The sequence below is a fragment of the Triticum dicoccoides genome, chromosome 7A (genome assembly GCF_002162155.2).
Source record: "Triticum dicoccoides isolate Atlit2015 ecotype Zavitan chromosome 7A, WEW_v2.0, whole genome shotgun sequence".
NCBI lineage: Eukaryota > Viridiplantae > Streptophyta > Magnoliopsida > Poales > Poaceae > Triticum > Triticum dicoccoides.
This window is the reverse complement of record NC_041392.1, coordinates 609,702,382-609,774,470: the sequence shown is the minus strand read 5'-3', so window position 1 is coordinate 609,774,470 and position 72,089 is coordinate 609,702,382.

The window sequence follows — 72,089 nt, the reverse complement described above, 5'->3', positions numbered from 1 at the left end:
GGGTGTGCGGTGCCACATCGTAGTAAACGGGAGAGGGATTGAGTTCGATTCTACACCTTAAATATGTGTGGTCCACTTGGTTTTAGGGGAACAAGGCAACATTTTGGGTTTGGGGACCAGTGGAAATATAGTACGTACAAAAAGTTGTGGGCGTAGGTTCCACCAAAAGGCAATGATGCATGGGCCTTGCATTTTATATACCTGGGGCCGCGTGAAATTTGGTACTCTATTCAAAACTATTAAGGTACACATGCATTGAACACATGAGATTTCGAAACCAAATTATGAATAAATACACACTATAGCATGTAAAGCTTTGAGTCATATATGCATGATGTAGATGTTCATTTAGTTATTATAGTTCATCTCATTCAAAATCAATTAGCTTTATAAAAATGTTAAGATTCATGGGGTTGTGCATTGTAAAGCATAAAGTAAAAAACAAATAATGGCAATTCATTTAGAAAAAAATCAATTATGATACAGAAGATTCTAGAACAAAGGAGAAGTGCTTGTGTTTTGAGGTTTCGGCATTATGCTTAAGTTCAACCATGGAGTCATCTAAATTTTTCATGTGGCAGATCTGGTGGAATGTTGATGATATCCAACAGCCAGTAGTGATAGGATTTGCCATCTCTGCACCGTCAGATTAGCTTCATCCAGCGACCATCTTTCAAGTTATTCGCACACTATATAGTTCTTGTGCCATAGTTGCATGTCTTGGAAAAAAAAGCTACTAGTGGGTTGTACTAGCTAATTAGGAATAGAAGATGTATACATGGAAGTTGTAGGGAAAGAGATGACATGGAGTATCTCAATTCCTATGAGTAGGTATTGGAAAAGAGATGTCATTTGGTTGACATCATAGGAACTTTTCTATTGAATCTAGAGATGACATGTATCTCAATTCCTATGAGGAGGGATTGGAAAAGAGATGTAATTTGGTTCATGTCATAGGAACTTTTCTATTGAATATACGCTAATGATTATTTTCCTTTGAAAGTATGGGAGTATAGGAATCCATTCATATGAACCAAGTGGCTCTAAAGCTATAGAAATGATATCATGTTTATTTCCTTTGAAATGTGGAGTGTATGAATCTATTCCTATGAACCAATTGGCTCTAAAGGAAAAAAATCCTATAAAAATCATATCATATAGAGTTCCTATGATATTCCTCCACACCAAAGGATGGTTGAAATTGCTGCAGGTGATATGATGGTCTTTCTTTGTAGAATCCTCCCCCATCTTTATAGTTACCTCTTGAAGATGAATGAAATGATATATACAGGGTATTCTACATGTGCAATTTGGTACATGAAAACTCGGTAAAAGTTTGCGAGGTTCGAATTTTCAATAAAGCTATATGCACTGCATTTTGGAACGGGGGGAGCATACGGTAGTTGCGAACACTCACATGGAAGATTTGTGTGTAGGAGGAGTGGCTGTTCTGTTAAATGACATGGCAAAACTGACACTGTCGGATGCCGATCTAACGGCTCTTACGGCGTTCGTCAAGAAAAGGCTTGTGGGGAACGTTTGTCGGATAATGATTTACGGACACATGCATTGCATTGGTATGTGCCCCCTCTCTCTCAGGCACACGCACCCTCCCGAGTCCTCTTGCACCCACCGTCTATCTGCAGGTAGATGTCACACACATATGTGCTCTTCACACCCTACCCTCGGAACTTCGAAAAAACAAAAGATGTCGCGCACATTTTATTTTAGCTCACACGTCACACACTTATACTATTACTCTTGTCGCGAACGTTCTTTGGGCATAGTATATTGTACTCTCACGAAGAGAAGCTGTGCACGCACGCACTAGTTCTCTCACACCCACTCGCGGGTACATGTAGGAGCGCTTTTTTTGAAGCTGGTACAATAAAATCACTCCACTATATATATATAAGCAGGAGCCTTAGCGCTTGCTTTACTAGGGTTCCCCTCGTTCACTCTCTCATGCTCTCCAGATCTAAGCAAGACATAGGTGGCCACACTCTCTCTCAGTTCACGGCTGGTCACAAATCCGTCCGGACAACCTCGACCGGGGTAGGGGTGTAGGTGCATCGTTCACGTTGTTGTCGGCGGCGAGGGAGGAGACCAACAGCTGCCCGTGCGTCTCGATCGACGGCCGTGTCGTTCTCTCCGAGAGAGCGCCGGCTCCGGAGGGCCTCTGACCCCTTCTTCCACCCTGCGGTATTATCGCCAAGATGCGGCCTCCCGACGCCGTCTTTGCCACATGCTGACGACCCTCACGTGTATATTCCTTCGAAACATGCCTTGCTCTACTGCCCCAGCTCCGCACTTGGCTTCGTGTGGATCTTTTTCTACTTCCGTCCGCTGCTCCAAAGCCACCTAGACTTTTACTATTATTAGAGGTAAAGCTAGTTCATACAGTCGAATCTAAGAGTTGGTTCAAATAGGGTAGAAAGTGGGAAAGATGTAGCATGAATCTAGGACTTGGTTCTAAGAGGAAACGGGGGAAAGTAGTAGATACTGGCTACCCAACCGGTCTCTTGGTTGAAAATACGAAGAAAGCATGGTGGATGGCGAAGGGTGGGGGAAGTGGACCTATCTCTTGGTTGAAAAAAGGAAAGAAAGTGATGGGTGTTGGGGGACAACGGAAATGAGAATGAGCAGGTCTAGATCTCCTGTGCTCACATAGGAAAATGTCGTTGAGGAGATAAAAAATGGGACAAATGCAGACATGCTGCCTGAGTGTTTGCCGCTCTCGGCAACCACATCTGCCTCACCACTTAAATCTCACACCGCTAACATTGCTTCATCCCAGTGGAACTGCACAAATTTGATTGCACATTTACTGACCATGTGCTACTCTCATGACAGTAATACTAACGCTATTGTTCTGCATGTTAATCTACTGATAGTGTTGATGTGATCTGATGCTACTTACGTAAGGACACTTTCATACTATCAATCTAGTGCCAATTATAACACAATAGATGCTACTGTTAATCATACACCACTACAAATATTTGTCACTGAGGGAGTCCTTGGATTAGGGGGTATCCGGATAGCCGGACTGTTGGACTATGAAGATACCAAATTGAAGACTTCGTCCCGTGTCCGGATGGGACTCTCCTTGGCGTGGAAGCCAAGCTTGGTAATATGGATATGTAGATCTCCTTCCTTGTAACCGACTCTGTGTAACCCTAGCCCCCTCCGGTGTCTATATAAACCGAAGGGTTTAGTCCGTAGGACCAAGAACAACAATCATACCATAGGCTAGCTTCTAGGGTTTAGCCTCTTCGATCTCGTGGTAGATCAACTCCTGTACTACTCATATTATCAAGAACAATCAAGCAGGACGTAGGGTATTACCTCCATCAAGAGAGCCCGAACCTGGGTAAACATCGTGTCCCCGGCCTCCTGTTACCATCCACCTTAGACGCACAGTTCGGGACCCCCTACCCGAGATCTGCCGGTTTTGACACCGACATTGGTGCTTTCATTGAGAGTTCCTCTGTGTCGTCATCGTTAGGCTAGATGGCCCCTTCAATCATCGATAGCGATGTTGTCCATGGTGAGACTTTCCTTCCGGACAGATCTTTGTATTCGGCGGCTCCGCACTGCGGGCCAACTCGCTTGGCCATCTGGAGCAGATCGAGAGTTACACCCCTCGCCACCAGGTCAGGTTTGGAAGCATAAACCACACAGCCGACATCCACAGAGACTTGATCTTCGGCAGATTCGAGCCCTTGCCGAGTGCGCCGCATGGTCACGATGAGCATGATTTAGCTCTACCATCGGACAGTGTTCGGGAGATCGCACCAGCGACCGTTCCAACCCTCAATTCAGAGCCCATTGCGCCATCCAAGGACGGGTGGATAGACCCCGTCACGGAGGCTGCATCTTTAGCGACGATCGAGCCAAATGCCGACCTTGCCCTTCACGGGAGCCGTGACGCCGAACTGCCGGACTCTTCCCCGGCCACGGACTCTGAACCACCTGCGCCCGTGCCTATCGAATCCGACTGGGCGCCGATCATGGAGTTCACCTCCGCGGATATCTTTCAGCACTCGCCCTTCGGTGACATACTGAATTCATTAAAGTCTCTCTCCTTGTCAGGAGAGTCCTGGCCGAACTATGTCCGGCAGGATTGGGATGCGGATGACGAAGAAATTCGCCGCCCACCCACCACCCACTTAGTAGCCACTGTCGACGATTTGACCGACATGCTCGACTTCTACTCCGAAGACATCGACGGTATGGACAGACGATGCAGGAGACGAATACGAGCCACTGCCCATAGGGCACTGGACGCCCACTTCATCATATGATGTACACATGGTGGATACACCCAAAGAAAACGACGACGAGGAACGAAAGGACGCAGCGAAGGATCGATCCCTCGAGAAGCAGTCAAAGCGGCGGCGTAAGCGCTGCTCCAAATCCCGCCTCAGCAGAAACAACGATCATATAGACCCAGCGATAGAGCAGGGTCAGCCAGCGAATGACGAACACGGCATTGAACCACCGTCCGACCACGGCAACATGGAGAATCAAACTGAATAACCCGTCTCCGGCGAAGATAGCAGTCCGGATGACATCACACCGGACAGGCACCCAGAGCTTGCCAAGGCTCAGGGCTGCACAAGACATACTCAAAATAAGATGGAGTAAAGTACTCAACACCGCAGCAAAGTACGGCGGCACTCGCCACACAAAGAGCTACCCAAAGTGAAAGCTGCTACCTGAATTCGATGATGAGTCCTTAGAGCCCCCGCAATCAAAAAACAAAATAGCCATCCGATCGGATAGACGACCTCGTGGCCAACATAGAGCGGCAAATGACGCCACACACAAGCCAGTAAGCGAACCATGTGAGGACGCGCATCAAAAGGATGGCGCAACCAGATCCATCTACAGGCCAAGCAAGCGCGCTCCAGCAAGCAATGCAACACAACAAAAAATCTGAACACCATGGTACACCCAAATACAGGGGTGCCGCACACCCCCTATGTTTCACCGATGAGGTGCTGGACCATGGATTTCTAGAGGGATTCAAACCCGTAAACCTAGAGGCGTGTGACGGAATGACAGACCCTTGGGTCTGGATTGAGGACTACATCCTCCATATCCACATGGCTCGAGGAGACGATCTCCATGCCATTAAGTACTTACCCCTCAAGCTCAAAGGACTAGCTCGGCACTGGCTTAAAAGCCTCCCCGAAAACTCCATTGGAAGCTGGGAAGAGCTCGAGGACGCCTTTCGGGCAAATTTTCACGGGACCTATGTCCAACCACCGGATGCAGATGATTTAAGTCACATAACTCAACAGCCCGGAGAGTCAGCCCGAAATCTTTGGAACAGGTTTCTCACTAAAAAGAACCAAATAGTCGACTGTCCAGACATCGAAGCCTTAGCAGCTTTCAAGCACAGCTTTGGAGACGAATGGCTTGCCAGACACCTCGGCCATGAAAAGCCGAGAACAATGGCAGCATTAACAAGTCTCATGACCCGTTTTTGCGCGGGCGAGGACAGCTGGCTAGCCCGATGTAGCACCAGCGACCCAATTACATCCGAAGTGAGGGACGGAACCAGGAAGCCACGACGCAGCAAAAACAATCGCTAGAATAAAGAAGACATCCCAAAGAGTACGGCGGTAAACGCCGGATTCAGAAGCTGTCCGCCAGGTCAGCAAAAGTTGCCCTCCAAAGGCAACAGAGATGAACTATCCAGCCTAAACGAGATTCTGGACAAAATATTTCAGATCCACAGCACCCCTGATAAACCTACAAATCATACCCATAGAGAATGTTCGGTCTTCAAGCAGTCCGATAAGCTCAACGTCGAACACAAGGGGCAGGATACACCAAGCGAAGACGAGGACGAGCCTCACAAGCAAAGCACTGGGGAATAGAAGAAATTCCCACCAGAAGTCAAAACAGTAAATGTGTTACACGTGATGAAGGGGAGAAACAAAGCCGCACTCCTAGAGACACATGCCCCAGGGCCTATCACCGTGGACTTCTGCCACTGGTCGTCCCAACCGATCACCTTTGACCATCGGGATTACTCGGCAAGTATCCGGCATGCAGGATGTCCTGCCTTGGTGTTAGACCCGATAATTGACGGATACCACTTCACACGAGTCCTTATGGATGGCGACAGTAGTTTAAACCTGATATATCAGGACACAGTCCGCAAAATGGGGATAGACCCAACGAAAATCAGCCATAGCAATACTACCTTTAAAGGAGTAACGCTAGGCCCAGAAGCCTATTGCATGGGGTCCCTGCTAGTAGAGGTTATATTCGGCTTTCCCGATAACTTCCGCAGCGAAAAGTTAACCTTCCACATCGCTCCGTTCCAAAGTGGATATCAATCACTACTCAGACGCGAAGCTTTCGCTCGCTTTAACACAATACCCCATTACGCTTCCCTCATGCTTAAGATGCCTGGTCCACGTGGCATCATTACAGCAAATGGAAATATTGAGCGCTCCTTGCACGCGGAAGACCGTGCGGCTGACTTGGCAGCCGCACACTAAACGGCCTCACCAACTAGAGCATCTGATAGGTCATTAAGACCACAGACGTGGTTGGACAAGTCCAGTGTAGCTATATATAATTGATACAGGTTTGATGGCTATACCCCTATAACAATACAAGGGGCTCAACGCGTGTAGACAAGTGACAATTAGGCTCAACTTTACTCATCTTGAACTATACATGGTTTATTTAGTATAACCTACCTTTTGCACGACAACTTTTCAGCTAAGTTCCTCTCTTTTACAGATGACCATCATGCTACACCCGTCCAGGATACGGCACAATGGAGACATAGACGCAGATGTGCAGCAGGGACCTGTTCCAAGGATTCTTTTTAGATTAAGACCCTGCGTAAACCTTTTTTACTGTCTCTTGTTGATACACATCCCCCGGATTCTTAGTACAATTGAGAAGGATGCTGACGTATTGGCATGTGGCCACGTCAGAATATTGCACGTACCTGGACACCAGGGGCTTATTATAAAGGGCATTGTTTAGCCCGGTTTACATCATAAAGACCGAATACCATAGGGAGTGTTCGTCGTCACGAGTTTGGCCTTATATGCATCAGCTCCGAATCATGTCTTTGGTCAAATGTTGGGTTTGCCCGGCTCCTGTGTTTTGATGCCTTACGTTCCGCTCTATCGGCTAAGGCGGCACCAGGAGAACTACTGCGATTGTGCCCTGGTTCATCCGGACGAGCACCTCAGTAGAGAAAGCCGAAAACTGACTGTCATGATATAGCTTGAGACTGCTCAACCACTCGATGACCTAGCGGAATCTTCAGGATTCCTCCGCCTTAACAAAGGGCCGTTTCCCGGCCAGGCATGTACACGCCCCGAATTCGAATGAGCGCGGAGCCACCAGGGGCTATATAGTAGCCCCACTGTCAAACTCCTCTGGCTAAGTGAAAGTGTTAAAGCATTATAGTCCGATTGCCTAGTTCGCTGCGCTATCACCTCCTTAATGAACCAAGACGTTGGATCAAGTGTGAACATGCGTCTTCTGCGAGCACCCCCGCATTATATGCATGGGGACTGAAGCTGACGACTGCCATCTTTCAGGTTATATACATATATACATAAACGGCCGCACAGGATGTATTATAATTCTTTCAGGCACAAGTATAAAATAGCCTTCACAATTCAGTAAAACATTGTTTTTCAATGTCAATACATGTCATTACAACATAATATTCTTCGAGCACGACGCTTCTATTGAAAGCGCCCTCAAGAACTTCCCGAAAGTAGTGCTCGGCTGGTACTCGGCTCTCGTCCGAATCTTGGGCCGCAATGGCGGTGGCCTCTATCTCCGCCCAGTATGTCTTCACACGGGCAAGGGCCATCTGTGCTCCCTCTACGCACGCCGACCTCTTCATCGCATTGATGTGCGACACGGCACCAAGGAACTGCTGCACCAAACTAAAATAATTGTTCGGCTTTGGCCTTTCCGGCCACAGATGATCCACAACATACCTCATGGCGAGTCCGGACAACCTATTCAGCTCGGCCCATTCGGCCAACTGATCAGTCAATGGAAGCGGATGCTCTGGAACGTTAAATTGTGACCAGAACAGCTTTTCCACTTCGCAATCTTTTTGATCTCGGAAGTATTCAGCCGCATCGGCAGGACTCGCCGCTAAGTCCAGATATGCGTCCGCAGAACTCCACAGCCGGTCCAAAGGGGCGTACCTAGGATCTCCGAACTTCATCCACAGCATAAAGGGCTTCCCAGCCACGATATCCCTAGCTTGACGCAGCTCCTCTTTCATTGGTCTCATTGCAGAGCGGGTGTTTTTGGTCGCTGAGGGAGTCCTGGATTAGGGGGTCTCCGGACAGCCGGACTATCTCCATTGGCCGGACTGTTAGACTATGAAGATACAAGATTGAAGACTTCGTCTCGTGTCCGGATAGGACTCTACTTGGCGTGGAAGGCAAGCTAGGAAATACGGATATGGATATCTCCTCCTTTGTAACCGACCTTGTGTAACCCTAACCCTCTCTGGTGTCTATATAAACCGACGGGTTTTAGTCCATAGGACGACAACCATAACATACAATCATACCATAGGCTAGCTTCTAGGGTTTAGCCTCTCTGATCTCGTGGTAGATCTATTCTTGTACTACACATATCATCAATATTAATCAAGAAGGACGTAGGGTTTTACCTCCATCAAGAGGGACCGAACCTGTGTAAAACATTGTGTCCCCTGCCTGTTGTTACCATCCGGCCTAGAAGCACAGTTCGGGACACCCTACCCGAGATCCGCTGGTTTTGACACCGACATTGGTGCTTTCATTGAGAGTTCCTCTGTGTCGTCGCCGTTAGGCCCGATGGCTCCTCCGATCATCAACAACGATGTAGTCCAGGGTGAGACTTTTCTCCCTGAACAGATCTTCGTATTCGGCGGCTTTGCACTCCGGGCCAATTCGCTTGGCCATTTGGAGCAGATTGAAAGCTACGCCCCAGGCCATCAGGTCAGATTTGGAAGTTTGAACTACACGACCGACATCCGTGGAGACATGATTTTCGACGGATTCGAGCCGCAATCGGGCGCGCCGCACTGTCACGATGGGTATGACCTAGCTCTGCCGCTGAACAGTACCCCAGAGGCCGCGCCCGCATCAGCTCCGACCCTTAGCTCGAAGCCAACTGCGCCTATCGACGACGGGTGGCTAGACACCGCCTCAGGGGCTGCAGTCTCAACGCCGATCGAGCCGAACACCAGCCTAATCCTCTGCGAAGCCCATGACTCCTAGGCACCGGACTCTTTTCCGGACTCCGAACCATCTGCGCCCCTGCCAATCGAATCCAATTGGGCGCCGATCATGGAATTCACCGCCGCGGATATCTTTCAGCACTCGCCCTTCGGCGACATTCTGAATTCACTAAGGTCTCTCTCTTTGTCAGGAGAGCCCCGGCCGGACTATGGCCAACATGATTGGGATGCGGACAACGAAGAAATTCGACGCCCACCCACCACCCACTTCGTAGCCATTGTCGATGATTTAACCGACATGCTCGACTTCGACTCCGAAGACATCGACGGTATGGACGACGATGTAGGAGACGAACATGAACCAGCACATATAGGGCACTGGAAAGCCACCTCGTCATATGACTTATACATGGTGGATACACCCAATGAAGGCAATGGCGATGAGATAGCGGAGGATGACCCCTCCAAGAAGCAACCCAAGCGTCGACGTCAGCGTAGCCACTCTAAGTCCCGCCAAAGCAAAAGTGGTGATACCGGCATAGGAGATAATAACACTCCGGATAGTGCCGAAGGCAACAACAATCCCCTCCAGCAAGATTTAGAGCAGGAAGATGCAGAAGCCAACCCTCCTGAGAGAGCGGCAGACGAAGAGGAGGAAGATGACAGTTACTTGCCCCCCTCCGAAGACGAGGCAAGCCTCGGCGACGATGAATTCGCCGTACCAGAGGATCCCCTCGAACAAGAGCGCTTCAAGCGCCGGCTTATGGCCATGGCAAATAGCCTCAAGAAAAAGCAGCAGCAGCTTCAAGCTGATCAAGATCTGCTAGCTGACAGATGGACTGAAGTCCTCGTGGCCGAGGAATATAAACTCGAGCGCCCCTCCAAAAATTACCCAAAGTGCAGGTTACAACCCCGACTGGAGGAAGAAGCGTATGATACGGATGATCGGCCACCTCGTGGCCACGATAGAGAGGAATTCCAGCCAAAAACTCAGCCTCCACCCTGATGCCATTCACATAAAAAGGCCCGGGGAGATACGCCAGACCTGCGGGACATACTGGAGGACAAAGCAAAGCATGCAAGATCGATCTACGGATCATGAAGGCACACAACTCTGCGAGACGATAAACGTCATGCCAGATACAGTAAAAGCAAATCCGGCCGGGCCGAACACAGCGGGCAAGACCCATTCGAGCTGCATCGTGATATAGCCCAATACAGAGGCGCCGCACACACCTTATGATTCACAGACGAAGTAATGGAACATCAATTCCCAGAAGGTTTCAAACCTGTAAATATTGAATCATACGACGGCACAACAGAATTCGCAGTATGGATCGAGGATTTCCTCCTCCACATCCACATGGCCCGCGGTGATGACTTACATGCATCAAATACCTCCCACTAAAGCTCAAAGGACCAGCGCGACATTGGCTTAACAGCTTCCCAGCGGACTCCATTAGTTGTTGGGAGGATCTGGAAGCAGCATTCCTCGACAACATTCAGGGCACTTATGTCCGACCACCAGACGCCGATGACTTGAGCCACATAATTCAGCAGCCAGAAGTGTCGGCCAGGCAATTCTGGACTCGGTTCCTTACAAAAAAAAATCAAATCGTCGAATGTCCGGATGCAGAGGCCTTAGCGGCTTTCAAACACAACATCCGAGACGAGTGGCTAGCCCGGCACCTTGGTCAGGAAAAGCCGAAATCTATGGCAGCTCTCACGACGCTCATGACCCACTTTTGTGCGGGGGAAGACAGCTGGCTGGCTCGTAGTAATAACATATCAAAGAACCATGGTACCCCGGATACCAAGGACGGCAATAGCAGGTCACGTCGCAACAAACATAAGCACCGTATTAACAGCGAAAATACCGAGGATACGCCAGTCAATGCCGGATTCAAAGGCTCTAAACCCGGTCAGCAGAAAAAGCCATTCAAACAAAGTACGCCGGGTCCGTCCAGCTTGGACTGTATACTCGATCGCTCATGTCAAATACACGGAACCCCAGACAAGCCAGCCAATCACACCAATAGAGATTGTTGGGTGTTCAAGCAGGCTGGCAAGTTGCTTGCCGAAAACAAAGACAAGGGGCCGCATAGCGATGACGAGGGGGAATCACGACAGCCACACAACGGAGGACAGAATAGGTTTCCCCCACAAGTGCGGACGGTGAACATGATATACGCAACCCACATCCCCAAGAGGGAGCGGAAGCGTGCGCTCAGGGATGTATATGCGTTGGAGCCAGTCGCCCCAAAGTTCAACCCTTGGTCCTCCTGTCTGATCACCTTCGATCGCAGGGACCACCCCACTAGTATCCGTCATGGCGGATTTTCCGCACTGGTCCCAGACCCAATCATTGACGGATTTCACCTCACTGAGTCCTTATGGATGGCGGTAGCAGCCTGAACCTGCTTTATCAGGACACAGTGCGCAAAATGGGTATAGAACCCTCAAGGATCAAACCCACAAAAACGACCTTTAAAGGCGTCATTCCAGGTGTAGAGGCCCATTGCACAGGCTCAATTACACTAGAAGTGGTCCTCGGATCCCCGGATAACTTCCCAAGCGAAGAGTTAATCTTCGACATAGTCCCGTTCCGCAGTGGTTATCATACGCTGCTCAGGCGAACCGCATTCGCTAGGTTCAATGCGGTGCCACATTATGCATACCTCAAGCTCAAGATGCCAGGACCTCGCGGAGTTATTATAGTCAATGTAAACACAGATCGCTCTCTATGAATAGAGGAACACACCGCGGCCCTCGCAGTAGAAGCGCAAAGCAGCCTCTCGAGGCAATCAACCAGTTCGGCGCTTCAAAGCCCGGACAACTTCAAGCGCGCTCTGAGCAATCGGCAAATGGACCGCCTGGCACGATCTAAGCTCGCGTAGAAATACGGCGCCCACCCAAATCCCAGCCCAACGGTAAAACTCATGCCACGCGTAAATAATTACGCACTAAAAATATCATGGGCATAGGTGGGGAGGGGGGGCAAAACTGCGGCACGCCCCAAGACGCGGCTTAAACTGCACTAGGGGCTTCCCGTTTTGTAATTTTTCTCTTTTTTCAGGACCTTAATCTCTAGAAACACTGTCCGGCAGCACTATTGCCGAACACATGATGCAGCAAGCAGGGAGGCAACCAGCTACGTCATACCACGGAATTCCCAAGTGGATTACAGTAATGAGCGAAATATTCAATTTCATGTCATTCCTCAGCTTGCCCTTGGAGAGGACATAGTCCTACTCTTTGCTTATCGCACTACCTGTATCACTCTACTTCAACGCGATATTTTGACTAAACAATGCATGACATTACGACTATTATTGCATTCCTGTTATATATATAACCATGTGTTCATTAATGACGCCTTGCAACCGTACACTTTGGTACGGCCAACACACCAGGGGCTTACGTACCCCACAATACGGTGTGAAAAGTCCGAACACTTTCACAAGTGCGGCACCCCAAACTTATAGCATTATATGCATCAGCTCCGAATCATGTCTTTGGTCAAATGTTGGGTTTGCCCAGCTCCTATGTTTTGGTACCTTGCTGTCACATCCCTAGCTTCTGGTGTTGCCTAGTGTTTGCATCTTGCTTGCATCATGTTTAAATTTATGAAACTTGAATTGAGGATTGTTGAAACCTCAGAAATTTGATTAAAAGAAGGGCAAGCACCCTTTAAATAGCATTCTGTGAATCCAAAATGCCCTAAAAATAGTTTTGTGAATTTTGCAAGAGTTATATATCAAACTAAAATTCTGGAACATTTTTAAGGAATTATTTGGTCTCTGAATTTAAATCAATAATCTATTTGAATTTGGGGATATATTCATAATATATAATGAATATATTTTCAAATGCTTTGAAATATTTTATGTACTTTTGGAATAATCCAGAGAGGTAGCATGAAATATCTCAGAGTTTTTTGGCACTGTTTTGAATTCATTTTGAATTTTGAATCAGAGGCAAAATGTATAAATAAAAACAAAAAAAAATTGAGATAAAATTAGAAAAGGCAGAGGACTTACCAGGTCCTTACCTGGCGCCCACCTCGTGGCCCAGCACTATAGCTGAGGCCCAGCCCAGCAGGCAGCCGACACGCCAGTCATCTACCGCCTCCCGCCAGTCGGACGGGGCGCGTGCCCGGCGCATGCGCGCGTTCGGCGCGGCACGCAGCACCCTGCCTGGCTGCCCCATCGTCGCCCTGGACGCCTCCCGCGATGCCACGCAGCCCTCTCAACCCCTTCTCACTCTCCCCCCGGCCTCGTCCCCTCCCCTGTCCTGCTCCTCTCACCACCGAACGGAGCCGTTGCCACCGTCACTGTTCGTCATGGCCACCGACCTCCCCGCGCCCAGCCATCCCGACCACGAGCTCCGCCTCGCTGCCGCGCACCTCTACGCCGAACCACATGACCCCGTACGCCATGAAGCCTCGTCATCGAGCTCATCTTCTCTGCACGGCCACCAGAGATCGCCATCGTCGCCCCGTCGCCTCCAAGCCTCCCCCGAGCCACTGAGCCGCTCGTCTGATTCACCGTGAGCTTCTCTTTCGTTCCCCTCTCTCCCCTTGCTCGATTGCGCCACGTAGTCGTCATTCCCACCGGACCCAAGAACTCACCGCCGCCGGCCATGGCGCCGCCGTAACTATAGCGCATCCACGATGCATCCGAGCCCACCCCCGTGCTCAGCGAGTCCGCAGGACTCCGTAGCAACCCGCAGCTCGTCCTTCCATGCATCAAAATGCCGTTTCCCAAGTGTTCGCCGCCGTCGACCCCAGCCTCCCTACGCCCAGCCGCGTACACCCCTAGATGAGGGCGAGCGAGGGCTCCCTTCTGGTGCCCTCAGCGCACCCAGCCGCTACCCATAGCGCCACCCCGGTGAGCCGCCGCCGCATCGGATGGTCGCCGGCGGTTAACTCCGGCTGTGCCGACATGGCACAGCCATTAGCAGCTAATCCCTCCACTAACCAACCCCCCTAGGCCACTGACTCATGGGCCCCACGCCCTAATTAACATAGATTACATTTTCTGTTTAGTTTTAACTAACCTCAGTGGGCCCACGTGTCAGCTTTGACCAAGCTGACGTGGATGTTGACTGGGCCCACATGTCTGTGACCCTAAACAGCCCTAAGACACTGACTATTGGGTCCCATGCGTCAGTTTTGACCTGGGTCAACCCAGTTGACCTACTGACGCAATGTTGTTGTCATGCTGACGCAGTAATGGTTTCTGGATTTAAAATAATTAAGAAAATTCCAGAAAATTAGCAAAACTTCTAAAAATCATAGAAAATCAACCGTAGCTCCAAATGAAATAAATTATATATGAAAAATTATCAGAAAAATTGAAGGAATCCATCTATACCATTTTGGTGCATGTTTGAGCAAGTTAACCTCACTGATTAGGATGAAACATGATTAGGGCAAATTTCATAATAGGTTTGGAGTTGGAATTTGATATAGCTTTGAATTCCACTTCAATTAAAATGACTTTCTGTTGCATTAGCCAAAACACACTCATTTTGCCATGTCATGAGCATGCATTGCTGCATTGCATTGATTCTGTTTCTTCCTTGTTTGTCGGTATTGTCCCCTCTCAGTAAACGTGGTTCCGACGATGAGTTCGATGACACCGATGAAGAGCTATTACTATCTTCAGAAGTGCCAGTGAAGCAAAAAAACCCTTGTACATTCCGATAAAATCCCACTCTCTCGCTCCTGCTCTCTCGCTCCTGCTCTCTTTTACTGCATTAGGACAACAACGATTCAACGGTTACATGTTGCAGTAGTTGAACCCTTTTCCTCTGCATGACATGTCATTGCCATAGTAAATAGATGAAACCCACTAGCATGAGTAGGAGTTGTTTGAGCCCTGATGTGCCTACTCATTGATGCTTGTTTGTCATGCCTGCTATTGCATAGAGTTGTGTCAGGTCTGATTCATCGGGAATGAATCGGAAGTGTGTGAACATATCCTACTGTGTGACACTACTAGGAAAAGGGCTATAGATGGAAATGACACTAATGGCGCACCAGACATGTGGTGCGCCATTAGTATATACTAATGGCGCGCCATGTGTTGGTGCGCCATTAGTGTCCAAATACTAATGGCGCACCACATCCACGGTGCGCCATTAGTAACAATTTTTTTTCATTTTTTTTCAAAACTAGTAATGGCGCACCGTGGGTGTGGTGCGCCATTACTAGTTAAACTAGTAATGGCGCACCACATCCACGGTGCGCCACTAGTAAATTATTTTCAATTTTTTTTCAAAATGTTTTTATTTTTTTTCGAAACTAGTAATGGCGCACCGTGGGTGTGGTGCGCCATTACTAGTTAAACTAGTAATGGCGCACCACATCCACGGTGCACCACTAGTAAATTATTTTCATTTTTTTTCAAAATGTTTTTTTTCAAAACTAGTAATGGCGCACCAGTGGACAGTGCGCCATTACTAGTTAAAACTAGTAATGGCACACTATCAACTGGTGCACCATTACTAAGTTTTTAAAAAAAATCAAAATTTGTTTATTTTCAAAATTACTAATGGCGCACCGTGGGTGTGGTGCGCCATTACTAGTTTAACTAGTAATGGCGCACCACTCCCATGGTGCGCCATTACTAACTTGGCCCAAAACTTCCACAGAATGAACCCCCCCCCCTGTGGACCGCCTTTTCAGTTTAAAAAAATTAAAGAAAATGATGGAAATGTCAAAAAAATAAAAGAAAATAAGTTTCCCATGTGATATGTGGTCTAGTTGTTGGGAAAATTTACAAATATGAATTTCGACTTTATTTGCAAAATCTCTCTGAAATTTGTGAAAAGGGCATAACTTTTGCATACGAACTCGGATTAAAAAGTTTTTTATATGAAAAATCATCTACTCGAAAAGTTACATCCAAATTCCCAAAATCCCCAATAACCTAACAGAAAAAAAGTTACAGGGCTTCTAAGATCCGGAGGCAAAAAAATTCAAAAAATTTCAAACTTACTAGTGGCGCACTGTATGCTAGGTGCGCCACTAGTAACAGAAAAAAATGGTTTCGAAAAAAATTGAATTATTTTTCAAAATATGATACGTAATATGACCAGGAAGTTTGAAATATTTTTTCAAAATTTCATCATACTCATGAACATGAACAAAGTCCTAGACATCAGCAAGGTTTAATAGGATTGATATGATAGATATATTAACAAGTGCCTTTGAAGTGAGGTGGTGCTAGGGTTGGATAGAACTATGAAGTTAAGCGTGCTTGTGCTGGAGTAGTGTGAGGATGGGTGACCTTTTGGGAAGTTTGACCACAGAGTGCGATTTGACCTAAGATTAAGCATATTGACTCGAGATTAAGCTATAGTGACCTGAGATTAAGAAAAAAATAAAAAAATTGAATTTTAAAAAAAATGAATTTTTTTTTAAAAAGATTTAAAAAAAATCGGAAAATTTTGAAAAAAAATTATTACTAATGGCGCACTTCTATGTGGTGCGCCATTACTAAGTCAGATAGTAATGGCACACCTCTAGGCATCCTAATGGCGCACTACTGGTGCGCCATTAGTATCTGGTATACTAATGGCGCACTAGTGGTGCGCCATTAGTAAAAAAATACTAGTGGCGTGATACTAATGGCGCACCAGTAGTGCGCCATTAGTACGCAAAACTGGTGCGCCATTAGTAGGCCTTTTCCTAGTAGTGTGAGCTAAGTGTGTGAACACGTTTTGGTAAAGGTAGCGGTGAGAGGCCATGTAGGAGTACATGGTGGGTTGTCTCATTGAAACCGTCCTCAGGAACTGAGTTCTGTGTCTGTGATCCATGAACAGCTACTACCACTCATTGGGATCCTTAATTGACCCTCTTGGCTTCTTAATCACCCTAGTACTCTGTCCAGGAGTTGCAACTAGTTTCTGGTGTTTGTAGGTTATGTGTTGGCGGCCATGCATAGGGCTGACCCTAGGGGTGGGCTATGTTGTGGTAGATACACTGTGCCACGGTGTACCGGGCGCCCGTTTGGTGTCTCGGGAACCCTGTTCACATCGTTCGGGGCCGTATGTGGAAACCTCGGCCGGACTCCCTGCGGATGGAACCTGGATAGGCGATAAACCTAGAGTAGAGACTTAAGTGTTTAGGTAGGCCGTGGCCGACACCCTCGCCAGGCTTCCGCTTGAAGGTTGCCGAGATACATGACGTGTATATGGTGGTAAGTGGTGGGAGCGTGTGTGAATAAGTACACCCCTGCAGGGTTATCATTATCTATTTGAATAGCCGGATTCCTCGGATATGGAAACTTGGACCCCTTGCATAGTTCATAGACAAGAGTGGATACTCTAAAACTCGCAAGATAAGTGTGAGTGCTATGGATGGCCTTCTCATAGGGAAACGGGAGCGGATCCATAGTGGTGTATTGAATGGTGAATATGTGGACTCGTGTGCGCCACCCCAAAAGAGTTGCGGTCGGGACTGGATCGCTATCCATGTCCGATGAGCCTAGGGAGGCGTCCGATGATACATCAATGTTGGCTCGTGGCGGCCTGCATAATCATGTCCGGCGTTAGGGAAAGCAGTGCGGCAAAGGAATGCTATGAGTTACTCTGGTATCCGAACACTTACGATCTCCCCGGGGGCTTGGCCCTGGGCAACCACTCATCTTCGCCTTTGTCGGTGGCGGTGGAACTGTCCGGAAGGAGAGTCCTTCCCTTCTTGGACCCTTCGCCCCCCCCCCAGTTGGGGCGGCCTTCCTTTTCTTGTCCCCCCTGCCTGGAGGGGGAGCATCTTCTTCTTCCTCCTCGTCTTCGGGGGAGGAGTGTGCCGCAGAGTTATCGGACGATGAGTCCGATAACACCTGGCGCGGGGAACTCTTCCGGGTTCCCCTGGCCTTCTTGGTCTTCTCTGGCACCTTGTAAGGAGCCGGAGTCAGCATCTCCGTCAGGAGAGCGCCCATAGTATCTTCGGGCAAAGGGGCCGGATAGTTAATCTGCCCTGACGTCTCCACCTAGTCCTGTCAAAGGCATGGAGATTAGACCCCGCACTTAATTAAGCTAGGGAAAATAAATGTCCTACGGGACGTATTGAACTTACCAAACGCGCTAGGCGCTTTGCGCTTAGTCCGCGGTCCTCGGCGAGAGGAGGGACCTCGGCGCCCTTGAACAGCACCTTCCAAACGTCCTTGTGCGTCGTATCAAAGAGCTCGCTCAGAGTCTGGTGCCGGGCCGGGTCAAACTCCCACAAGGTAAAATCCCGTTCTTGACATGGGAGGATCCGGCGGATGAGCATAACTTGGACTATGTTGACAAGCTTGAGCTTCTTGCTCGCCATACTCCGGATACATCTCTAGAGTCCATCCAGCTCCACCGATGAACCCCATGACAAGCCCTTCTCTTTCAAGGAAGTGAGCCATGTAGGGAATCTGGATCAAAACTTGGGGGCTGCCGCCCACTTGGCGTCGCGCGGCTCGGTGATGTAGAACCACGCCGATTGCCATCCCTTTATTGTCTCCACGAAGGAGCCTTCAAGCCATATAACGTTGGGCATCTTGCCCACCCTGGCTCCGCCACATTCTGCATGTTGACCTCGTACCACCTTCGGCTTGATATTGAATGTCTTTAACCATAGGCCGAAGTGAGGCCGGATGCGGAGGAAAGCCTCACACACGATGATGAACGCCGAAATGTTGAGGACGAAGTTCGGGGCCAGATCATGAAAGTCCAGCCCGTAGTAGAACATGAGACCACGGACGAATGGATGGAGGGGAAATCCCAGTCCGCGGAGGAAGTGGTGGAGAAAAACTACCCTCCCGTGAGGTTCCGGGGTAGGGATGATCTGCGCTGCAGCGGGCAGCCGATGTGCGATATTCGCGGCTAAGTATCCGGCTCCGCGCAGCTTCTTGATGTCTCCCTCCGTGATGGAGGAGACCATCCACCTGCCTCCCGCTCCGGACATGGTTGGAGAAGGTTGAGGTGGGAAGTGTGGACTTGGGCGCTGGAGCTCGAGTGTGCGAAAACGGATGAGCAAAGGAGGAAGAAGGCGTGGATAGAAAGGTGAATCCTTATCCCTTGATATGGGTGGACAAAACTAAGCGTCCCCACTATCCTGGTAAAACTCGCTTATCCCCCAAGCGCCGTAATCGATGGCGCGGTTGGGTTACCCATGCTCGTATTGATGAGAATCCCGTAATAAGGGGACACGATCTCTGCTTTGACAAGACGTGTCGAAAAACTGCCTTGCATTATGTGCGGGGCTAGTTAAAGGAAACGGTTCGAATAATCACCGGGCCATGGCATAATGTCATACTGTCAAAACAAGTCAGCAAATTAGATTAATGAAAATATTATTCTCTCTACGGTGGTATGTGGAACTTTTTTTGCAGGGTCGGACACTATCCTCATATTCAAATTCTTCTGTGATGTATTCGGAGAAAGAACCCGCCTTGCAATGCCGAAGACAATACTGAGCGCCGGACTCATCGTCATTGAAGCCTGGTTCAGGGGCTACTGAGGGAGTCCTAGATTAGGTGGTCTCCGGACACCCGGACTATCTCCATTGGCCGGATTGTTAGACTATGAAGATACAAGATTGAAGACTTCGTCTTGTGTCCGGATAGGACTCTACGTGGCGTGGAAGTCAAGCTAGGCAATACGGATATGGATATCTCCTCCTTTGTAACCGACCTTGTGTAACCCTAACCCTCTCCGGTGTCTATATAAACAGAAGGGTTTTAGTCCGTAGGATGACAACCATAACAAACAATCATACCATAGGCTAGCTTCTAGGTTTAGCCTCTCTGATCTCGTGGTAGATCTACTCTTGTACTACCCATATCATCAATATTAATCAAGCAGGACGTAGGGTTTACCTCCATCAAGAGGGCCCGAACCTGGGTAAAACATTGTGTCCCCTGCCTGGTGTTACCATCCGTCCTAGACGCACAGTTCGGGACCCCCTACCCGAGGTCCGCCGGTTTTGACACCGACAGTCGCCATCGTGGCCTTCTCCAGGTCTGTCCTCTTCGCTTGATCTTCCTTTTCAAGAAGCTCGTAACGGTCAGCGGCATTCTTCAATTCCACAGCAGTGAGTAGCCTGTTCAGCTTTCAGCTCCTTAACTGCCTTTAGGGCAGCCGCATCGCTTTTCCTGGCTTGTTCTTTGGCTCGGGAAAGATCTGCCCGAAGGTTCTCCATGGCCGCAGCTCCATCTGCATTCACACACATGTGATAGATACTGGCATCATGCTCCTCTTCCATGTGTCGCCAGAGGAATCACATACCCTGTGCCTCATCAAGCCCCTTGTTGACAAGTACGATGTCGGCATCTGCCACGTCAAGCTGCCGCTTTAGCTCAGCAAACTCATCAGTCCGGCTGTCCATAAGACCCTCCGCCACTTGCATATTAAGGCGGCACGATTATTCCTGGGACTATGATCCTCTGTGCACCGTCGTCTTCAATAGCACCCAGAGTCTCAGGGGCTACTATCTACACAGGGCACATCTAAAACTGTGCGGTACTATCAAAAATGTACATCATTTCTCGTACCTCGAAACTCGTTAGTAGACTCATAAAGGCTTCATGCAACCCGCTTTCGGCGGATGAAATACTTTCAATCACCGTACCCATCAACGTGCGATGTTCTTCTGGGATAGCCGCTCGCTCTAGCAGATCCCTCAGTACGTTCGACCGCACACCAGACGGTGTCGGACTCTTTCGATTGCTCTCTTCAAGAGTCGGATACTGAGGACTTCGGGTGGCCATAGGATTGCCTTCTGGCCTTGCCGGATCAGGAGAAACCCTCCGCGACAACACCTCGGGGTCGCCCACCTCATGAGGCGGTATGGCAGGGGGAGGCGTTTTTCTCTCCATCATCTCTGGAAGAAGATCCCCTGAAGACAAGCTCTGCTGAGATGGGCTAAGATCCGAACTGCAAGATAAACGCTTCGGTTATTTTCCTTAGAAGTAAAGCAAGGTATTTTCATTATTAAGTTCCCTCTTACTTACAGCTTGGTGGAGGGCTGATCCCCTTGATGGCATAGTGCGGCCGGGGTAGCCCCCGGGGCAGGACCCTCCGGCGAAGATTTCTTCCCCCGTTTGGAGACCATTGTCTCCGGGTCCTCAGAGGCGGTCCTCTTCCTTCCCTGGGAGAGGAAGTTTCAGTCCCTCCTCCCCGGCTAACCTCCTTCGTAGAGGTGCTAGCCTCCTTGTTGCCCCCTTAATCTTCTCCTAAGGGCGCTTGATAAGGAGCGATCTCCAGCATCCTGGTTAGCACGGGATTTGGTGAGGTCTCAGGGAGGGGGGCCGGACACCTGATCAACTTTGCCTTCGCTATCCAATCCTGGTCAAAGAGTGGCTTTTTTAGGGCGAGGTTGCGATAAATAAATGGACAGTGTGTTCGGATGCGGGGCTACTTACTTGGGTATCCGGACGATTGCAGCTCAGGCATGCATCCTCAGTGATGTCCGGAGACATTATTTGTGGTCCGAAGAACAATTTGTACATCTCCTCGGGCGTCATGCCGAGGAAGTGTTGGATAGCTCGCGGTTCCTCCGGGTTGAACTCCCACATGCGGAGGGGGCGGCGTTTGCAAGGTTGGACTCGACGAACTAGCATAACTTGCACTACCATAACCAGACTGAAATCTCTCTCAAAGAGATCTCGTATACAGCTTTGCAGTATTGGCACGTCCTTGGCTGGACCCCAGCTCAGCCCCCTGCTGATCCATGACATCAGTTATGGTGGGGGGCCTGAGCGAAAGGTGGGGGCAGCTACCCACTTGGCACTTCGGGGAGCTGTGATGTAGAACCACTCCCGCTGCCACAATCCGGATAGGCCATGTAGCATCAGCGATTTTGCTTATTGAAGCACCTCCGCACGCTGCGTGTTGCCCCTTGATCATCTTCGGCTTCACATCGAAGGTCTTGAGCCACAGGCCGAAGTGAGGGGTAATGCGGAGGAAGGCCTCACATACGACAATAAATGACGTGTGAAGAAGAGAATCTGGGGCCAGATCATGAAAATCTAGCCCATGATAGAACACAAGACCCCTAACAAAGGGATCCAGAGCGAGGCCTAGTCCTCAGAGGAAGTGGGAGACGAACACGACCCTCTCGTTGGGTTCGGGAGTAATGACGACTTGCCCTTGGGTAGGCAGCCGATGCGAAACTTCAGCGGTCAGATATGTGGCCTCTCTCAACTTCTTGATGTCCTCCTCCGTGACGGAGGAAGGCATCCACCGACCTTGAAGGTTGGATCCGGACATAGTTGAAGGTCCGAAGTGCCTAAAACTAAGCTTTGGGTGTTGGAACTCGAGGCGGGAGGCGGATTTGATTAAGATCGAGAGGAAAAAGTCTTGTCCCCTTTATAAAGAGGGTGAATATCAAGCGTCCTCCTCATGGCCGTTTGGGACTTGCCTAAAGATCTAGGAGTCCTACACATAGGCACAGTTGGGTTACCCACGTCCGTATTGATGAGAATCCCGTGATAAAGGGGACACGATCTCTGCTTCGACAAGACGTGCCAAGGAAACCGCCTTGCGAAACACGCAGAGATGGGTTATGAAAAACGATTCGAATAAAGACCTGGCTATGGTGTGATGTCACGCTACGGGGTATGTCAGCAGATTAGATTTGTGGAAATATTATTCTCTCTATGGTGGTATGTGGAACTCATTTTGCAGAGCCAGACACGATCCTCATGTTCAAAATCTTCTATGAAGTATTCGGAGGAGGAACCCGCCTTGCAATGCCGAAGACAATCTGCGCGCCGGACTCATCGTCATTGAAGCCTGGTTCTGGGGCTACTGAGGGAGTCCTGGATTAGAGGGTATCTGGACAGCCGGACTATATCCTTTGGCCGGACTGTTGGATTATGAAGATACAAGATTGAAGACTTTGTCCCATGTCCGGATGGGACTCTCCTTGGCGTGGAAGGCAAGCTTGGCAATACGGATATGGAGATCTCCTTCCTTGTAACCGACGATGTGTAACCCTAGCCCCCTCAAGTGTCTATATAAACCGGAGGGTTTAGTCCGTAGGACCAAGAACAACAATCATACCATAGGCTAGCTTCTAGGGTTTAGCCTCTTCGATATCGTGGTAGATCAACTCTTGTACTACTCATATTATCAAGAACAATCAAGAAGGACGTAGGGTATTACCTCCATCAAGAGGGCCTGAACCTGGGTAAATATCGTGTCCCCGGCCTCCTGTTACCATCCACCTTAGATGCACAGTTCGGGACCCCCTACCCGAGATCCTCCGGTTTTGACACCGACAGTCACTGTTTAAATAACCGTATTTCATATTTGCGCAAACAGGGATGTCTGTCTCCATATCGTTTCGGGATGTCTTTCTCCATATCGTTTCTATCCGCACAATCAAAATCACACACCTAAGTTTTAGTAGAACTTCTCAAAATGAGATGACTATCCCTCGTTGTCGTCGTCTAACCACCCGTCTTCCCCGTATTCCTACATTGGTAGTTACTAGCTAGAATGACCAAGGCAATATAAAATAAGTTGATTCATACGTTTTACTTCCTGATTGCAGTGCAGGGACGAGCGAAAACAACTGCATTCTAGTCCGGAATGCACTTTCTACCAGTTCATCCATGGACGACTAGCTGGCACTACTACGCGGCAGTTTGTTGGACAGGTGCGCAGACAAGAGGCATTATGGTCTACTTATTTATGCAAATAGTGGTGCTTAAATTTAGTGGAATGCACGAGAATTTCAGCTGGTCAGTAAACTACATGGTTCAGTTCAGCATTCCAGCTGAGAACACAATTATAATTTGTTATTCTGGAATGAGAGAACCTAACCTTGGATGGTGGCAACAAGAAAAAACCAGAGTGAACTCCGGGAAATTTAAGCCTGCCGGGAGGCCCTTTGCTCAGAGAAGCCTTGCTTGTTTTTTCCTTATTTGTATACCTTCTCACAACTTTGTCTTTTGCTGTGAACTAGTATATGTTTGTTATGTTCTATGAATCATTGAGATGTATAAAATTGCTTAACTTATGCTTTTCAAGTTTTTTATGAAGCCGAGATTAATGTGAGTGTTCCACATGAACGTTGGACTAGCGTGTCAACGTTTGGAATTTATATTGTGGCCTCAGTTAACTGCATGAACCACTGTAACAAGATACATGGTTGCTTATATGTCAGACAGCAGATTGTTGATTGTTATCTGGTCGATAGCCTAGTGTTGAAGCAAGCTGAGCCAATGTGCCGTGTTTTGCACAACTGCTTACAAGTGGGGTAGCACCAACAATGTTTACAAGTACTTATGTATACGTCAGCGCACAGTTCTCAAAAGAGTATTCTATTTCATCAAAACACACACTGCTCGTATGATAAAACTAGTGAGGACGCATCTGTTTCGGCAACAATTATGATCATTCACGGGCACACAAAAGTAGCAGCAATTCCCATAGACGGATTCAAACAGTGTACTAGCCCAGAGGGCTCGATAACAAGCAAGGTTCGGATAATTAGACAGAATCCAAACTACTATTAAACACTAGCTGGGGCAACTATTTCATGCCTCGATCTAATTTGGGATGGACACAAGACGGACCTTGCCATGAACATCATCGAGGACGTCCGGCAGTAGCTCAATCCTGTGAACCCTCATGAAGAAAACCTTGTGGCCTTGCCACTCATAAACTTGTTTGTGGAGGCATTCCATGTCATCCTCCTACGTAAGCTTGACAAGAATAGTATGCCTCACAAATGAAGGAGTAGCTTTGAACTTCTTGTGCTTCAGTACACCCTGGACAACACGCCTGACAACAGTCTAGCTGGAATACAACTCTATAAGCTCAAATGACTTCCAGGATCCAACAGCCTAAAAACTATGTTTTCCTAGTGCGTATATTCAGGTCATCCGCCTCATAGCGAGTGACATGTACAACCACACAATCCTTGTCTGCATCAGGGCTCTAATTGAAACAGAAACAAATTCTGAATTACTTTCCAGTATAAGAAACACAAGTTATTTAAACCACTATGTACAGCATGCCATCGAAGCTAATAAAATTTTGCATTATTCATCACCACATACTTAGATGAAAACCACAATCGGGATCGGCAAAGAAGAAAATCACCTTGGGCAGCTCAGCGGGGGGGACACATCCTCGAAGGGGGAAAATTGCTCCTGCAGTGCCACGGGGCTGTAACCTCAAACAGGGCATTGACCATCTCCGTAGTGGCCGTGAGTGTATCTGGGGTCGGCTCGGTGGCTGCCTCCATCTTCTTGGACCTCTCTGTCTCGTGGGGATCAGCCTCCCTCATCTGCTCCAATATCGGCAGATCTTTGGCTGGTTCTGCTTGGTCCATCATGAAACTGACGAATACTCTAGGAGACCACTAAAAGGAAAACACAATCGCAATGACAGTGAAACAAAAAAAGAGAGTGAGGATTGGTTACTACTTTGCAAAAGTTCTTTTTTTCTCTCAACGAAAATATACCAACATCACGGATCCGCTTACCTTCCCTTCGTTAGGAGAGAAGAACAGTGGCAGATGTGAGTGTTGCCTTTCTTGAAGACGGTCAGGGAGAAGGGGATTCAGCAAAGAGTGAAATGATGGTTGCTCCGTCCGTCAAACTTAGACTACGGGGAGGTGGGGTTTTGTGATACGACAGCTTGTTATTGCCGCACTACGACCAGGGTAACTCTCCGCCTGCATACTTCCTTCTAATTTGGTGGATGGCATTTGGGCCCACGCGCTACATGGCCCGCATGTCGGTGCACGAAAGTATAATGACATTCAGTAGAGGAAGACGTTTCGATGACCTGGGAGGAGCCAGAAGCGGTATTGTATCCCCTGTACTAGTAGTAACTGTTTTTCTGGGTAGCTGTAGAGTGTCTCCACTGTACTAGTAGTAATTGTTTCTCTGGGTCCAAGACAAAACAGCCCATCCACCCTAGTAAATATTAAAATCAATTCAAAATTCCATATATTTACTGAATGAGAGGCGCTACCCACACCCAGCACACTGCCCCCCCAAAAAAACTGGGTGTTCTTCTTCCTCCTCACTCCCACTCACCTCACGTCAGCTCGCTCCACTCGTTCCCCCAAATTCCTCACCTCACTCCTACAGAAAACCCCAGCTCCCCTTCTTCCTCACTACTATAGAAAAAGCTCAGCTCCCCTTCTTCTTCACTCGCACTATAACTAGGCTCGTCATTCGTTACTCTGCTCAAATCCATGAGCGTGACACGACGCCCTCGAGGAAAATGGAGTCGCCTGACCCCAGCGCCAAGAAGATGAGGCTCCCGCCAGCGGCGATGCCTGTTGTAGATCCCGCATCGGCAGCATGGGGAGAAGCGGCGACCCTGCCCCCACCGAATCCCAGGAACCCTTAGAATCTCGGGTGGACTGCATTAGCGATCTCCCGGACGCCGTCCTTGGGGAGATCATCCCGCTTCTTCCCACCAAGGATTGCTGACGCACCCAAGCCCTCTCAATTCGGTGGCATCAGCTATCTCTCTTTAATGATTTTGAAATACCCAGAGCCATCATCTCCTCCCACTAGGGCTCCGTTCAAAGCCTGTACATCCCGTCATGCTACCTGAGGAAGCATACCATGCCATGCATGATGGATGCCTGGCTGAAATCCCCTGAATTCACAGAACTACAGCTGCTTGAGTTCTACTATTCCCCTAGAAATCACCTACCAGATACCGAACATCATCTACCCGTGCCCTCAGCACTGATGTCCATCTCGCGGTTTTCCTCCTCTCTTCACACCGCCACCTTTGCGCTGTGTGACCTACCAGACAATCTGGTACTAAACCATCAACTCCCATTTCTAAAGAAACTTTCACTTATGCGGGTTCGTATATCGAAGGCCTCATTGCACAGCATCATCCACTCTAGTTGCCCTGCCCTAGAGTGCTTGGTGCTTGTTTTCACAGTTAGAATCGGTTGTCTCCAAATAAAGTCACCTAACATTGCAAGAATTGGAATTTGTTTTGACGGAAGGCAGCTCATCATCCAAGATGCCCCATCACTTCAAAGGTTGATCATTGATTCTAGTTATTCACCGTTGCAAATAACCGTCCTCTCTGCACCTAAACTAGAGACCTTGGGTGTAATACATGATCTCTGTGCTCATTTCAATATGGTGTTTGGCTCCACAGTTCTTCAGGTACTTTACATTATCATCTACACTTGTAACCATAAGCTGCATTTTAAATTTCTGCGCATAAGTTATATGTCATCTTGGAGTGCACATCTTCTACTAATATTATGTTCTATGCTCAATGAAGAGTTTCTCCATGGATGGCCTATCAATGGTGCTGGATTCTGTCAAGATCTTATATATCCAAATGAATAGTTTTGATCTGAACAAGATTATTGGCTTGTTGCAATGCTTTCCATGTCTGGAGAAGTTGTATATAAAGGTGATAATTTCGCGCACATTGGAAGCCCGCATATAGTGTACTAGAATTAACCATTCAGTTGTTGCTCTTTCGACACTCCTTTTTTTAAACCTTAACTATTTTCAATCTTCATGTCTATTTAGGCAACAGGATGGGGTAAGAAAGTTAAAACCAATCAGTGGATTCGTAAGCATCGGGATTTTCTCACTTCTCATGAGATTCGATTGAAGACAATAATGCTAGAATGATATGTAGCCAACCGTGCAAACACTAGATTTGTCACATTCTTCCTGCTGAATGCGAGGTTACTATTGTCCATCCGGATTAAGTTTGTCAGCAGCATGGATTTGACGGATGGGTATGTGGAAGAGCAAAAAAAGGAGTTTCGGATGGGCGAAAGAGCTTCTGAACGTGGCGGGCTTCTATTTACAACATATTGTCGTCATAATCCAGTAAATTTTATGACCCAGGATGTTCATTCTATGGACCTGACCGATCCGTTTGACTGTGACAGCCAAAAAGAGTGCTGGAGTTAGATGTTCTTGCCCTTTTCAACCTAGGTTTTTTTTGTAAACCTGATGAACAATTAACCCTCATGCTTTTGTACAGTTTGTAAGCTGGAGTTAGATGTTCTTGACCTTTTCAACTCGGCTGTGACTGTCATATTTTCTTTGAAGCAAGGCAAATGGCTTGCCAATCGTTTAATTTAGCGTGAAATATTGTAACAACTAACAAATCCCAACCAAGGGAAATAACATCACTCTCGCCGGCTGCTTGAGCACACTATGCATTACAGAAGCCAAGTGATTGGCCCCCACCAGCACCCACAAACTTATTTCCAACTAGCACATCAAATAGGCTGTAAATTTTCATAGGAAGGGCTGCATGACCGTGACAGATTTGGATTCTGACATTTGGGACCAGCGAGGAAATAGCCTATCCAAGGTGGTGTCAACTTACTAGCCAGTCAACAAACAATTCTGCCTACCAGCCGTTGGATTGACATCCAACATCTGTCATGTATCTTCTATCTCTTGTCTTCTTCTTCCTCCAGCCACCCAAACCAAACCTCCCCGTCGGCTCCGCCTGCTCCTGCTTCCCATGGCTGGCTGTGCCTCCACTGCCCTACCGTACTTACCCTCCAATGTTGGCCAGTCCCTCCCTCTCTTCCCCCACACGTCCTATTATTCTCCGGTGACGTCAGCCCCAACACACAATCGCACCCGAACCAATCAACCCTCGTACTCCCCTCGGCCTGCGACTGGACCGGTGCATCTTCCACGGCTCCTGTTCGTTCCGTCCGAGGCCTCACCGTTGTCCTCCGCCTTGCGTCCTTGGTTCGCTCGCCATGCGCGATGCGCCTCCCTCTTGTGTTGTCAATGTCGTCAACAACTGAGAGGAAGAAGGAGATGACTGTACGTGGAGAGGATGATAGTAGGGACCCACCAGCGTCGTGGCAGTACGCAAGCAAGTGCCTCTATATTACAAGCCCAAAAATATGGTTCCTCCTAATGGTTGGAAATCTGGGGCTCATGCCATTGTCAACGTAGTCAATAAACGAGAGAATCACACTACGAGCGGCTGACACCAGGGACCCAGCAGGTCGAGCAGTTCTTTTTTTAGGAACAAGCAGTTGTTTATACTAATTTTAGCGATGGATCAGGGTAACAACGGGGCTGTGCGGGGGCTGTGGCCCGTCTAGCCAGGGTTTTATTTATGTTTACCACATCATGAGCCCAGTTGTGTTTTTTCTTGCTGAAAATGGCTAGCCCAGTTCTATTTTTTTAAAGAACTACCCAAACGAGGCCTACTTTCTTTATCAGCCCTGCTGGCTGCAAATCTTTCAAGACGAGGAGGGTTTCATTCGGTTTGCCTAGAAATGGGATGTACATTTTTAGAACACATCAAACCGGGAATTAGTTTCAATTTTTTTATATTACAAGATTTTAAATTCCATTGATTTTTATGCATGGACAATTAATGGATTTTATATTTATATAAATTATTTTTCAGAATAGTTTGAATGTGAATCGATATTTCGGGAATAAAAACAGTTGACCGCATCGAAATATGCAAAAAATTAGTATACTTTTTAACCGTGGCCTCAATATGGGGTGTAATGCTAACAAAAATAAGATGGGCTCCAAAAAAATTCTTAAGAATTAGCAAATGACCTGTACATTATTAGAAATAATGCACACAAGAGCAGTGACTGTTGGATGTCCATCCAACGACTGTCGTGCTTCTTTAATCTCTGCTTTTCCTGCTCCAGCCGCTCAAACAAGCGCCGACGGGACTGTCTGCGCCCTTCTCCCGCGGCCGGCTATGCTGCCGTGCAGGCCTCACCACCCCACCGTACTCCCATCACTGGCCTAGCCATACCTCTACTCACGCACACCCGCTGTTATTCTCCGGCGACGGCAGACCCAGTAAACCCTCGTACAATCGTACTCCCCTTCGCGTGGGAAACAACTGCCGAGTCTTCCCTGCCTCCGTGCCGTTCCCTTCCTAGGCCTCACCATCGTCCACCGCCCTGGTGCTCTCGGTGCGGCCTGGTCAATGTGGTCAATGAAAAACATCCATCAGGAGTGGACTGTATGTGGAGAGGCTGACAGCTTGGTCCATGGCTGCACGCAAGGAAATGCCTCCTTATTACGCGCAAAATAATGATTCCTCCACCTGATAGCTAGGACCCACGGGAAGGGCTTCTGTATTTCACGGAAAAAATGTTCCTCCGCTGGCAGGTCGGACCCACCCGCTATATCTTCGCACGCAAGGAAGTGCCTCCTTATGATGCACAAAAAAATGAATACCCCCTGCTAGCTGGGACCCACCATAGTGGGTGGCTTACTTGTGGGCCTACTAAGTTGACAGAGACAGAGGGCTTTGTCAACTTAGTCGATATGAACGATTCTAGCTCCAGTGACCGTACGACGTCAATCCAACGGCCATAATGTTTCTTCAACCTCTGGTCTTCTTGCTCCAGCCGCCCAAAGCAGCGCTGGTCGTGCCACCTGCTCCTGCCTCCTGTGGTCGGCTGTGTTGTCGCGGACTCCTCACCACCCCTATATTAATCCCACCGCTGGCCAGGCCATCCTCCACTCACCCACACCCCCTGTTATTCAGCAGCGATGGGAGCCTCACACTGCAGCTGAGACAGTGAACCCTCGTACACCTCTCCGCATGGGCATCCACTGTCGCATCTTCCCCGGCTCCGCGTCCTCCCCCTCCTAGGCCTCGCCGTCATCCACTGCCTTGGTGCTCTTGGCGTGGATGGTCAATGTGGTCAACGACCGACTTCCATCGGCAGAGTCCTGTACGTGGAGAGGCTGACAGCTGGGTCCACGGCCAAAGCCTAGTTTTTTGTGATTTGCCAAGTAAGTTCCTTTGTCAGGCCTATTGGGCTGCAAATCTTTCAAGACGAGGAGAGCTTCATTCCGTTGGCCGAGAAAATGGCCTATCAGTAATGAGAAATGGGTTGTACATTTTTAAAACACATCAAACCAACAATTAGTTTCAAATTTCTTTTTTCATTCCGATATTTTAAATTGCATTAATTTTTATGCGTGGACAATTTGTTGGATTTTATATTGATATACATTTATTTTTAAAATTAGTTTGAATGTGACTCGGAATTTCGGGATTAAAAACAGTTTGGACCGCACCGAAATATGCAAAATTTCGTATAATTTTTTAACCATGGCCACAATATGGGCTGTAATGCTAACAAAAAGAATATGGGCTCCAAAAGAACCTTAAGATTTAGCAAATGGGCTGTAAATTATTAGAAATAATGGCAGATGGGTTGTATGCTGTTTTCCACAGATTTGAGGCTATCCTAAAAAAAGGTTGATGCACAAGTAGTGACTATTGGATTTCCATCCAACGGCCGTCGTGCTTCTTCAATGTCCGCTCTTCCTGCTCCAGCTACTCAAACAAGCGCCGGTGGGACTGCCTGCTCCCTCCTCCCCACGGCCGGCTGTGCTGCCGCGCAGGCCTCACCGCCCCATCGTACTCCCATCGCTGGCCTAGCCATCCCTCTAATCACCCACACCTGCTGTTATTCTCCGGCGACGGCAGATGAACCAGTAAACCCTCGTACAGTCGTACTACCCTTTGCATGGGAAACAACTGCCGAGTCTTCCCTGCCTCCGTGTCGTTCCCTACCTAGGCCTCACTGTCATCCACCGCCCTGGTGCTCTCGGCGCGGCCTGGTCAACGTGATCAACGAACGACATGCATCTGAAGTGGACTGTGCGTGGAGAAGCTGACAGCTGGGTCCACGGCCGCACGCAAGGAAATGCCTCCATATTACGCGCAAAATAATGATTCCTCCACCTGACATCTGGGACCCACCGAAAGGGCCTCTGTATTTCGCAAAAAACAAACCAGTGAACCCTCATACTCCTCTACGCGTGGGCATCCACTGCCGCGTCTTCCCCGGCTCCGCGTCGTCCCCTTCCTAGGCCTCGCTGTCGTCCACCGCCCTGGTGCTCTCGGTGCAGCGTGGTCAACATGGTCAAGGAACGGCTTCCATCGGACGTGGACTATACGTGGAGAGGCTGGCAGCTGGGTCCACAGCCGCAGCAAAGAAGTGCCTCCTTATTACATGCAAAATAATTATTCCTCCACCTGACAGCGGGAACCCACCGGACGGGCCACCATATTTCACGAAAAAAACGTTTCCCCCTGACTGAAGGGACCCACCAGCTACATCTTCGCACACAAGGAAGTGTGTTCGGGCAAAAAACGATTCGCCCCCCTGACTGGTGGGACCCACCAGCTACATCTTCGCATGCAAGGAAGTGCTTGACAGTCGGGACCCACCTAGTCAAAGCGTACGTAGCGTTGTCATTCTGGTCGCGAACATGTACGTACATACTGGTCGATGTAGAGGCGTGCACGTGTCGTAGTAGAGGCGCGCTTGTAGCATCTACACGTGCACACATCGGCCAGTGTGCAAGAAAGAAAATACGGCCACGTACGTACATACGGGCAGGATCTCGAACGCCTACTCGCGCATACGTACGGCCAGGGCTCGTGTACATGGCTGGGTTGGAACGGGAGAAACATCGTTGTCGTCGTGTTCATGGGGAGCCAACCGGCTGGGTCGGAATGGAATGCGTCGTCGTGTTCATCGGGAGGGCTTGGACGGAACAACCGATGCAAACGAGGCTTGGCGTACCACAGAATGGAGGAAACGGCCTCGTGTTCGACCGGCCACGTTCAAAACGGGATCCTGTTCATCGGAAGAGGTCTGGCGTACCGCAAAACGGAGGAAACGGACCTCCTACAGTCGAAACGGGGGTCCTGTTGATCAGGAGGGGTGCGGCGTACCGCAAAACGGAGGAAACAGACTTGTGTTGGAGCACTACGTTCGAAACGTGGGTCCTGTTCATCTCCACCGTTGACCCCCTCCAGCCTCCACGGGCTACTGTTCATCCACCACGATCTCCTCCAGCCTCCACCTGCACTATTCATCCACGAGCTCCTGTTCGTCCAGCGTCCACCGCACGCTACTCCACCGGCTACTATTCAACCTGCCCTCTCCACGGGCTCCTGTTCAACCAGCCCTCCACGGGCTAATGTTCATCCTGCCCTCCACCATCTACTGTTCATCCTTCCCTCCATTGGGTGGTCCTGTTCATCCTGCCCTCCACTGGGTCCTGTTCATCCAGCCCCAACCGGCTCTATCGAGTAGGGTACTGTTCATCCAGAGGCAACACCACGGGGTCATGTTCATCCACCCCCACCGGGAACTGTTCATCCAAACCCCCCTGCAATGCTCACTGTTCATGCAGAGGCAGCATAGATCGGCTTCAGTTAGCAGCAGTAGCGAAGGAATCGCTCGATCGGGTTCAGTTAACAGCCATCGATCGATCGCTCGGGTTCAATAACGCGTAGCCTACAGTGCAATCGCTCGGGTTCAGTTAGAGCCCAATGCCTCGCACACACGCGCGTACATACGAGAGAAATGCGCATTGCTTGGCCCCCGAGCACCCACCATAACCCGGGACTCCCCGATATTTTCCGCGCCCTCGCTTCTACCACGGTTTTTTCCGTCATGGAAGGCCCAAAGAATGTCATGCAGCTGCCTCTCCATCCTGCCCAGGATAAAAAGCCCATTTTCTATCATGACTTTTTGTCATAGAAGTAGGACCCCACCACATCTATGATGATACCGGGTTTTGTCACAATTATCATCATAGAAGTGTCATAAGTATGACAGAAAAGATTTTCGTTCGGCCCAAAATGTCACAGATGTGTCTTTTTTTGTAGTGTGACTCGCCATACTCGATTCACCCCAGAAACACCAAGATGTATCTAGATTTGAAGAAATGTTTCTGGTGGACAGGTATGAAGAAGGATATTGCTGATTATGTAGCAGTATGTGACGTATGTCAAAGAGTTAAGGCAGATCACCAGAAGCCAGCAGGATTACTTTAGCCTAGGCCGATACCTGACTGGAAGTGGGATCAACTTGGCATGGATTTCATCACCGGATTACCCAGGACACGATCAGGTTACGATTCCATCTGGGTAGTAGTTTATCGCTTGACCAAAGTAGCTCACTTTATCCCTGTGAAAACTACATATACGAGTGCGAAGTTGGCCAAGATATATATGACCAGGATCATATGTCTGCATGGAGTTACGAGGACCATTGTATCAGATAGAGGAACACTGTTTACTTCGAAGTTTTGGAGTCAATTAACCAGACTTTGGGTACCAGGCTAGAGTTCAGTATAGCCTTCCATCCACAGACAGATGGACAGGCCGAGAGAGTCAATCAGATTCTGGAGGACATGTTGAGAGCTTGTGCGCTAGATTATGGATCTAGATGGGACGATAATTTGCCTTACGCAGAGTTCTCATACAAGAACGGTTACCAAGCTAGTTTGAAGATGGCCCCTTTTGAAGCCTTCTATGGAAGGAGGTGCAGCACACCATTGATCTGGGATGAAGTTGGAGACCGTTAGTTGTTCGGGCTAGATTTAATCAAGGAGTCTGAAGAGAAGATTTAGTTGATTTGTGATAGATTGAAGGTAGCTCAGACCAGACAGAAGAGTTATGCAGATACTAAACGTAAGGAGGCAGCCTATGAAATCAGAGACAGAGCATTTCTCCCTATGTCACCACTTCGAGGAGTTAAATGATTTGGAGTCAAGGGAAAGTTAGCCCCGAGATTTGTAGGACCTCATAGAGTATTGGAACGTATGGGAGAAGTGGCCTACAAGTTGGAGTTACCTGAAGGATTGTCAGGAGTTCATGATGTGTTTCACGTTTCCAAATTAAAGTGCCACGCAGAGGTGGCCGATATTCCTCTGAGAGATATGGTGCCCGTGGAAGCAATTCAGTTGGAGAGTGACCTAACCTATGAGGAGAAACCCATCAAGATTCTCGAGGTTGCCAGTCGAGTTACACGCAGCAAGGTCATCAAGTTTTGCAAAGTTCAGTGGAGTCACCATACAGAGGAATAAGCCACCTGGGAGCGAGAAGAAGACCTACGGAAAGAGCACCCACAACTATTTGCTAGACAACCCGAATCTCGAGGGAGAGATTCATCTTAAGGGGGGTAGGTTTGTAACATCCCAATTTTCTATTTGGATGGTAATCATTAGGTCATCATATGCATCCATGACTCTTGCATTTTGAATTGGTTTTATTTGGACATTTTGATCCTAGATACCTTAAGCAACTCAAGGACCATATGAGAGAGTTGGAGGTTTTCATAAAATTCCATTTTTTAAATTTTAAAAATTGGTAAACTGGATCAAAGTGGTTTTCATTTGAAATTATTATTCCAACTATTTCAAAATAAATAAAATAATGAGAGAAGATAATATAACTTCTTCAAAATAGAGGAAATAATGGACATTTAATTTTGAATAAAAATATTTTATTTTGATTTTCATTTGAGATTTTATTTGGTTAAATTAGGGAAAAATTGCATTTTTGAAAATTGCATTTTATCCGAGAAAAATGTTCATGTTGTCCTAAATATTAGGAGAGTATCATGAAAATTATTTTTGGGATTCTAGGATTTTTATTTATTTTATTTTGGATTTTTCCATTTCGGTGAAACTATAAAAAAACTCTTCGACCAACTGGGTCGAAGCCTAGCCGGCCCGCAACCGCCGCCGCCTTCCCCGCGCGGGAGTCCCATGTCGCGTCGCCGTCACTCGGATTCCGAGACGAACTCGGCCGCCGCCCGTGCCCCCTCCCCCAAGCCGGCTCACCCCCTCCTTAAATACCCCACCGTCGCGGACCTCTCCTCCTCAACTCGCTCGCCACCGCCACCTGCCTCGCCCCTCCTCCTGAGCTGCCCCGTCGCTGCATGCGCTCGCTGTGGCCGTGCCACGCCGCACTGCCGCCTCCCGCCGCTGCGGCCGCTCCCCGCTGCCGCCCCGCTGCCGCGCCGGAGCCGCCGTCCCGCCTCTCCGACCTCACCGGAGAACGCCATTGTCGCCGCCGGCCGAACCTGCGTGAACTGGTAAAAACCGATCGATTTTCTTCAGTTTTTTGTTCGGTTTTTCTTTTAGATCGGTTTTATTTTTTTAGGATTTGTTAATTTGCAAACGTTCACCCCTTTAATTTTGTTATCGAATGAATTAATTCGTTAGTTTCTGTTAGCGGACGTTCGTCCGATAGATTTTTCTTTTTAGTTCTATTTTCGGCCAGGGACCTATACATAATTATTTTCATCGCAGATTAGTCCCTGACCTTCAAACCCTCACTACGTTTTGCTCGTTTATCCAAATCTAGTGAAACCAACGCCAAAATCTTCGTCTTGTTCCCCTCTATCCATATAATCAACTTGAACATGATTTTAAAATTTCAAAATTTGGTTTCAAGCAGATTTGAATTCGAACTTCTTTTGATTGTAGTTTGAGTTTCGTATCTCCGATTCGATTGATTCTTTTTGGAAATCGAAGATCTTCACTTGAAATTTCTGTTTAGATATTTTCCTTTTATTTTTCCTTTGAATCTTATGCTTGAGTGCTTATGTATGCTATTATTTGTTCAAGATAGAGTTTCTGGAGTGCGAAGCTTGCTACTACGAATCTCTAGGCTTTTCCGATCGTCAGCAAGGCAAGTAGCACTTTGATCATATCCCTTTATTACCCAGTTTTATGCATTACTTTCAACCCTCAAACATTGCACGAGTAGGAATTTTATAACATGTGGGTATTGGGAAGTAGTTGATGAGGTAGGAACCTATTGCCTTCCATTCAAACCCTGGTGTTATTGTGTTATGATTGCACTACTTTGCTATGCTCGTAAACGTGGATTGGTATGTGAGATTCATGAATGATGTGAGAATTATTTATATCTAAGGGAAATTTTAAGGTGGCTACTTTAATACACATCTGGGTGGATTGGTTGTGGGCACCTGTGGAATCCAGTGTTGTGCATGGAGATCCCAGGGTACCCGTGTGATCCTCCTATGGAATGCCACCTAGGCTCAAAGGGATCATAAGATATTTCATGCTAGAAACTTATGTGTGCAGCCACAAGCCATTATGGGCTCTGGCATAGTTGAATAAGTTGTGGGAATCCTTTCCATGATGGGCTAGCAGATGTAGGGGAATTGTAGGTGTACCGGCCTATCTGTCGGTTAAGGTGATCTCTTCGGAAAGACTGTGTCTCGGTCATTTATTTCTCAAACATAATGCAGTGTGAGAAATACAATGGAGGAGATCGAGTCTTGTGGGGAAAAGTGTGCCAACCTCTGCAGAGTGTATAAACTAATCATGGTTAGCCGTGTCCCCGGTTATGGACATCTTGAGTATCTAGTACTTGAATTATTATGTTGATCTCATCACTCTACTTAATGAATTTGTTGGGTTATTCATGTTAATTTGGGATTGAGTTGGCACTACAAGAAACCTATTAATACGTGACGGTTCTAATCCGTCACGGGCTAGGCAAAATCCGTCATGGGTGCCCATCCTTGACGGATTTGAAATCTGTCATGTATATCGCGTCATAATTTGACATAGTGCTATCCATGACAGTTTTTGACCGTCAAGGAGCTATCCCAGGCCCGCCCACAGCCCAAACCATTGTGATGGAACAGACCATCATGGACCAACGCCACATAGAGTTTTCAATTAACCAACTAGAATGACGTGGCCGCCTACGTGGACACTATTTTTCGTCACAGAAATCGTCATGGATATCCTACATGGGGTAGCCCATTAGTTCGACCCGTTAGCCTATTTCATGCAGCCCAATTTTCAACAATTACATTTTAAAGCATGATGCGTTCTAATCATAATGCTAAGACAACGTATTTCCAAAGTTCCTCACGTGCACATATGTATCAATATATGCAGTCATCTGCAAGCATCTATAACCTAGCAGTTTACAAAATCCTCCACGAAATGATAATTTACAACATAGATTAATAAAATATCACTCAGCAAAGTTAGAAAACAGTACAATCCAGTTCACACAAACAGAACATCTAAACTATTGAAGTTGTTATTCAAGTTCTTGCCATCGGCCCTCCTGATGGAAACTATCATGTCGTGTGAATTTTGATGGGCAGCACCAAGTAGCCTGGTACGCAATCATACCTAGCATATTTACAAGACCATTAGATATTTGTAGATATGCATAGATTGTAAACTAAGAGAACTGTAACAAAGTAAAAATGAATAACTCCTGCTCTCCAAAATTCTTAAATCTTGTAGTGCTACAAACGAAAATAACATAGTATCCACTACATATATAAGTTTCATGTAGATCCATATTAATTAAGACAACCAAGTTGTGGGTAAAAAAAATTACGTACTTGTGCATATCATCCAAACAAGAAAACCGAAAAAAGCGGTCTAACAAAGGGGACAATACATCAATGTTGGGGATATCGCTTATCGGGAACTTATCGGTCGACCTACGATAAGGGGTAAATCGGCCAGTTTATCAGCATATCAGCCAATTTATCGCCATATCGGTTGATTTATCGGCTGATTTATCTTATCGATCAGACCATGGTAAGCGATAAATCGGCCGATTTATCGGAATATCAGAAGATATCTTGAACAATGCAATACATACAACAGTGCACAAGATTCGTTCAATTATCATATGTCCAGTGATCCTTGATGATAAGTTATTAAGATAAAAGAAGGGATAGTTATGTGTTGAGAAAACAAGATCTACGTACTTCTATAGTTGTGTCCAGTAATACATTATTTTTCCAGCCTTGTAAGTAGGCATGAATGGTTGAGGTGGAGGCGGTCTTCGGGGGCTGGCGATCAGGTGCTTACAGTAGTAAAAAACAATTGCTTGACAAGTAAACTTCAAATGCCATGCAAAATAACTATAAGTTGTGGCCACTAATAAATCTATAAAACTAAGTGGCAAATGGTTCTCTAAAGAGATACTGGATAGGATGTATCAGTTATTGCTCTTAAGAACATGCATGCTGGGATTACTTTCAATTCAAGTGCATGAGAAGATCACCACAAGATCCAAGGGGCACAAACAAATTAGTAGAAAATCACACCATGGTGAAAAATGCCTAACTCAGAAATAGATCAAATAAATAGGTGTAGTTCAGTGGCAATTGAGATAGGGAATGGAAATACTAGAGAAATCATAGGAGTGGCAGTAGAGAACCAACCCCTGGTTGATCACGGAGCAGCTCCACCAACAGTTATCGCGTCCGCCCTCTCGAGGTCTATTGTGCGCCATGCAGTGGCACGGCTGCTACAAGACCACCTAGACCTACATCCAAAAAAACAGATATCATAATCAGCGAGATTACAGTGTTAATTGATCGTAAAAAAGGGAAAACATCAAGGAAAAGATTTAGGATCAGACAGTAGACATCAACCCTTCTCGGCAAAACTATTGCGGAGGGCAACCTGGCTTGGACACAGGGAGCACACGAGTTGAAGAAGAAATGTGTGTCACTGTGTTGGCAAGTGCTAGCTTGGTGTGTGCCTCCAGGTTGAGGGAGAGTGAACTAACATGGCATTGGTTCTAGTATTAGTAGGCGCACAAGTAATGGTAGCAGTACTACATTTGCTTAGTACACAAATGGACAGGTTTAAACCTCTGTATTATAACTCCAGTACTGCCACACTGTACCAATGTATTTTTCTTCTTAGATTCATATTAACTTAATTCTGGTTATATATATTCACCAAGCTGCAGTTGACAATATGGACAGAACTGTATGGAGAAAACTCTAAACAGAACATGTCACCATATTAATACAGTAACAGAAATCATGTCCCCTATTTGATTAAATTATTCACCACTTGATTACATTGATTCATACTGAATTATATTTTGATAGAAAACTCTAAATAGAACATGTCACCATATTAATACAGTATAACAAAAATCATGTCTCCTATTTGATGAAATTATTCACCACTTGATTACATTGATTCATACTGAATTATATTTTGATAGAAAACTAAACTGAATGCATATAGAACACTTAATTATGTAGATTTAGAGAACAAATATACATGAAACTGTCAGAAAAATCTAAACTGAATTAGATCTTTGTAGAAAATTAAACAAAAGTTGATCTTGATAGAAGCCCACATAGCACAGTGCAGCTGATTGACGAACATGTGCCTTCTGTCTCTACTGGGTACCCTGCAGTGTAAAGATACAGAGAAAATTCAGTGTCAAAGATACAGAGAGGAAACCCGCAAACACAACTCATGGTCAACTGCACGCACACACATCTCACTCGTATACACGTCCATAGACGCTGCCGCCACCATGTCAACACGCACACACAACTTCATAAGATTTGGAGAAGGCAGTAGCCAAGCTTAAGCAATCGATTGAAGAGGGAGGCCACGCACATGCCTTAGGCTTCCCACCCTGCCCACGAACGGCTGTTATGACTCCCAGCTTAGGAAAATGAAGCTGACCTCTGGTCGAAGCAGCATGTTGAGGCTATGCTGTCGAGGAAGCCAACAGAAAGGGCGGGGGCCACACCAGAATCCAGCGGCGGCTAGGGTACACTACGGCCTCCCGCGAGCCATTGTCCTAGACCGGCCACTGCACGGTCGCTCCGCTCCGACAAGGCCAACATCGGGGGTTGAGCCCAAGCTGGATTTGCGAGCACGCAAGATGCGGATCTCATCACTCGGGCTATTGCCGCCGTCAAACTCGACAGATCAGCAGCACATGCTGCGGATGCGTCGTGAAGATAGGGCGGAGGGGGAGGGATAGTTGCCACTAGGTGTGGGTGGAGAAAGGACGGGAGAGATCGGGGAGGTGGGGACTGGGTCGAGGAACGAGAGACCGTCAGAGCGGTGGGTGTGCGGCGGACGGAAAGGAGTGGATCTGGGAGAAGGAAGAAGATGGGGGGGCGGCGGAGGGAGAAGGAGATGAGGGCAGGGAGGGGCTTAGGGTTAGATTTTATACGAGGAATGGGTTAGGCGTGCTCCAGCGGGCTTGGGCGGGCTTTGGGGCCGTACTAGGCCGGTTCATGACGGATTCCCAGATCGTCACCGGAAATCCGTCATGTATTAACTAATTTCTTGTAGTGTGGGGGTACCTTCTCAATAATTTCATCAAACTTTGTAGTTAAATAAAATACATTCCTTTGCTGTAGGAAAAAATAGCTTTATGCAAATTATAACCGTAGAGCCTCCACTAGCCAAATATGCAGGTGGTGATAGCTATTATTTGTTCATTGCTATATGGTGTTATCTTGCCAGCATATTCCATGTGCTGACCTACACGGCTGCAACGTATCATGTTGCAGAGTTTTCAGACGAAGAGTAAGGTGCGATAGGTCATTGTCATGCACTCAGTTTTGCCGTGGAGTTGGATGGACTCATTTATCTTTGAAGCTTCCGCAGTTATCTTATTTAGATGGCCTTCAGCCATATTATTGTAACAAGTACTCTTTTGGAGATACTTGCTTAATAAGTGTGTGATTGAACTCTGCTATAAATCCTCGAGTACTGTGTGTGTCACCAATACGGATCCAGGGATGACAGTTAAGCACAGAGACTACGATCCATTGGGATCAGGTCACTACACAGATGACCAGTCGTATTCCCCCCGAGGTGCATGCTCTAACTTGGCAGGGTTATAATGCTCATATCATGCATATGGTGTCTTGCATTGCCATGCCATCTTAGATTAGACATGCTTTGTGTGAATGCATCTTGTTTGCTTTCTATATCAGATATGTGAATTATGCAATGCCATGTTTTTCAGCCAGTTATCATATATGTGAATTATGCACCGCCATGTAGCCAGACATCATATATTTGAATTATCTCATGCCATCTTTTTTTCATTACGTATTCCATTTGTCGACAATCTGTCTATATTGAACCACTCTTCATGTGTATCAGCCATTTGAGCCGGTTATGGAAAAATCAGGAGTGAAAACAAGGTCTTCAGAGCAGGCAATGGTACATGTTGAAGCATATATCTCAATGGTTACAGGGAGCTCCTCAAAGGAGGATTCAGAGACAGATGACCAGTCCTATATCCCACCTAGGTGTATGCTCTAAGTTGTAATGTTTATATTTATCATATCATGCATATGGTGTCTTGCATTGCTTAGTTTAGACATCATATGCACAATATTGAATTCCATCTGCTTAGTTTAGAGATCATACATGCAAGTGCCAGCTACGTACTATATGAATCAATTATGTCAATTATATCATGCCATCCTGTATACTTAGACAACATGTATGTGAATTATTTCATCCCAACCTATTTTAGAAAGACAACATGTAGTTTTGTCATGTCATCCTGTTTAGATACTCATCATATGTTGAATTATGCCATTATATCATGTTAAGTTATCCATCATATATCTGAAACTGTGTCGTGCTATCATGTTTAGTTAGGCATCATATATGGGAAATTGTGTCATGATGTCCTATTTGTCTAGAAAACATATATGTGAATTACCACGTTTGTCTATCATACAATGTCTGTACGTTCAATTTCTTTTCTTGTTTATCAGCCATTTAAATTGGAGGGGGTGATGGTCGTATCTAAGGGAGCAAAAACCCATTCTTCACAAAAGACAGTGGTACCCGTCGATGCAGATAGAACCATGGTTGTACTGGCCCACAAACTAGCCCCACCACACATAATTGGGACTGTTCCTGATTGCACAATTACAACGTTGGGCAGAGAACCGGCTAAAACCCATTTAACCACAATCCCAGCAGATAGTGACCCACTTCTAGTTGACAAAGCACCATGTCCACCATAGAGTACCCCCACACGAGCAGATTGTAAAGCAACTGCAGTGCCCAAAAGCACGAAGACCACCACAGCGAACCCAAACTCCATGTTTAAAGTAGAAGAGCAAATGATCTCAGGTCAGATTCCATAGCTATGGTCCATACTCCTTCGCTGCTGCATCATTGTATTTACTCATACCAACTACTGAAATTGAAGGATCCAACTAAAACTCCAATGGCACAACAGGTATGTTTTAAACCTATTTCTTTAACTTGATTGTTGTTCTAACTTCTTTCTCTATGTTGATTTTAGTTTCAGTTGTATAAACAGTTATGTTCTCATGTGATGCACATTACAAGTGTTGCCAATGTTGTGTAGTTTCTCACACTTGTCTATGCTCCTGTGTCTTAAAAATATATGAGTTGAACTGCGTCTCTATCTTGATTTGGCAACATAAACTAGAATGATATGGACAATACAGTGACCATAGTACATAGATATATGTTTGTTTCATGATGTTATCCTATCCACCTTACTACTGAACCAGTTTACCAAAATGAGTTTCGTATACTACATGCTAAACCTGTGATGTGTCTGCTTGTTTCTCTTGTAATATGCGAACAGGATATTGGAGAAGAGCACCCCACTGTGCAATGGTAGAGAAAGTAATGCAGATAAGGTTCAAGATAGTGAGACAGCCCTGTTGGTCTCCAAGAAAGGTGATAAAAATGATCTTGTAGACAGTGAGAAAACCCCATAGTCCTGCGATGATGTAGTGTTCGAGTTACTGGCCAGTACCACTAGCACAAGCTCTTTGAACTCGCTGCCTGAATCACTTCGGCTTCTTCAGTCTCAGCTACAAGCTGAAAGGCATCATTCAGCTGTGCTTCGGCAAGAAGCAGAAGGACTAAGGAAGTCCCTGCAAAATTCAGATGCATACTTTCTTGTGCAACAGCAAGTGTTGGAGGATTTAAGTGCCAACCAAGAAAAAGTTAATAAGCTTGCTAAGCATCTTGCTAGCATTATGGGTACCCAGGATATTGTTTCTAGAGCTCTTCTGACGTGGTTTCTGTTTTGGACTTGTTTTGCTGTGGTGTTTATTTGCACTTGTCGCCAACTTTGACAACTAGTGTATATGATATGCTGCTTTGTTCCCTATATTTGCACTGGTGGCGAACTTTGATGCCCAGTGGATGTAATATGTGTAATAGCCATGATAGCATAGCGTAAGTTGCTTGCTTATTCATTTCCTTATTGTCTTGTTTATTTGTTTGCTTGTAGTCAGTGCAGTTCTTTTTCCGAGGTTTGCTAGTGGACGCAATAACCTATTTTTTTAAACTAGGCCACAATAACCATGGGATACATATTTACTGTAGTTACCATGGGCCTCCTATGGGTCATAGAAACAATGGGCCTTCTAAGGGTCATAGAAACAATGGCCCTTCTACGGGCCATATCATCAATGGGCCTTCTACGGGCCGTATGATCGATCGGCCAAACATGGGCCAATAATAGACCGCGTCATGGGCTGTAAACGGGCTAGATTTGGAATTGTCCGTCCATGGGCCGACAAAACGGGCCGTCGTTAATCGATCGTATTTGATGATGCTATGAAAACGAACCAACAGATTAACGGGCCAATTGTAACCACAGGATGAATTTGGCCCACAAGCAAAAAAGGCCAGTACGGGTCGTAAGTAACCGAATGCTGGAAATGAGCCCAAGAATAAATGGGCCCTGAGAAGGCCGAAATATAACATAGGTTGGAAATGGCCCAATGGAATAATGGGCCATTAATGGGTATAAAACGATACACTATTCATTGCGGGCCAGATTCACCACGAGCCGTTAATGGGCCAAGAGTTACAAATGGCCTTGTATGGGCCAAAAGACATCATGGGCCATGCATGGGCCGGAAGTTACAATGGTATGGAATCATATAGGATGGCCTAGATGAAGCTACAGGGCTTAATTCTGATAGGCCATAACGGGTCGTGAGTTAGCGGATCGTAAATGGGCTATATACGAACGGGCCATTAACAGGCTTTCCGTGGGCCGACCGTTACCTTTTGACCAAGTAAAACAAGCCGGCCTTTCACCAGAATGAGCCTCTGTTGGGCCGTGCCATGTGTCGTCGTATCATAGGTGCCTCCTGTCCAATGAATGGATGACATCTATCGCAACGGTGAGCCAACACATGTTTCCTCCAGCAAGTGAGAATTTTACACATGGAAAATCCTCATTGGTCCGGGTTGTTAGCGGGTTATCGGATCCAAAACCGGACCGGATAGCTTAACGGCGACCCATTATGGTGGATGCCACGTGTCGGTCACCCTTGACGAAAGCACTTCCATGACGCGCCATTTATCGTCATGGAAGTGGACACTTCCGTGATTATAATTTTGGTAATGTCATCAAACACTTCTACGACAACACGGGTATGACTATCTAGATTCTGTCATAAAATTGTCATGGAGGTACATGCATGATAGAAAATGTGACTTACTGTGACAAACACGTATCATCATGAAAGTGTTTTTTTGTAGTGATAGTATTATATGAGCTATGTGATTTTGTGACCGAATGTTGTTCGGTGTCCCAGATGAGATCACGGACATTACGAGGAGTCTTGAAATGGTCGAGAGGTAAATATTGATATATAGGACGATGGTATTCGGACACCAGAAGTATTTCGGGGGGTATTAGATACTTATTGGGTCACCGGAAGGGGTTCCAGGCACCCCCGGCAAAAGATATGGGCCTTATGGACCAATAGGGGAAACGCACTAGCCACAAGGGGCTGGTGCGCCCCCCATATGGGTCGGCATAAGGAGGAGAAGGAAAGGGGTGAAGGGAAAGGAAAGTGTGGATTAGGATTCCCACTTCCTTCCCTCTCCCCCCTCTTTCCTTCCCCTTGGGGAAACATGGCAGGGGGGCGGAGTTGCCGTTCGTTCGGTACTTGATCAGCTGAAGCACAAAGAAGTTCGACTACATCAACCGCGTTGTGAAACACTTCCACTTACGGTCTACAAGGGTACGTAGACATACTCTCCCCCTCGTTGCTATGCATCTCCATGGATAGATTATTGCGTGTGCGTAGATTTTTTTTGTTTTCCATGCATTGATTCCCAACAGTGGCATGAGCCAGGTCTATGCGTAGATGGTATGCACAAGTAGAACAAAAAGAGTTATGGGCGGTGATAGTCATACTGCTTACCACCAACATCCTATTTTGATTCGATGGTTTGTGGGATGAAGCGGCCCAGACCAACCTTACATGTCCACACACATGAGACCGATTCCACCGATTGACATGCAACTAGTTTTGCATAAAGGTGGCTGGCGGGTGCCTGTTTCTTCTACTTTAGTTGAATTGAATTTGACTGCGGCCGGTCCTTGAAGAAGGTTAAAACAGCAAATTTGACGAATCATCGTTTTGGTTTTTGCCATAGGTAAGAACGGTTCTTGCTAGAAACCTGTAGCAGCCACGTAAAAATTGCAACAACAAAGTAGAGGATGTCTAACTTGTTTTTGCAGGGTATGTTGTGATGTGATATGGTAAAGACATGATATGATATAAGTTATTGTATAAGATGATCATGTTTTGTAAGATATCATGCAACCGGCAGGAGCCTTATGGTTGTCTCTTTATTCTATGAAATGCAAACGCCATGTAATTGCTTTAATTTATCGCTATGAGTTAGCAATAGTTATAGAAGAAATAATTAGTGAGACGACCACGATGCAACGATGAAGATCAAGGTGTCGAGCCGGTGACGATGGATATCATGACAATACTTTGGAGATGGAGATCAAAAGCACGAGATGATGATGGCCATATCATGTCACATATTTTGACTACATGTGATGTTTGTCTTTTATGCGTCTTATTTTGATTAGAATGAACGACGCTAGCATTCTAAGATGATCCCTTCACTAAATTTCAAGATAAAAGTGTTCTCCCTGAGTATGCACCGTTGGTACAGTTCGTCGTGTTGAGACACCATGTGATGATCGAGTGTGATGATAGACTCTACGTTCACATACAACGGGTGTAAGACAGTTTTGCACATGCAGAATACTTGGGTTAAACTTGACGAGCCTAGCATGTACAAACATGGCCTCAGAACACTAGAGACCGATAGTACAAATGTGAATCATATAGTAGATATGATCAATATAGAGATGTTAACCATTGATGACTACCCCATCTCACGTGATGATCGGACATGGGTTAGTTGATTTGGATCAAGTATCACTTAGATGACTTGAGGGATGTCTATTTAAGTGGGATTTATTAAGTAATTTAATTAATTGAACTTAATTTATCATGAACTTAGTCCTGATAGTATTTGCATATCTATGTTGTAGATCAATGGCCCGTGCTACTTTTCCCCTTAATTTTAATGCGTTCCTAGAGAAATCTAAGTTGAAAGATGGTGGTAGCAACTACACGGACTGGGTCCATAACTTCAGGATTATCCTCATTGCTGCACAGAAGAGTTATGTCCTTGATGCACCACTTGGTGAAAGGCCTGCTGCAGGAGCAGATGCTGATGTTTTGAACATCTGGCAAGCTCGATCTGATGACTATTCGATAGTTCAGTGTGCCATGCTTTACATCTTAGAACCGTGACTTCAAAGACGTTTTAAATGTCATGGAGCATATGAGATGTTCCAAGAGTTGAAGTTAATATTTCAATAAAATGCCTGGGTTGAGAGATATGAAGTCTCCAACAAGTTCTATAGCTGCAAGATGGAGGATAACAGTTTTGTCAGTGAACACATACTCAAAATTTCTGGGTATTATAATCACTTGACTCAGTTGGGAGTTGATCTTCCAGTTGATTGTGTATTGACAGAGTTCTTCAATCACTGCCACCAAGCTACAAAGGCTCCTTGATGAACTATAATATGCAAGGGATGAACAAAACAATTCCCGAGCTCCTCACAATGCTTAAGGCCGCGGAGGTAGAAATCAAGAAGGAGCATCAAGTGTTGATGGTTAACAAGACCACTAGTTTCAAGAAAAAGGGAAAGGGAAAGAAAGGGAACTTCAGGAAGAATGGCAAGCTAGGTGCCACTCCCGGGAAGAAGCCCAAAGCTGGACCCAAGCCTGAAACTGAGTACTTCTACTGCAAAGGGACTGGTCATTGGAAGCGGAACTGCCCCAAGTATTTGGTGGATAATAAGGATGGCAAAGTGAACAAAGGTACAATTGATATACATGTTATTGATGTGTACCTTACTAATGCTCGTAGTAGCGCCTGGTATTTGATACTGGTTCGGTTGCTCATATTTGTAACTCGGAACAGGAGCTACGGATTAAATGAAGATTGGCTAAGGATGAGGTGACGATGCGCGTCGGGAATGGTTCCAAGCTCAATGTGATCGTCGTCGACATGCTACCTCTACATCTACCTTCAGGATTAGTTTTAGACCTGAATAATTGTTATTTGGTACTAGCGTTGAGCATGAACATTATATATGGATCTTGTTTAGTGCGAGACGGTTATTCATTTAAATCAAAGAATAATGGTTGTTCTATTCATATGAGTAATATCTTTTATGGTAATGCACCCTTGAAGAGTGGTCTATTTTTGTTGAATCTCAATTGTAGTGATACACATATTCATAATATTGATGCCAAAAGATGCAAAGTTGATAATGATAGTGCGACATATTTGTTGGACTGTCGTTTGGGTCATATTGGTGTAAAGCGCATTAAGAAACTTCATGTAGATGGGCTTTTGGAATCACTTGATTATGAATCATTTGATACTTGCGAACCATGCCTCATGGGAAAGATGACTAAAACTCCGTTCTCCAAAACAATGGAGCAAGCCAATGACTTATTATAAATAATACACACCGATGTATGTGGTCCGATGAGTGTTGAGGTACGCGGCGGGCATCATTATTTTCTGACCTTCACATATGATTTGAGTAGATATGGGTATATCTACTTAATGAAACACAAGTATGAAACATTTGAAAAGTTCAAAGAATTTCAGAGTGAAGTGGAGAATCATCATAACAAGAAAATAAAGTTTCTACGATCTGATCGCAGAGACGAATATTTGAGTTACGAGTTTGGCCTTCATTTAAAACAATGTGGAATAGTTTCACAACTCACGCCACTTGGAACACCACAGTGTAATGGTGTGTCTGAACGTCGTAACTGTACTTTATTGGATGTGGTGCATTCTATGATCTCTCTTACCGATTTACCATTATCGTTTTGGGTTTATGCATTAGAGACAGCGGCATTCACGTTAAATAGGGCACCATCTAAATCCGTTGAGACAACACCATATGAACTATGGTTTGGCAAGAAACCTAAGCTGTCATTTCTTAAAGTTTCGAGTTGTGACACTTATGTCAAAAGGCTTCAGCCTGGTAAGCTCGAACCCAAATCAGAGAAGTGTGTCTTCATAGGATACGCTAAGGAAACAATTGGGTACACCTTCTACCACAGATCCAAAGGCAAGATCTTTGTTACCAAGAATGGAATCTTTCTAGAGAAGGAGTTTCTCTCGAAAGAAGTGAGTGGGAGGAAAGAAGAACTTGATGAGGTAATTGTACCTTCTCTCGAATTAGAAAGTATCACATCCGAGAAATCCGTTCCCATGATACCTACACCAACTAGAGAGGAAGCAAATGATAATGATCATGAAACTTCAGATCAAGTTACTACTGAACCTCGTAGGTCAAGTAGAGCATGATCCGCACCAGAGTGGTACGGTAATCCTATTCTAGAAGTCATTATTAGACAAAGGCGAACCTACGAACTATGAAGAAGCTATGATGAGCCCAGATTCCGACAGATGGCTTGAGGCCATGAAATCTGAGATAGGATCCATGTATGAGAACAAAGTGTGGACTTTGGTGGACTTCCCAATGATCGGCAAGCCTTAAAGAATAAATGGATCTTCAAGAAGAAGACTGACGCTGATGGTAATGTAATTGTCTACAAAGCTTGACTTGTCGCAAAAAGTTTTCGACAAGTTCAAGGGGTTGACTACGATGAGACTTTCTCACCTGTAGCGATGCTTAAGTCCGTCCGAATCATGTTAGCAATTTCCGCATTTTATGATTATGAAATCTGGCCAATGGATGTCTAAACTGCATTCCTTAATAGATTTCTTAAAGAAGAGCTGTATATAATGCAACCAAAAGGTTTTGTCAATCCTAAAGGTACTAACAAAGTGTGCAAGCTCCAGCGATCCATCTATGGACTGATGCAAGCATCTCGGAGTTGGAATATACACTTTTATGAAGTGATCAAAGCATATGGTTTTATACAGACTTTCGGTGAAGCCTATATTTACAAGAAAGTGAGTGGGAGCTCTATATCATTTCTAATATTATATGTAGATGACATATTGTTGATTGGAAATGATATATGATTTCTGGATAGCATAAAAGGATACTTGAATAAGAGTTTTTCAATGAAAGACCTCGGTGAAGCTGCTTATATATTGGGCATCAAGATCTATAGAGATAGATCAAGATGCTTAATAGGACTTTCACAAAGCACATACCTTGACAAGGTTTTGAAGAAGTTCAAAATGGATCAGTCAAAGAAATGGTTCTTGCCTGTGTTACAAGGTGTGAAATTGAGTCAGACTCAAAGCCTGACCATTGTAGAAGATAGAGAGGAAATGAAAGTCATTCCCTATGCCTCAGCCATAGGTTCTATCATGTATGCTATGATGTGTCTCAGACCTATTGTGTGCCTTGCCATAAGTCTGGCAGGGAGGTACTAAAGTAATCCAAGAGTGGATCATTGGACAGCGGTCAAGAACATCCTGAAGTACCTGAAAAGGACCAAGGATATGTTTCTCGTTTATGGAGGTGACAAAGAGCTCGTCGTAAATGGTTACATTGATGCTAGCTTTGACACTGATCCGAATGACTCTAAGTCGCAAACCGGATATGTATTTATATCGAATGATGAAGCTGTCAGTTGGTGCAGTTCCAAGCAGAGTGTCGTGGCGGGATCTATGTGTGAAGAGGAGTACATAGTTGCTTCAGAAGCAACAAATGAAGGAGTCTGGATGAAGGAGTTCATCTCCGATCTAGGTGTAATACCTAGTGCATCAGATCCAATGAAAATCTTTTGTGACAACACTGGAGCAATTGCCTTGGCGAAGGAATCCAGGTTTCACAAGAGAACCAAACACATCAAGACACGCTTCAACTCCATCCATGAACAAGTCAAGGATGGAGACATAGAAATTTTGCAAGATACATATGGATCTGAATGTGGCAGACTTGTTGACTAAGCCTCTTCCATCAGCAAAACATGATTAGCACCAATACTCCATGGGTGTTAGATTCGTTACAATGTAATCTGGATTATAGACTCTAGTGCAAGTGGGAGACTGAAGGAAATATGCCCTACAGGAAATAATAAAGTTGTTATTTTATATTTCCTTATTCATGATAAAGGTTTATTATTAATGCTAGAATTGTATTGATCGGAAACCATAATACATGTGTGAATACATAAACAAACACCGTGTCCCTAGTAAGCCTCTACTAGACTAGCTCGTTGATCAAAGATGGTTAAGGTTTCCTGACCATGGACATGAGTTGACATTTGGTAATGGGATCACATCATTAGGAGAATGGTGTGATGGACAAGACCCATCTGTTAGCTTAGCATAATGATCGTTCAGTTTTATTGCTATTGCTTTCTTCATGTCAAATACATATTCCTTCGACTATGAGATTATGCAACTCCCGGATACCGGAGGAATGCCTTATGTGCTATCAAATGTCACAACGTAACTGGGTGATTATAAAGATGCTCTATAGGTATCTCCGAAGGTGTTTGTTGAGTTGGCATAGATCGAGATTAGGATTTGTCACTCCGAGTATCGGAGAGGTATCTCTGGGACCTCTCGGTAATACACATCATAAGCTTCCAAGCAAATGACTAAGGAGTTAGTCATGAGGTGATGTATTACGGAATGAGTAAAGAGACTGGCCGGTAACGAGATTGAACTCGCTATGAAGATACCAACGATCGAATCTTGGGCAAGTAACATACTGATGGACAAAGTGAATTACGTATGTTGTCATAACGGTTTGACCGATAAAGATCTTCGTAGAGTATGTAGGAGCCAATATGGGCATCCAAGTTTCGCTATTGGTTATTGACCAAAGAGGTGTCTCGGTCATGTCTACATAGTCATCGAACCTATAGGGTCTGCACGCTTAACGTTTGATGACGATATAATATTATATGAATTATGTGATTTGGTGACCGAATGTTCTTCGGAGTCCCGGATGAGATCACAGACATGAGAAGGAGTCTCAAAATGGTCGAGAGGTAAAGATTTATATGTAGTACGATGGTATTCGGACACCGGAAGTGTTTTGGGGGGCACCGGGTACTTATCGGGTCACCGGAAGGGGTTCCAGGCACCACCGGCAAAATATATGGGCCTTATGGGCCAAGAGGGAAACACACCAGCCACAAGGGGCTGGCGCGCCCCCCATACGGGCCGGCTTAAGGAGGAGAAGGAGAGCGGAGAAGGGAAAGGAAAGTGTGGATTAGGATTCCCACTTCCTTCCCTCTCCCCCCTCTTTCCATCCCCCATGGGGAAACATGGCAGGGCGCGCAGGGCAAGGCAGGGCACCTAGGGGGCGGCAGCCAGCCCTAGGGCGCGCCCTGGACTCTCCCCTCCCCATCCCACCTATATATATGTGGGAGGGGGGGCTAGCACACGCCAGATCAATTGTTAGCCATGTGCGGCGCCCCCCTCCACTGTTTACACCCCCGATCATATTTTCGTAGTGCTTAAGCGAAGCCCTATGGAGATCACTACACCATCACCACGCTGTCGTGCTGACGGAACTCATCTACTACCTCGAGGTCTTGCTGGATCAATAAGGCGAGGGACGTCACTGAGCTGAACATGTGCAGAACGCAGAGGTGTCGTGCGTTCGGTACTTGATCAGTTGAAGCGTGAAGAAGTTCAGCTACATCAACCACATTGTGAAATGCTTCCGCTTACGGTCTCATTGCTATGCATTCCATGGATAGATCATTGCATGTGTGTAGATATTTTTTTGTTTTCCATGCATCGATTCCCAACATATTGTTGCCATGATTCTGGTTGAAGTTGGAATTCATGTACTCTCTCATGATGAAATAGTCCTTCCAAGCATGAGCCGCCGATTTATTGGGCAGACTGTGTTTTGGGCAAGGTTCGTCGTCCATCATCGCCTCAATATTAAATTTTGGCCCTCTAAAGGCTAGTGATACGTCTCCAACATATCTATAATTTTTGATTGCTCCATGCTATATTATCTTCTATTTTGGACATTATTGGGCTTTATTATGCACTTTTATATTATTTTTGGGACTAACCTATTAATCGGAGGCACAACCCAGAATTGCTGTTTTTTTGCCTATTTTAGGGTTTCGAAGAAAAGGAATATCAAACGGAGTCCAAACGGAATGAAACCTTCAGGAACGTGATTTTTGGAACGAACAAGACCCAAGAGAGTTGGACCCTACGTTAAGCAACCAACAGGGAGGCCACGAGGTAGGGGGCGCGCCTACCCCCCAGGCGCGCCCTCCACCCTCGTGGGCCCCTTGTTGCTCCACCGACATACTTCTTCCTCCTATATATACCTACGTACCTCCAAACAATCAGATACGGAGCCAAAACCCTAATTCCACCGCCGTAACTTTCTGTATCCATGACATCCCATCTTGGGGCCTATTCCGGAGCTCCGCCGGAGGGGGCATCGATCACGGAGGGCTTCTACATCAACACCATAGCCTCTCCGATGAAGTGTGAGTAGTTTACCTCAGACCTTCGGGTCCATAGTTATTAGCTAGATAGCTTCTTCTCTCTTTTTGGATCTCAATACAAAGTTCTCCCCCTCTTCTGGAGATCTATTCGATGTAATATTCTTTTCCGGTGTGTTTGTTGAGACCGATGAATTGTGGGTTTGTGATCAAGTTTTTCTATGAACAATATTTGAATCTTCTCTAAATTCTTTTATGTACGATTGGTTAACTTTGCAAGTCTCTTCGAATTATCAGTTTGGTTTGGCCTACTAGATTGATATTTCTTGCAATGGGAGAAGTGCTTAGCTTTGGGTTCAATCTTGTGGTGTCCTTTCCCAGTGACAGTAGGGGCAGCAAGACACGTATTGTATTGTTGCCATCGAGGATAACAAGATGGAGTTTTCATCATATTGCATGAGTTTATCCCTCTTCATCATTTCATCTTGCTTAAGGCGTTACTATGTTCTAATGAACTTAATACTCTAGATGCATGCTGGATAGCGGTCTACTTGTCTTGGACGTGATGCCTATATACATGATCATACATAGATATTCTCGTAACTATGCTCCATTCTGTCAATTGCTCAACAGTAATTTGTTCACCCACCGTAAAATACTTATGCTCTTGAGGGAAGCCACTAGTGAAACCTATGGCCCCTGGGTCTATCTTCATCATATTAAATCTTCCAATACTTAGTTATTTTCATTGCTTTTATTTTACTTTGCATCTTTATCATAAAAATACCAAAAATATTATCTTATCATATCTATTAGATCTCACTCTCATGTGTGACCGTGTAGGGATTGACAACCCCTTATCACGTTGGTTGCGAGGATTTATTTGTTTTGTGTAGGCGCGAGGGACTGGCACGTAGCCTCCTACTGGATTGATACCTTGGATCTTAAAAACTAAGGGAAATACTTACACTACTTTGCTGCACCACCCTTTCCTCTTCAAGGGAAAACCAACGCAAGTGCTCAAGAGGAAGCAGCTAGCTTACCATTTCCGTTATGGCGCTCGCTTTTATATCTAGTGTTGGTGTTAGCTATGAGATCTGACCCGCCATCGGGTTGTCTGCGCTTACCACTATTACCCTAGTTGTAACCAATGTGCCCTGTCACGTTCTGCTGCTGACTCTTGCCATTACCACTCTTCTTTCCTTGTTGGATTTTTCATCATCAGATCCAGTCTCCTTGGTGGTATCAGAGTCGGCATACTTGATGGGAGCCGCCATGAGCTCTCCCGTGTCATTACAGTGACGCTTAAGCCACCCAAGCTTTTTCTTAAGGGGGGTTAAGTGACAATTCTTCTCCAAGACCAAAACAGCTGAACCTGCCGCAATCCTATCTGATGAATGGATAATAGCTGAGACTCGGCGGGCCCAATGGTGGGCCGACTCATCCTCCCACTGCACACAGTAATCAGATCAATAATCATTAGAGGTTGCTTGCACGTTCCCTTAAAGTTCTAAATGAAGCGCGCCTTCAACTCGGCCCATGAATTGATGGAATTGACGGGTAATCCTTCCAACCATGTACGAGTCGGTCGATCCAACATCATGGTGAAGTACTTGGCACATACAACATCATTAACATCTAGCATCTCCATAACTAGCTCATAGATCTCAATCCAAGCATCAGGTGGAAGATCAGATGTGTAATTAGTCACCTTATGAGTGCCCTTAAAATCCTTGGGCAAACGTTCATTGCGTAGAGCTGGTACTAGACATGGCACACCAACTGTCCTAGAAGTCGTCCCAGCTTCAATAGATGTGTAAGTGCATCTAGTGCCCTTAGTGATTTTGGTGTATTGAAGACTTATAGGTTAAGGGACTAATGCGTTTGTGAGTGTACACAGATCTATCCGTCTATGAGAAGTTTGATATTTACAGAGAAACTCGACCCCTAAAAATGAATGTCTTAACTGAAGACTTTGGCTTTCTGAAGACTTTCAAAGTGAAGAAATTGGTGTGACCGTGAAGACTTGATATTCATGCGATGATTATGAAGCGTAAAGACTTTTGTTTTTGTAGTTTCATTTTATCTTTCTTGAGTCATAGGAAACACCATACTATTAAAGGGGGTCGAGGTAAAATGAAGGAAAAGTTTCCAAGTGATGCTCATCTCAAAATCCTACACCAACCAATCCTTTCGAGTGAAGCCATTGGAAATCTCACACAGTTCACTCAATTTCTTCAGTGACAGAGATGAAGATCTTCTAGTCTCTAAGGAATTTATTCTGACTAAGGAGTTAGGAATTTGCCAGTGCGGATTGCCTACAAGTTAGGAACATGATAGCCTTGAGGAAGTTGATGGCCAAATTTCTGACATTGCTGTGTTATGCGCCAGCTGTCCTAAAATATCTACCCACCTAACGGTCATATGGTTGAAGGGCATTTATGTCTTATCATGTCAGGCTGCTCCCTAGGCTATAAATAGTTGCCCCCTACAACCACTAGCTGGTTGGCTGCTCCGCGAGAAACTAACACTTGTCTTTGAGAGCATCCCATCCTCCGAGGACCTTGAGTGAAAATCATCAAGTGAGGAAAAGCCCAAAAAACCAAACCCAAACACCTACAAACCCAAAGTGATTGAGCATCACCAAAGAGATTGTTCATGTGTGGAACCGACGCTTGTTACCTTTGAGGACTGTGCATCCTCCAGACGGTTAGGCGTCATGGTCTAGAGCATCCAAGAGGAAATCATGGATCACAGAGTGACCGAGTCTGTGAAGGTTTGGAAGTCACCTAAAGACTTACCACGAGTGATTGGGCGAGGTCTGTGTGACCATAGCTCAAGGAGAATACGGTGAGGACCGTGTGTCCTCAGGTTTAAATACCTAGCTGCTCCAACCGGACGTACGACTATCACAGCAGTTGGAACTTGTCTACCAAATCACTGTCTTCACTGAGCTACCAAATCACTTTCTCAATTTCCTCAATCCTATTTCTTCAATCAGTTTGTCTTCAGCCTGCTTATCATGTGTTTACGCTTCTTGTACTCTGTGCTTGTTCTAATTTCATCATGATCCCTGTGCTACTGGTCAGTTACGCTTGCATCTGAGTACTTATTCCACTGCTAGTTTTTCATGACTTAGGAATTTCCTCACCCTGAAATTCCTTAGTGAAAAATTTGTAAAAATTGCCTATTCACCCCCCCTCTAGTCGATATAACGCACTTTCAATTGGTATCATAGCAAAGTACTCCCTTGTTCTGTGTTATTTTGGTTTAACCGCCTGGAGTTTAGTTATGTTGACTGCAGGTTTGATCAAGGTCTCTGCTGGGTGCCCTACCTTCAATGTGACGGACTACCCCTACTAGAAGAATAAGATGTGAATGCATCTTGAGGCAATTGAAAATGATCTCTGGTACGTTGTGGAAAATCGCATTCCCTCTATCACTCCTACCATCAATGATGTTGATGTGAAGAGATTCAAGCAACTCGACTCTCAAGAGAAGAACATCATATGTGTCCATCTGAGCAAAGGGCAGTATGGTAGAGTGAGTGCTTTGGAGACAGCTAAGATCATCTGGGACAGGGTGTCCAAGGTCAATGAAGGAGTCTCAACACAGCGTGACTCTCGAGTTGACGTTCTTCACAATATCTTCAACCACTTCAAAAGACTTGACAATGAAAATGTTCAGCAAACCTTCGATCGCCTCCCTGACATCTCAAATGAGCTTCAAGCACTTGGTGCCACAGACATCAGTGACCATGAGGTGGTGAAGAAATTGCTGAGATCGCTTGATTCCTCATTTGTCACTCTGGCACTAATGATACAAGAACGTGGAGACTTCAAGTCACTTGATCCCGCTGATATCCTCAAGAGACTAAATACTCATGAGATCCAACTTGCTGAGAAGAGAGATCTCTATTGACCAAGCTATGGCAGATCACGCGCTCTAAAGGCCAAGGCAGTCTCTGAATCTGAAGGTGAGGATTCTGACAGCAGCCTTGGTGATCCTGAAGAACTGATCCAGGAGCTAGCAATGCTCGTGACGAAAATCCAAAAGTTCTGTAGGCGTGGTCTCTTTGGTAAATCCTCAAGAAGTGATGACATGAGATCAAATTCCTCATCCCGTGACTACAAGAAGAGAACTTGCCACAAATGCACGAAACTTGGTCACTACATTACTGATTGTCCTCAGTGGGAAAAGGAATCAAAGAAGAAGAAATACAAGGATTACATTTCTGATGACTCAAAGAAGAAGAAGAAATCTTCAAAGTCCTCATCATCAAACTCCTCAAAGTCTTCATCTCACAAGAAGAGTAGCTCCAAAAAGGCTCGGGCATTCATTGGCAAGGAAATGGACTCTGAAGCTGAATCTGAAGAAAATGAGGAAGAGGAGGCATCTGAGGAGTCAGACTGTGGTGTGGCGAGCCTAGCCCTCGCTACTGCTTTCATCAGCAAGTCCATCTTCAATTCTGAGGAAAATGACTTCCCCAACACTGCTCACGACAGCGATGATGACTACGCTCCCACCTATTGCTTCATGGCAAAATGTGCCAAGGTACTGAAATACCCCTCCTCTGAATCAAGTGAGGATGAATCTGATGAAAACCACAAGCCTAGCTATTCTAAACTTGCTAAGATTGATGTGAAACAACAAAAGGCTTTTGAGAAGGTTCAAAATATGCTAGACAAATGCGATGACCTGTTGGGTGAAGAAATGGATCGAACTCAAACTGATAATCTTCAGAGACTTCAGACTAAGTTTGACAACCTTCAAAGTCATCAGAACATTTTCTTATCTGATCATGAGAAGCTTTCTTATGAATTTCTTCAAACAAAGCAAGATCTTGAAAAGCTAAGGGTGAGTTTTGAAGATCTTCAGAAGGAGCGTGATTCATTGCTTGCTCAACAGATCAGTGCTGCTCAGGAAGAATTCATTCCACCATGTTTGAAATGCATTCAATGTGAATCTGCTAATTCTTCACCTGAAAGTTCAAATGCTTCTACTGTTGCAAATTCTTCAACTAGCTCTGCTATCACAAATTACTCATTTGAGGATGCTTCTAGTATCACTAACAATGCAGGGCTGAAGGAATTGTATGTGATAGGCATGTACAAAAGCCTCAAAGGGCATCAGGCTCTTTGTGACGTGCTTAAAAAGAAGATCCTCAATAGGAACCCTAGGAAAGAGGGTATTGCTGTTGAGAGGAAACTCAATGTTGATGGAATCTATGGGAAACCTGAGTAGTATCCCAAAACCTCAAGGGTTGCTGCAAAGGGACCTCCCGCAGATCCATCCACTTTATCTAGCTTTACATGTGAATCTTCATATTCTTCTCATGAGTCATTTGACACCAACTATAAATTGTTCAAAAATCAGAATGGTGAAGTATTTGCTAAATATGTTGGCACTAACTGCAGGAACAGTCCCCCTATGAAGAAAATCTGGGTTCCCAAAAGGTGGCTTGAAAATCTTCAGCTGAATGTCATCATGACACCACCTATTTAGAATAGGAACCCCGGATCAAATTCTTCATATGGACCAAAGTCTTCATATGGATCCAAGTCCACATATGGATCAAATTTCTCATATGGAACAAAATCCTCATATGAACATCATCGTGCTAACACTTCTGTTTTGAAGTGAAGATCTAAGGGCTATGAATATGTGCATTATTCTTCAAATCATTATGTTCATAAGTCCTCGAAGAATTTCTTTGCTTATTCATATGCTTACTCTAACCCCTCTTCTATGAAACAAAGTGGACTAGCTTCTATGCCACCGTTCTCTTATGCAACTCGCTGAATGATGAACTGTTTGCCATCCCTCCAGATGTGGGTGGTGAAGAAAAAGAACTAATCTCTTATGCAGGGTCAGGTCTCCAGACGAACTTAATCGTCTAAAGAATTTGCTGGAGACCTGAATATGCTTGAAAGGACGCAAGCTAATCATGAAGAAATGAATTTTCATTAATCCTCATACCGCAATATCTGTTTTATTCCTTGATGAAATTGATCTGATGAATTTGATGTCATATTCTTCACTGATGAATTATATGAGTTTATAAGATGCACTAATTCATTTACAGGATGATCAACCAAAAGCTACTGAGTGGGTTCTTGACAGTGGATGTACAAATCACATGACTGGTGATAGGAACTTACTGATGGACACTGCTTTATCTCCATCGCATCTGAAGCATATCACCTACGCTGACAAAGGCAAAAGCAATGTATTGGGCCTAGGTAAGGTTGAGATCTCAAAGCATAGACACATGGACAAAATCATGCTTGTCAAGTCCATAGGATTCAACCTCATGTCTGTCTCAATACTTTGTGATCTTGATATGGTTGTTGTCTTTGGCAAGTATCGTTGTGTTGTGATCATGGAAGCTGACAATTTCAAAGTCTTCGAAGGCTTCAGGAGAGGAGACTTGTATATTGTTGATTTCTCTATAAGACCACAACCTGCTACATGTCTACTTGCAAAATCTTCAGAAGGCTGGCTATGGCATCGATGACTTGGTCATGCTGGCATGAGGAACTTGCACACGGTCGCAAAGAAGAAGCATGCCATTGGCATCGAGGGCGTCAAATTCCTCAAGGATCACCTGTGTGGTGCTTGTGAAGCTGGGAAGATGACCAAGCACAAGCATCCCTCAAAGACTATCATGAATACAACTCGTCCATTTGAATTGCTTCACATGGATCTCTTTGGCCTTACAAAACTGAAGTGCAGGAAGTCTTCAAACGATTTTCCTTGAGGGCTTCAACCAACTTTAGTGTGAAGATCAAGAACATTAGAAGTGACAATGGGAGTGAGTTCAAGAATATTGGTCTTGATGAATATCTTGATGAACTTGGTATTACTCACGAGTTATCTGCTCCTTATACTCCTCAGCAGAATGGCATCGTGGAGCACAAGAACATGACTCTTGTTAAGATGGCTCGCACTATGCTTGATGAATACGAGACGCCTTATCGCTTCTGGCCTGAGGCAATTGATACTGCGTGCCATGTCATTCCTACCGAAGAATCTGCTGATGAAGTCATTCCATAACATGAAGAACATCATGCTGCACCTGAGGAAAATGTCTCTGAAGAAAATGCTCATCCTCGCGTTGCTAAGGAAGTGCAGATTGAGAGAATCATCAACGACATCAAAGCACTAGGTCCGCTCACACGCCTAAAAGCTTCACATTTGTCTAACTTTTGTGGGCACTTTGCTATTGTCTCTATCACAGAGCCCACCAATGTAGATGAGGCATTTCTGGAGCCTGAGTGGATTCAAGCAATGCAAGAGGAATTACATCAGTTCAAGCTCAACAATGTCGGGGAAATTGTCAAGTGACCAGACCCACGCAAGCACAATATCATCGGCACCAAATGGATCTATCGCAATAAGCAAGATGAAAATGGCCTTGTGGTGAGGAATAAGGCACAGGTTATAGCTCAAGGCTACACATAGGTTGAAGGAATTGATTTCAATGAAACATTTGCACCTGTTGCTAGACTTGAGGCTATTCACATATTTCTTGCTTATGCTAACCATCATAATATCATCTTATATCAAATGGATGTGAAGAGTACATTCCTCAATGGTAAGCTTGAGGAAGAAGTATATGTTTCTAAACCCCGGGGTTTTGAAGATCCAAAGCATCCTGACCAAGTCTTCACATTCAATAAGGCCCTCTATGGCCTCAAGTAGGCCCCTCGGGTGTGGTCTGATACTCTGAAGGAATTCCTCATGAAGAAAGGCTTCAAACCCGGTTCACTTGACCCAACTCTTTCACCAAAACTTATGATGATGAATTATTCGTGTGCCAAATATATGTTGATGATATAATCTTTGGCTGTATTAACCAATGTTACACTGATGAATTTGCCTACATGATGAGTGAGGAATATCAAATGTCTATGATGGGAGAATTGAAATTCTTCTTAGGTCTTCAAATTCGTCAACAGCGCAACGTCATCTTGATATCTTAGGAGAAATACCTCAAGGATGTGTTGAGGAAATTCGGCATGCAAGATTGCAAAGGCGTCAAAATCCCTATGCCCACAAATGGCCATCTATGCACTAATGAAAAGGGAACTGATCTCGATCAAACAGTATACTGCTCCATGATTGGCTCTTTATTGTATCTATGTGCATCTAGGCCAGATATTATGCTTAGTGTTTGCATGTGTGCCCGTTTTCAAGCTATACCGAATGAATCACATCATAAGGCTGTGAAGCATATTCTTTGATATCTAGCTCACACTCCAACACTTCGATTGTGGTACCCCAAGGGCTCGGCTTTTGATCTCATTGGATATCTGACTCTGACTATGCTGGTCATCGTGTGGACCGCAAGTAAACTCCAGGCACATGCCATTTACTCGGACGATCCTTAGTATGTTTATCCTCGAAGAAGCAGAACTTCGTATCACTCTCTACTGCTAAAGTTGAGTACATTGTTGCTGGTTCATGTTGTGCTCAATTGCTATGGATGAAGCAAACCCTCAAGGACTACGGAATCAATGTGAAGAATGTGCCACTCTATTGTGACAATGAGAGTGCCATCAGATTGCTCATAACCCAGTTCAGCACTCGAAGACAAAGCACATCCAGATTCGTCATCATTTTCTTCATGATCATGTGTTGAAGGGCGACATCTCCATTGAGCACGTGAAGACTGAAGAACAGCTAGCCAATAACTTCACAAAGCCCTTGGATGAGAAGAGATTTAGCAAGTTGCGGTGTGAGCTAAATATCTTATAATCTTCTAATGTTCTTTGAAAAGGACACACATCCTAACACTTATGCAAAATTGATGACTTATATGTGCAACACACAAAGCAACATTTTCTTCAATCAATGAGGACTAACCCTCTAAGTGTGGAGAAATTAACGAAGAATTTGATTCTCAGAGCCCTACGACAATTGTACGCGGCGTCTGAAATCATCATTCTTATATGGTGGGTCCCGCCACCAACAAAAGTTGAAAATCTTCAATTTGAGTTTTTTTAGTTTTGAAATTCTCAGTTGTTTAAAATTCTTCAACTTTGCAAGTCTTCACTCTTCCTTTCGTTGTTCTTCATTGACTATATATATATATATATATATATATATATATATATATATATATATATATATATATATATATATATATATATGTGAGTTTTCAGTCCTCTATAGCATTCACTTATTGCTAATTCTTCAAATTGACTTTTCTGCTAAGTGAATGTGATCAGACCCTTCCCCCTCTATGCTAAACTCAACCGAGTCTGTTCACAAATTCTTCATGTGCGTTATATTTGAAACCCGTTCAAAATCTTCACTAGTTCCTTATCAGCTGAAGAATTTGCGGACGACACTTTAAAATATTCTTATCTAAATTTTTGGCTTTTGCCACTCAAACCATTTTGCATCCCACGATAAGGTTAAAATATTTACCCACGATCTCCACCTCACTATACGTGGGTGACACATGTCGCTAGGATGAGAAGGGTCAGGGGCATGTTCATCCATTTTCTTCGAGGGAGCGGTTTTTCACCTTGATTATAAATACCCCTCACCCTCATCAGATTGCATTTACCCGGCTCGACCTCACTCCCCTCGCTCGAACTCTCAGACCTAGCACCGCCGCTACTTCCATCATCGCCGGTGAGGAAGAGCTTCACTGCCTCGACCTCCTCATCGTCGTACTCGCGCCGACCACGGAAATCTTCACTCTACCGCCGCCGTAGTTGTCTTCCACTGACGAGTTAGGGCATGGAATATCTGAACGGACGAACTTCCCATCTACACCTCCCAGTTCGTCGTGTTCTTCGTTAAGGGTAAATAAAATCCATTTTACTGCCCTTGTTGATTATGATGATTTTCACAAAATCTTCAAAAGGTGTTTATTCTTCAACTCCCACTAGTAAAACACCTCACATACATCTATTCTTTATCTATTTCTCTAAGCAATGTTTTTGTTCAAGATTCCTCAATTGTATGGATTTTCAATCCATACAACTCTGGAACCTAAGTCAAAGTTCGCTTAGTGAAATTCCTCAAGACTGTGCTTGTCAAATTCCTCAAACTTGTTTCTTTTGAAAAACTTCTGAGAACGCATGTGACCTCTCCAAATTCTTCGCACCTATACTCTGTTCATAGGTACACATGTCCGCTGCTGAATCACTAGGTTCTCATCAACTTAACTCACTTGCAGCGTTCCTCGAAGACAGATTGTATACCTCTTTAGAGAATTTTTTTGTTCAAATTCCTCAGCTGAAGAAAATGGCTGATGGCAAGAGACCTCAGAAGGGAGGGAAGAAATTGGATGTAAACACTGCCTTTGAGATTCCAGATGACATCTATGAGGAATATTGCACTCCTGATGAAGCCAAACATGGCAAGGAGAATAAAGTTCAGTGCAAGGTGCACATACAAAGGATAGAGAGGAGATGGGCACGGGAATGGAGGGGGTACCGATATGTCACTCCTAAATACATGAAGAAATTCGCTTTACGCCCTCCTTGCCCAAGACCTCCGTTGGCACCTAGCCAAATTGCTGATCCCACTAGCCTCAAGTGCGGTGAGGACTATCCAAATGAATGGGACAAACGGCAAGCTAAGTTGGCCAAAATGGCCAACGAAGCAGTGAGGAAATTCAATGAAGACTCTGTTGCTGTCGTTGCTGAGGCCTCTACTAACAAGCCTAAGAAGGCTATGCCCAAGAAGCCTGCGCACAAGCCTAGTTCCTCAGCAATGCCCTCATGGCCAAGCTCATCAAAGCCCTCATGGCATATTCCTCAAGCAGCTCCAGTTCCCACTGTTCCAAGACCTTCAGCTGCTGCTGCAAAGTCCTCGGCACCTGCGCATCTCGCCTCTTGCCAAAGGACCACAAGTATCTCAATTGCTTTAGGAGCACATGCATGTTCTTCAGCTCCTCCACAGTCCTCAACTGGCCCAACCTTGCTGAAGACAAAGGCCACTGCTGGACGAGGCAGAAGACCAAGTACTCACAAGAAGCAGGTTGCCTTCCAAGTACCATCGAGTGAAGATGAAGCTGATGATGAGGAATTAGCTGAAATCACCAGAGATAGATAGCAAAGGGACGCTAGAGCCAAAGGCCGCAATGTGCCTTTTCTGCTGGATCCCAAGTTGATCCTAGACTTCATTGATCTCTAGCACAAGGACCTCAACACTCCTATGCCTGACTTCAATCTTACACCGGGACAAAGTCATATGTTGACTGCCTTTATAGGCGAAGAGAAATGGAAATTTGAAAAGGCGAGGCAACTAAATAAATCATAGTACAAGAAGGACAGTTTTCTGAAGAAGAACATTGTCAAAATGACAACTGATGAACTTGTGGCCATGCAAGCTGAGATCAAAGCACTCAGTGATGAATTTGACTCATATCGTGCAAATTGGCTAGGAGCCAAAGTCAAATTCGTCAAGATGGCAAAGGGATTCACCTCAAAGGTTGCAGCCTCATCACAACATGAAATTCCTCAGGCTGAAGCATCTGCTCAGCCTAATGAAGAACATGCCAGCACCGCTGATGAAAATCAGGCTGTTGAAGAAAACGAGAGCACCAAGGCTGATGAAGAAATTCTAGCCGCTGAAGAAACTGCCAGGGCAACCTCTAGTGTTGCGCCTGAAGAACTAGCCAGGTCAGTTGAAGCATCTGCTACTGCACCTGAAGAAACTGAACCAATTTCTTGTGCTCCTCCGGCACAGACAACAAGCATCAACCTTCCTTCTACATCAGAAGCGAAGAAAACCAAAGCTGTGGAGCGAGCAGCTGTGAAGAAAAGGAAAGCATCTGCTTCCTCAGAGTCTTTAGCTCCGAAGAAAGTGAAGACTTTGGCAAGCTCTTATGAAAATCCTATAGATGTTGTTCCTCTATCAAGCATGCCATCAAAGGAGATTGTTCTCTTTGGTGAGGAATATATGATTCCGAGTGAATCAGATGAAGAAGATCCCTCTGCTGCTACATCAGAGCAGTTGGATGAAGAAATTGAAGTGGATAACATCCCTTCAAATCCACTGGTATCATCGCCCATGCCTTAGTTCATGACTAAAGAGGCAGACGTTGAGGAAATAGATGAGGAACATGAAGATGTGGACATTGGGTGTACAACTCCGATTTTGAATGATGACTACTAGGAAAGCCATCACCCCAATTCACCATTGTTCACACCTCTACAACAGATTCCTCAGTCCCCTGTGTAGACTGAAGAGATCCACATGGGCTCTGAAGAACGTCAAGCTTCTCTTCTCACTATTCCCGAAGAAGTTCCAGCTAGCGCTGCTGAAAATGTTGCTGACGAAATGGAGGCCAAGGCTGCTGAAGACATTGCACCTCAAATTCCTTAGCATGTGGCTCCAGTGGCTCTACCACAAGATGCTATGAAGACATCAATTGTGAATCTTCATCCCAAGCCACAGAATCCTCACTCCAGAAGCATAAGTTCAAGGCTGAAGACTTCTTCAATCAGCACATTTTATTCACTGACTACAATCCTTATGATGCTGCTCGACTTCGTCGCAAGTTGTAACGACCCGAGACCGACGCTCTAGATGCCTTCCATATTTTCGTTGCCACCATATGTTTTATTTCTTGTTGCATTCCATCATGTCATCATGTGCATTGCTGATACGTCTCCGTCGTATCTACTTTTCCAAACACTTTTGCCCTTGTTTTGGACTCTAACTTGTACGATTTGAATGGAACTAACCCGGACTGACGTTGTTTTCAACAGAATTGCCATGATGTTGTTTTATGTGCAGAAAACAAAAGTTCCCGGAATGACCTGAAACTCCACAGAATATCTTACAATAAATAATAAAAAATCCTCGCCACAGATGAAGACCAGGGGGCCCACAACCTTGCCATGAGGGTGGTGGGCGCCCACCCCTAGGGCGCGCCCCCTACCTCGTGGGCCCCCTGGACACCTCCCGACTCCAACTCCAACTCTATATAACTGCTTTCGGGGAGAAAAAATAGGAGAGAAGAAATCATCGCGTTTTACGATATGGAGCCACTGCCAAGCCCTAAAACCTCTCGGGAGGGCTGATCTGGAGTCCGTTCGGGGCTCCAGAGAGGGGGATTCGTCGCCGTCGTCATCATCAACCATCCTCCAGCACCAATTTCATGATGCTCACCGCCGTGCGTGAGTAATTCCATCATAGGCTTGCTGGACGGTGATGGGTTGGATGAGATTTATCATGTAATCGAGTTAGTTTTGTTAGGGTTTGATCCCTAGTATCCACTATGTTCTGAGATTGATGTTGCTATGACTTTGCTATGCTTAATGCTTGTCACTAGGGCCCGAGTGCCATGATTTCAGATCTGAACCTATTATGTTTTCATCAATATATGAGAGTTCTTGATCCTATCTTGCAAGTCTATAGTCACCTATTATGTGTTATGATCCGTTAACCCCGAAGTGACAATAATTGGGATACTTACATGTGATGACCGTAGTTTCAGGAGTTCACGTAACTGTCGGGGGTTTGGTGCAACATATGCCAACGGATGGATTATCAAGGTGGGGGCGAGTAGAACGTTGCCGGTGCCTGGAAACGGGATGAGGCGAAGACATGCACGCCGGCGAATCTTACCCAGCTTCAGGACTCTCCGGGGAGATAATACCCCTACTGCTGCTCTCCGGAGTCTCTGCATGATCACTATGGCCAAGTGTTTACACGGTTGCTCCTTGAGCTGTTTCTTAGAGGTAGGAGAGGGCAAGGCTAGCTCTCTCCTTCTATCTGGTATGGTCTAGAGCTACTGGGTTCCAACCCTTTGCATGGGTGCCCTGGGGGTTTATATAGGCCTACCCCTAGGGGTACAATGGTAATTCGTCTGGGTGCGGGCCCCATCGTCAGTGCCTTTGGCCTCCGATTTCTCCGCCGACTACTGGGGCCCGCCGGTTGGTGGGCCTTGCCGACTGGTCTGGTACGGAGCCGACAGGCCGCGTCCGCCTCGGGCGGGTCTTGCCGGCTGCTGATTACTGTAGCCGTGCTTCTGATGACGCGGGCTTGGTCATGGGGTCGTGGCAACAGTCCCGCCGCCTGGCGGGCGATCACTATTGCCACTCCCCATCACATCTTGATTAATGGCGAATGGGGCCCAGGGGAGGGCTCGGCCGACTCCCCGGGCCGACTCCTGACGGATCCAACTGGTGGTCCTCTCGCCGTATCCTAGGGTCTCACTGACTCGTGGGACCTGCTGCTTCCGGGCCGTTCAGACAAGCTATCGTGGGCGCAAGACTCGGTACTGTGGTGCTAATGTCAGGGCCGGCAGGGCAACAGTGCCACGCCGCACGGAGATCTTCCCGAGTACGGCGTGCTGTGGCCATGCCTGCCCTTGGTAAGGGGCGGGAGTGAGCTTCACTGTAGCCACGCCCCCGCCCCATCCCCTTCGATGAGGTCATGGGTTTGTTGGAGTCGCCAGCCGACTCCCCAAAGCCGGCTTCTCTGGAAGTCGTCCCTGGGACTCAGCCATGAGCGGGCAGTCGGCCGCCCTGCCGTCGACTCCTCAGGAGGCGGCTCTTCGCCCTGGGGTCTTGAGGGGCGCAGCCTGCCCTGATGTCTTGAAAGGTTATGGGACTCGGGTTGGCCTACCCGTGGCCCATTACTCCGACAGTAGTCCCCGAAGCTGGTGAGGCACCGCGGGCGATCGGCCGAGAAGCCTCAACAGTTTCTCTTTCCGGGTGCTCAACACATGGCCTTTGACTGACTTCTGCCGGGCCGTCTAGAAGGAGTCGGACTTGCTCAACTCGGACTCACTCAATTCTGACTTGCTCAGTATTTCGAACGTCGCAGCGGGATTTTAAGTGGCGTGCTAGCTAAGCCTCCAGGCCGCCGCCCGCTCTTGGCCTGTCATGTGAGGGCACGTGGCCAGGCCGTCCTGCCAGCCTACGCGTGCGACGGGACAGGCCCATAGGCGGGGCCCGCCACTACCGCGCCTCGGTGCCCGAGCAGATCCTCTGCGGCCCCGGTGGACGGTTGGGATTCCCATGGAGTTACTGCACGCAGCAACTTTACGTGGATTGTGGGGGTCGTGGGGTTGTGGGCGCAGTAAATCCCCACGTCCGCCCCCTCGGCTTCGCAGCCCACGGGGCTATAAGTAGGGGGAAGAGGGGGGCACGCGCGCCCCTCCTTCCCACTACTCCTCGTTCTCTTCCTCCTTACTGCTCCTCGCTCTCCTCCTTCCTCTTCTCTTCTTCGCTCCGCCGCACGCCCAAGCTCCGTCGAACACTGCGGCGACAGCTCGCGATGAGTTATTCCTCCGCTGCCGCGCCTCCCCCAGTGCGCTCCGGCACCTGGGACGGTTCCCAAGTTCATGAAGACCACATTGAGTTCCTCCGCCGGACCCATCGGCTTCTCGGCGAGGATCGCGTGCAGGTGCGTCCTGCGCCGGAGGGGGAGATTTCCCCCGCACCGCCGGAGGGCGAGCGGGTCATCTTCCGCTCGCACTGCCTGCGCGGGATGGGGCTGCCGGCGAGTAGTTTTTTCCGGTCCTTCCTAGAGTTCTACGGTCTCCAGCCGCACCACCTCACCCCCAATGCAGTGGTGCTGTTGTCCGCCTTCGTGGCCCTATGCGAAGGCTTCCTCGGAGTCCCCCCCACCCTCGAGCTCTGGGGGGAGTTCTTCTTCTCCAAGCTCGGCACCCAGGCCGCGGGCGTGTCGGCTCAGTGCGGCGCCTTCATTGTCGTGCGAAGGTCGGGGGCCGACAATCCCTTCCCCTCCATCTCACTGATAAAGTCGGTGAAGATGTGGCAGAGATCCTACTTCTACGTCAGGAACTTTGCCACGAGGGGCGACTGGGTCAACCTGCCGGCTTTCAAAGCCGGCCCGCCGGCTGGGAGACTGCCCCACTGGTCATACCGGGCCAGCTCATTGACGCCTGCGGGAGCCGGCTCCATCACGCGACTCCGAGTGCTGACGCAGTCAGAGGGTCTGACTGGTCCAGACCTGCTGGCCGCTTTCGTTTCGCGCTGAGTTCTCCCACTCCAAGGCCGCCCTCACATGAGATGCCAGATGAGCGGGCACCGCTACCCGAGTCGGATGTGCACCAAGGACATGCCTCACGAAGAGGTGGCCTTCATGGTGAACTACCTCTCGGACAGTAGGCTCTTGGAGGACTGGCGATTCGGCAAGGAGCCGTACACCCGCGCCAACCCCCCGCCCGTGGTGAGTCGCCTTTCTTTTCTTTCTTTATATTGTCTTCTTCTTGCCGAGTTTTGTTTTGACCAGTCAGCTTTGGTTAGAATCCCCTTCTTCACCCACCAGCCGGCACCTCGGGGCCGGCCCGTGAGTTCCTCGCCAACTGGGCGGAGAGCGATGTCGACGACCCCGATCTGGGGGCGGCGGCTCTGGAAGACGACGCCGAGGGAGGAGGAGGGACAGCAGGTGACTTCAGGCCTTCGGCTACCTTCGCCGACTGGCCTGAAGACAACGCCGAGGGAGAAGTCGCCCCTCGCCATCGGCCAGGAGCCTGCCATCCTGGCACGGGCTCTTCTGCCGTGCCGGGCGCTCCAGGCGGCGGGAAGAAGTGCAGGGCCGTGCCGACCTTGTTCGGCAGTCGGCTGAAGAAGCCCAAGGGCTCGGCTGCGGCGACCCGGCGGGAGGAGGCAGCCGCAAAGGCCATCCGCTTCCGTAAGGAAGTGAAGAAGCGACCATTGGTCTCCGCGTAAGTATTCTGTCTTCAAAGTTTTATTCTTTCTTCGTGATTTGTCTGAGTCTCTGCTTGCCTCTCTTGCTTCAGGGCTCCCCTCTCTCTTGAGCGGGTCGCCGCCGCCTCCGTCATGGGGTCAGCGGAGACGTCTGCCACCACTCGGCGGATTGACCCCGCTGCTGACCTCCGGGAGGCAACGGAGCGGAATGCGCAGGAGAAGTGCAACGAAGAAAAGGCCCTCCGCCTGGAGAAGGCGGAGGCCGACAGGGCGGAGGCCTCCGCTAAGAAAAAACTAGCAGAGGCCGAAGCCGCCGCCGCGGTGAAGCAGCGGGCTGAGGAAGCCGCACGCCGCCAGTCAGCAGTGCTCGTCACCCCATTGAACTCTGCGCCGCCGCCTTCGGAGTTCACGGGGCCAACTGGAGAAGCCGGCGGGGAGAACCCCGTCGAGTAGAGGGAAGGCGGCGACCCCTCTACTCCAGACGCGAACGTTCTGCCGCCGCCTCCGCCGCCGTCTGAAGGCATGCAAGGCGAGCAGCCAGCGGACCCTCCGGTGTCGCCGATCGAAGACGAGGCCGTGGCGAGGCTACTCCTCCAAGTCGGCTCGCCAACGCGCCGTCGTTTGTAGAAGGCGACTTCGGCACCCCGCCCCCTGGAAGCCGGCACCGCCAGCTCGGCGGCCCTAGACGCCGAAGCGACGAGCGCCGCACCTATTGGGTGGGTGCGAGGAGGCGGCACAGGGCCGCTGAACCGGGCGCTCCTGGACGTCCAAGTGAAGCTCCGTGCTGAGGGCGACGCTCTCCAGAGTTGCACCAAGTCATTCCTAGCGTCGCGGGCAGCCATACGAGTATGTTTTTTTCCTTTGGTCTTTGTTTTCTTGTTCCTCTCTGTGGGGGCACGCCAGCGCACCCACTGGGTGTAGTCCTCGAGTTTCGCGCCGGCTGCTGAGCAGGCGGCCCGGAACTCCAATTGATGAACTTCTGGGTACTAACTTTGTCTGAAATGCCTGTCGCAGGATTACCACAAGCTCCGCGTCACTGCCTTCAACCGTAACGTTGAAGAGCTGGGCAAGCGGACCGCCAACTTGGCAGAGAGCCAGAGTAAGTCCTTTTTTCTTCTATGAGGGGGCGTGCTAGCGCACCCGCAGGCTGTAGTCTCCGAGATTCGGGCCGACTGCTGAGCAGTCGGGCCGGATCTCCCTGGCAACCTACTTTATTGACGACTGTTATCTTTCTTCCTTTTCTTCAGGAGCCAACGCTGCTCTTCAACAGCAGCTGAGCGAAGCCAACTCCGCCCTGCGCGCCAAAGGGGAGGAGTGCAGCAGGCTCACCACAGAGCGCGATCTGCTGGCCACTCAGTTGGCAGAGCAGAAGGAGCTGCTTATGAAGTCGCAGAGGGAGGCGGAGGAGACGGAAACCGCCCTCTTGGCCGAGTTCACGAGCGAGCGCTCCTCCTGGTCTGACAAGGAGGCGCTGCTGTCCTCCGGCTTCCACGAGATTGAAGACATCGTTGATGGTGAGTCTCTTTATTTTGTTTCTTTGAGATGCCGATTTAAATCGTGCCGACTCCTGGTTTTTGACTAGCTTCCTTGTTTCTTCGCGTCTTTGCAGAGTTCTTCCCTGGGCAGTCGCAGGCCGCCATCCAAGCCTTCGAGGCCGATCGTGAAAGTCGGAGGGAAGAGGGCATAGAGATCACCGCCGATGCCCCCCGAACTCTTGACGAGCACATCCTGAGCATCGAGGCTCGCCTCCGGCCAGCTCACCAGATGCTGCGCCGGCTTCAGCGCGTCGGTGCCCAGGCGATTGCCGCCCTTTGGCCGGATACGCAGGCTCCGCGCA